Genomic DNA, 72,089 nt, shown 5'->3' on the forward strand with positions numbered 1-72,089 from the left:
AATCGTGAAGAAAATTGTGTTGATAAAATTAGTGAAAAATTAGTGAAAACCCTTATCGTGCTTGAAACAATTATTTTGACGCAATTATTAAATAAAGACGGTAAGGAAAATTAAAGTGAGGAGACAGGCTCGTGTTTTTAAAGACGGATTGTGATGACCTAACTCTTTTTTTTTTTATTATTAAAAGCATGCATATTCTTTATTATTATTATTATTATTATTTATAATGTACTTAAAAAAAATTTTGACATACAATTCTACAAAAACATTCACATATTTATGTATTGTACGATACTCATATATTTTATATTTATTACATGTTATATTTTTTACACTATAATAGGAATGAATATTATTTATTTACAGTTTTTTTCTTATATACTGACCTTCAAACATTTGGAGGAAAAATGTTATAAATAGGATTCACTTTGACTATTGAAGGTAAATAAAAAGTAACTCCAATTTGCCTTTCGATGATAACAGATGCATTTGAAGCAGAAAGGAAAATCATAGTAGAATCTCTCATTCCCTGAAATGTCATAGAATTATTTATTGCATTTGTTTGCCAAGCATTTCCCGGAAAGACTGCTACAATGTCGACGAAGACGGGGTTGGGTATGTTAGGAGCATCTATGATGAAGTTTAAAATTTAGTTTTTCACACATAAGCACAAATTAGGAACGTGAGACAAATATCACATAAAAATATAGCATATCTTAATAACATAAAATGAAATGAAATGAAAACTCTTTCGAATTCACTGGATTGTTATCATACTTTATAAAGATTCACTAGTGTAGAATTCTCATTTTACCTCGTCTTATATGTCTCGGTTGGCCAGGAACCAAAGCATATAATGGCGCGGTGTCATTTTTGTAATTAGAGCCAAGTTTTAGGCCTCGGTTCTCCAAATACCCGAAGCCAAAAAGGGGTATAGGCCCCGGTTCGCCCAAAACCGGTGCCAAATAGTGGTATAGGCCACGGTCCAGTAAGACCCGAAGCCAAAAAGTGGCTGGACGTTAGCTGTTTGGCCTCGGTCCAAGGAGACCCGGTGCCAAAAGGGGGTCTATGGCTTCAGTTCCCCTAACAACCGAAGCCATAGGGTTTATTTAGGGTTCAAATTTCGCGAACCATTCTTCTTCCCCGCCGTTCTCAATTTCTCTCTAAAACTTCATTTCTCTCTTCTCTCTCCTTGTAACTCTAACTCTTCCACACTGCACCTCCACTGAAACATAGCATACACAGGATCTGTTCTGGTGGTTGTGTTAACGATTTTCAGAAGCACAAGGTTGGAGGGAGCGTGGCTTCTATGTAGGTGACTTCGTCGTTGAAGCTTGTGTGAGGGAAGGGTTGTGACAGAGGGAAGATGAAGGTTCCGCGAGTGTAGCGGTAGGAAGAGAGCGTGAGGCCGAGGTGGGTGTGGGCTTAGAAGATCAATGGTGTCGTGGATTTGAGAAGTTGTGTGGTCCTGCACGTTTTGATTATGGTCTTTGTTGGGTACACAAAGAGGCTCAATTCTGATAAAACATAAGCGTCGAAGTAGGAGTTTCCGACGGTTGAAACCACCATGCATTAAACCTCTTGCACCGTTAAGGGTTTTGTTGGACTAGGATAAGTTGGGTGCCATGAATCTGTTGCAATCCCATTTCAGAAGAAAGGTTTCAGGGTCTCCAAGAACGCGCTGCAGCACTGCGTAGAACAGGCCTCGGTTCAAGTGTGACCCGAGGCAGAAAAATGCTTTACGGCTTCGGTCCACACCCGAGGCCAAAAGCCATCCCTTTTGGCCTCGTCCCAATATGCTTCGATTCTGGAACCGGGGCAGAATATAAAAAACAACCGAGGCCAAAGGCCCTTATTATACTGGTGATTTTGATTAATTTTGTAGTAACTAGTCAGAACAAATGAGTCTCATAAAGTAACCCAAGAACATATCATCTTGAGTAACATCCACTCATTTAAATCCTCAAGATCATACCTCCACCTACAATAATCAAATCTTTATTTATCATAAATTTTATTTTGATATTAAACCATATAATTGTATAAATAAATAAATATTTTAATTTTCCCGCATTTTGGGGAAAAGACATTATATTAAATGAGACTTTATTTATATTTCTATTTTATTTTATTAAAAGTTAGTAATATCCGATTGGGATGTTACAGTTATGGGTGTTGGAAGCTCTCTCGCTCCTCCTTAGGTCTTCTCATCCATTCATGTGGTCTTCCTCATTTTGGTGTTGGAGAGGAAGATGGGTTACGATTTAGAGATGGAGACGCGAATGGGAGGCATAATTAGAGCATGGAACGATTTCCAAAAACCTTGGGAGAGGGCTTGCATCTTCTCTTTGGTTTCCATTTCTTCACTGTATCCACCATGAAGAGCTAACCCTATTTGTTGAGACTAAGTGTAATGAACTAAATTCTTGTACATCTTGCGTTGTTAATATATGTATGTTTTTCTAATTCAAGTTAGTATTTGATTTTTATGTTTAATACTTGTTGTAGCTTGATCACCCATAGTTTGTCTGTGGTTCTTAAGGTGTTGGAGAATGTGTTTTGAACATAGAACTAAAATTGAATACCTAATGGAGCTTGTATCTAGAGATAATACATGTTTTCTTAGTAATCTTAAGACTCTTGAACTTAATGCATGATTGTTTGTTGATGATCCAAAGGATTGGACTTTAATGAGTCACCATAGGCTCAAAGTCACTAGGAATGGGATTTGAGTGAAGTACTAAATTGATTTTAACTTGAATATGGACTTGAGATGTTTGTGAATGCATGAGAATGAAGTGAATGAAATTCAGTTTTGACAAATTGTAAATACTCTATGTTAAGTTTCTTGTTGCACACCACTGATTGATAAAAACCCAAAATGTTTCTTTGTGTTTTTGTGATCTTTGTGTCTAATTGAGTTGTGAATTGTAAGAGATGTCATGTGTTGGCATCCGCTGAATTCGACCAAGTTATACGTATCCGGATGAGTCGAGTCGAGTCGTAGTGTATTGAATGAAGAGTCATAACATGTTTGGTTGTTATATGGTTATGAGATGATGAAAATATATTTGACTCTATGATGAATATGTGTTGGCTCTAGCTTACCCGTTTTGTTGCATGGTTGTGTTGTATGTGGCTGTTCTTCCTTGCGATGATCATCAACTTGGTTGATGGGAGCAGATGGGCGAGGTTCTCGTGGTCAACAAGGGAATGGCGATTCCGCTACCTAGCCATCTGGGCTATATCTTACACTTCTTTCAGTCATGTTTTCTTTAGGGCTATGGCCCCTGTGTTCGTGGTTATTAGTTTGTAAACTTTTAGTTAAACAGTTATTCTGCTTTTGTTGGCATCGTGGTGTGCCCGGTTGTTTTGTAGGGGTGATGTTGGAAACCCCAGGACTGCGTTGTTATACTATCTTATGTGTGGTGTTTCCTTTAATTGCGTTTATAAATTAAATGGGACGTTACATTTATGGTATCAGAGCGGTCATTCCTTAGGTTTGTGGACTTGGGTTGTCCGCTTAGCTTTCTTTGTGTGTCTCTGAGTGTTCAGTTAAAATTCTTGCCTTTATCAAGTCTAACCAAGTGATTTTCTGTGTGCCAGTGGACTATGGCACCTCCTCGTCGAGCTTCTCAATCATCCCAGGGGGACGCACCCGATATCGCTAGGGCCATAAAGGCGATGGTAGCAGCTATGGCGCAGCAGAGTGCTGCGATGATGCAGCAGCATGAGGCATCCATGCAGCGACAGGCGGCGTCGCTGGAGCAGCAGCAGGCTGTGATGCAACAGATAGAGGCTGCGAGAGTAGCTGTTGAGGATGCTCATCGGCAGCACATGGAGGCCTTCCGCTAGTTGGAGGAGAATAGGGCGGCTGCCCCAGTGTTTGGTCCTGAACCACGACCTGCAGTCAGGGAGTGGAGCCTGGAGGACTTTCTGAAACACCACCCGGCGAAGTTTGACGGAAAGACTAGTCTTGACGCCGCAGACCAATGGCTGAAGGACCTGGAGCGCATCTATGATGCGAAGATGTGCCCTGCAGAGAACAGGTTGGCGTTCTCTGTATACATGCTCACGGGGGAGGCGGAGCATTGGTGGAGCAGCACCCGATCTATCCTGGAGGAGAGGGATGAGCCAGTGTCATGGGAGACTTTCAAGGAGAGATTTCTATCAGAGTACTTTCCTGACAGCATCCGGTACGCCAAGAAGGTGGAATTCCTCCAGTTTACCTAGGGAGGAAAGACAGTAACAGAGTATGCTGAGAGGTTCAAACACCTCAGCCGTTTCTACACCCTACCACTTGATGAGGAGTGGCGATGCAGGAAGTTAGAGAATGGGCTTTGCGGTGACATCCGCTTGATGGTGGCTCCCTTGTCCATCAAGGACTTTGCCGCTCTGGTAGAGAAGGTCAGAGTAATGGAGAAGATGAAGCGTGAGGTGGAAGATCAGCACCCACAACAGCCACAACCACCCCAGAGGATCGGTGGACCATCTGGGTCCAGGCCCAGACATGAGGAGCGGAGGAGACCGTATGATAGACCACACCATCAGTCTCAAGGGTCTAGGGGTCTTCTTCCTCAGCAGGGTCGAGTGCAGTGTTACACATGTGGAGGACCCCACCCGAGGTATGCTTGTCCGCGTATGGAGGGTTACCGTAGGTGCAACAACTGTGGCAAGGAAGGTCACTTTGGGAGGGACTGTCCCAACCTTGCCAGGGCAGCGACACGCCCTCCAATTCAGGCACCCCATCAGCATCAGGGGAGAGACAGAGGCAACAGGCCTCAGGCGACGGGCATAGTCTATGCCATGACCGGAGCTGAGGCTGCAGGTTCAGGTAACCTTGTTATGGGTTATTGTGTGATTGATGAGATGAGATGTTGTGTGCTATATGATTCTGGAGCGACACACTCTTTTGTGTCAAATGCATGTGTGGAACGGTTGGGTCTGCCGGTGCGCGAGCTGCAGTGTGAGCTTGCGGTGTCTACTCCGGCGTCGGGTTTGGTCAGGACGTCGTCCTTGTGTGCTAGGCTTCCAGTGGAGGTAGAGGGGCGCAGGTACATGGTGAACTTAATCTGCCTACCTCTACAGGAGTTGGAGGTGATCTTAGGAATGGATTGGCTTTCTGCCAATCGCATTCTGATAGATTGCCGGGAGAAGAAGTTGTTGTTTCCCGACTCAGAAGAGCCTGAGTTGATGTCTTCCCAGGGTGTTATGAGGGAACTACAAGACGGTGCACAGTGTTACATGGTCTTCACGCATATGGAGGTGGAGAGAGGGGAGATGACGTCTGTGATACCAGTCGTCCAGGATTTTATGGATGTGTTTCCGGAGGAGGTACCAGGGTTGCCTCCCAGTAGAGAGGTGGAGTTCTCTATTGATCTAGTCTAGAGATGTCAATGTGAGCCAGAACCCGTGAGCCAACCCGGCTCACCACGGGTTCGAGCCGGGTCGGGTTGGGATTTTTGTTTTATGATAATGGGTCAAAACGGGTTAAGCTCACTTAACCCACGGGCTATGCGGGTTCGAGCCGGGTTATGGTGAGCTGACCCACCAACCCACCTATATTTAAAAAAACCTAATTTAGTAAAATTAATTATTTAAAATTAATATTTTTCAGAATCTGAAAAAAATTTACGCAATCCCTAACTCATTTTTCACGCTGCGCGCAGTTCCCTTTCTCTTTTCCTTTCCCTTTCCCTGTCGCGACGATGGTGCCATAGGTGGTGGTCGTCGGTGGTTCTTTGGCAGCGGTGGTCGACGTTGGGTGGCGGCCGTTCGGTGGTGGTCGAGCTGAGGAAAAACGCAATTCGCAACCAACCTAGTCCTCTTCTCATTTTCAATTTCAACCCACACAGCGCAGTTCCCTTCCCTCTCAGTCGTGTCTGTCGCGGTGGTGCCCACAGGTGGTGGTCGTCGGTCGTTCTTTGGCTGCGGTGGTCGACGTTGGTGGCGGCCGTTCAGTGGTGGTCGCGTCGAGAGAAAACCCAATCCCTAACCTAATTCTGTTCTCATTTTCATTTTCGACCCACTCGCACTTCCCTTCCCTCTCACTCGTGTTCGTGGCGGTGGTGCCCAGAGGTGGTGGTCGTCGATCGTTCTTTGGCGGCGGTGGTCGACGTTGGTACCGGCAGTTCGGTGGTGGTCGAGCCGACGCTTCTTTTGCTCGTGCTGCTCCTGTGCGTAGCCACTTTCAGGTTTCTTTCTTTCCCTTTCTCTGTTTTCTTTAATCCTGATAATATGTTCTGCAACATCAGTGACCACTGTAATTACGTTCACATACAGTTTCATCACCTACAGTTATTACGTTCACATAAACATCAGTTACTACTGGCAATGCTACTAAATGTGTTCAAGTTTTTAAATTGTAGAAAGATCTAAATTGGCCACTGTAATATTCATTCTAAACTTGTATTTATATGTGTAATTATGTATGATTTTGTTTCTGCTAAGGGAGTTTTGCAGACTATTAGTCTCATATCTATGATTTTGTTTCTGCGATATTGGTATGATGCTGTGAGAGTGTTGCATATCTATGGCAGAAGCTTTTACTAATAATGTACTTACTGTTGCAGGAGAGTGTTGTAGGAGAGCGCTGGAAAGGATCTCAACTTGAACAAAGCTCAACTCTAGTTAGCAAATTTCCTCTTAGGGTCAGTTCCAGTTTGTATATTTAATTTATTCGTGTCATGTTTTTGGTCAGTTTTGTTTATGTGTTGATTCTTCTTGTTAGTAAGTTTTTCATTTTTATTTTTTACACAAATTAATGTGCAGCATGGAATCTGAAACTATTCATCAGAGTGTTAATGAGCAAGAGCCACCTTCTGTTAATAATGAAGATAATGAGGTTCAAAAAGAAACTAAGAAAGCTAAGACGTCTACCTCTGAAGTTTGGAAATATTTTACAAAAGTTGGAGTGAAAGATGGTAAAGAGAAGGCCAAATGTAATGCATGTGGGCAAGAATATGTAATTGGTGGCACTAAAATAGGTACTTCTACACTCTTGCGTCATTTGAAAAAGTGCAATGTTACCCCAAAGTATAAAGATGTAGGTGGGATGATAATTGATAATATGGGAAAGTTAAGGGATAGGGAACTTGATCACAAGCACGTTAGAGAGATTATGACAATGGCAATTGTTAAACATGGTTTGCCATTTAAGTTTGTTGAGTACAAATGGATTAGAGAATTGCTTTCATATTTGAATCCTGATGTGAAGCATGTAAGTAGGAATACAGCTGTTTCTGATTTGTGGAAATTCCATCTTGAGATGAAGGAGAAATTGAAATATGAAATGCATCAATGTCATAATCGGATTTGTTTGACTTTAGATTGTTGGACTGCTTGTACTCAAGAGGGATATATTTGTTTAACAACACATTTTGTTGATAACAACTGGAAATTGAATAGTAAAATTCTTACCTTTTGTAAAATGGAACCTCCACATACAGGTCATGATTTAGCAAATAAAGTGTTTGAATGTTTGACTGACTGGGGGATTGATAGGAAAATATTTTCTATAACTTTAGACAATGCAACTGCTAATGATCGTATGCAACAAATTTTGGGTGAACAATTAAGCTTACAAAATAGCTTATTGTGTGAGGGTGAATTTTTTCATGTGAGGTGTTGTGCTCATATATTGAATCTAATAGTGCAAGAGGGTTTAAAAGTGGCTGAAGTTGCTTTGCACAAAATTAGAGAAAGCATTAAATATGTGAAAGGGTCGGAGGCAAGAAAAATAACATTTACTGAATGTGTTGTTCAAGTAAGGGGCATTGATACTAAAGTGGGCTTAAGGTTAGATGTTCCTACTAGATGGAATTCCACTTTTCTTATGCTTGAGAGTGGTCTTAAGTATCGTCGAGCTTTTGGAAGTTTCACTATACGTGATAGAAACTTTAAACATTGTCCAACAAATGAAGAGTGGAAAAGAGTTGAAAGGATGTGTGAATTTTTAAGGCCATTTTATAAGATAACCAATTTGATTTCAGGCACATCTTATCCAACCTCTAATGAATATTTTATGCAAGTATGGAAATTGAGTGGTTGCTAAGGGATACTCTAAGGAGTGATGATCCTTTAATGAAAGACATGGCAAAAAGGATGATGGATAAATTTGATAAGTATTGGAGTGAATATAGTACCATTCTTTCAATTGCCATGATTCTTGACCCACGAATGAAACTTGAAGCACTCCGATTCTATTATTCAAAACTTGATCCTTCCACTTGTGATGAAAAGCTTAATCATATAAAAGGAAAGATGTACAAACTCTTTGAAGAATATGTGAGTGTGAGGTCAAATTCGTCCAATGCATCAAGTTCTCAATTCACTTGTTCAACAGAAGAACTTTTGAACATGGAAGAAGACCAAGAGATTGATCATATAATGTAAGTTAGTTAATCATTATTCGTAACTAATTTTGTTATTTATTATTATCTTATATTTATTTTAACCAATTTTTATGTTTGCTTTATATTGTTATAGGAATATATCAATTATGTAAGCCAAAATGTGAATGTAACTAGCAAGTCTGAATTGGATCTGTATCTAACAGAAACACCACTTGAGCCAAAGTATTTTCCAAAGTTAGATGTTTTGAGCTATTGGAAGGATCGACAAGAACGTTATCCAAATCTATGTAGACTAGCTTGCGAGGTGCTAAGTATTCCAATAACAACTATAGCTAGTGAGTCTGCATTTAGCATTGGTGGTAAAGTGCTTAACAAGTATCGATCTAATCTTCTTCCTGACAATGTTCAAGCTCTCATTTTAACTCAAAATTGGTTACATGGCTTTGAAAATATTGGTAATTTAATTTATATAACTTTTCAATCTTTTTTTGACATCATACTTCTTATTCTACATTATATCATTTGTTAATAATTTGTTCTTAATTTTGAAGATGAAGATAATGAAGATGCTCAAAAAGAAGAGGAAATTGTTCTAGACTTTTCAATCCATGACTCTCATGTACCTCTTGAACAATAATTGTAGGTAAGGAAACTATTTTTCTGTTTGTCCAACTTATACGTGTATTGTAACAAAATTGGAATTTGCTTGCGCCACTTGTTCCTTGTTGTTGTGATATGTGGAGCTTAATTTAACCTTAGAATTATACGTGCAGTAAATCTTAAGTGCAGTAAATCACATTATCAGATTTTTTGTTTTTATTATCATCATTATGCATGTGTTTTTTATTACTTGGGCCAAAATCTCTATTATTTGGTTTCTTTTATAAGTAGGGGCATAGTCAATTTGGAAAGCTTCATGTTATGGAATATGGAACTTGAAGAAATAGAGTGAAGAAGTTAGTTTTTTTGTAACAGGATGATCATGGCTTCTCCAATCAGATTGTATAAGATTGTAGATGATTAGGTCCACAGGAAGCACATGAAATTTCAAACATTGTGTTTGTTATTAACTCATTTTGCCATGGGACTTACTATTTTGTATATTTTTGTTTGTTTGTGGTGCATAACATCCATCTCATAAATCACCAATTTTTTTATAGGCATTATTCAGCAATAGATAAAAAAAGAGAAGAAAAAAAATTACAAATATGATTTTTTTTAAAAAAAAAAATCTTTTTTTTTTATTTTTTATACGGGTTAGTGAGCCAACCCACTTAACCCACCAACCCGTGGTGGGTTGAGCCGGGTTGAAAAATTTCTGGCTCACCAGAAAATGAGTCGGGTTGAGCTCAACAATTTCCAACCCAACCCGTGGTGAGCCAACCCGTGTGAGCCGGGTTGGCTCACTTTGACATGTCTAATCTAGTCCCAAGAACAGGCCTGGTCTCGATGGACCCGTATCGCATGGCTCCGACAAAGTTGGTAGAGCTCAAGAAACAAATAGAAGATCTGATGGAGAAACAGTTCATCCGACCCAGTACTTCGCCTTGGGGAGCACCAGTGTTGTTGGTGAAGAAGAAGGACAGGAGTTCACGTCTGTGTGTGGACTACAGGCAACTGAACAAGATGACGATCAAGAATAAGTATCCGCTCCCGAGGATTGATGACTTGATGGATCAGTTGCATGGGTCATCGGTGTTCTCGAAGATAGATCTGCGATCGGGTTATCATCAGATCTTGGTAAAGGCTGATGATGTACAGAAGACAGCCTTCAGGTCGAGGTATGGCCACTATGAGTACGTGGTTATGCCGTTTGGTGTGACCAATGCTCCGGTAGTGTTCATGGACTACATGAACAGGATCTTCCGGCCTTTCCTAGATAAGTTTGTCGTAGTCTTCATAGACGACATCCTTATTTATTCTAGGACTCTAGAGGAGCATGCAGAACACCTGAGGTTGGTGCTTGGTGTTTTGAGAGAGAAGCAGTTGTATGCCAAGTTGTCCAAGTGTGAGTTCTGGATGGACGAAGTTCAGTTTTTGGGGCATGTGATATCCGCCCGGGGGATTGCAGTGGACCCGGCAAAGGTCGAGGCAGTGGTAAAGTGGGAAAGTCCTAAATCAGCCACAGAGATTAGGAGCTTTGTGGGGTTAGCGGGCTACTATAGGAGATTCATAGAGGGATTCTCCAAGATAGTGGCGCCTCTGACCTTGCTTACTCGAAAGGACCAACCTTTCACTTGGACGGACAAATGTGAGGAGAGCTTTCAAGAGCTAAAGAGGAGATTGACGAGTGCTCCTATATTGGTAATTCCAGATGTGGGGAAACCGTTTGAAGTCTACTGCGACGCGTCTCATCTGGGACTTGGTTGCGTCTTGATGCAAGAAAAGAAGGCAGTGGCGTATGCTTCACGACACCTTAAGGTGCATGAGCGTAATTACCCCACTCATGACCTTGAGTTGGCAGCGATAGTATTTGTCTTGAAGATCTGGAGGCACTATCTGTATGGTGCTCAGTTTCGGGTGTTTAGCGACCACAAGAGTTTGAAGTACTTGTTTGATCAGAAGGAGCTGAACATGAGGCAGAGGAGGTGGATGGAGTTCCTAAAGGACTATGACTTTGAGCTCCTATATCACCCGGGAAAGGCAAATGTGGTGGCAGATGCTCTGAGTAGGAAGACGGTACATACGGCACACCTTATGATTAAAGAGGTGGAACTACTAGAGAAGTTCAAAGACATGAGGATACAGGTGGAGTTGGGGTCTGAGTCCATTAGGTGTAGTACCCTTACTATATCTAGTGACTTTTTGGACTCGATCAGAGAGAGGCAGTTATTGGATGCCAGTCTGAACAGAGTTAGAGAACAGCTTGGATCAGAGGAAGCCAAAGACTTTGCCGTGAGTGATGATGGCATACTGAGGTTTCGAGGCAGAGTATGTATACCTGATGATGCAGAGGTGAGAAAGCTGATCCTTGAGGAAGGACACAAAAGTCGTCTTAGCTTACATCCTGGCATGACTAAGATGTATCAGGACCTCAAGGAGACTTTCTGGTGGCAGGGGATGAAGAAAGATGTGGCTCAGTTTGTATCAGCTTGTTTAACGTGTCAGAAGGCAAAGGTGGAGCACCAGAGACCCGGTGGAGTTCTACAGCCTTTAGAGATACCAGTGTGGAAATGGGATAGCATCTCCATGGACTTCGTGACTCATCTTCCGCGGACCTTTAGAGGACATGACACCATCTGGGTGATAGTAGATCGACTGACCAAGAGTGCACACTTTTTGGCGATGAACTTGAAGATGTCCATGGCCAAGTTGGCCCAGTTGTACGTCAAAGAGATTGTGAGGTTGCATGGAGTACCTTCGAGCATAGTCTCCGACAGAGACCCACGATTTACATCCCGATTTTGGCAAACCTTACAAGAGGCTTTGGGAACCAAGTTGACTATGAGCTCAGCTTATCACCCTCAGACCGATGGTCAGTTTGAGAGAACGATCCAGTCGTTAGAGGATTTGTTGAGAACTTGCATATTGGATCATTTGGGTGCTTGGGACAAGGTATTGCCTTTGATTGAGTTTACCTACAACAACAGTTTTCATGCGAGCATTGGCATGGCGCCATACGAGGCTCTTTATGGCAGGAGGTGTAGGACTCCTCTTTGCTGGTATCAGGATGGAGAAGCAGTGTTGGTTGGACCAGAGTTGTTAGAGCAGACCACCGAGAAGGTGAGGATGGTGAGAGATAGGATGTTGGCTTCTCAGAGTAGGCAGAAAGCCTATGCAGATCGTAGGAGGAGACCTTTGGAGTTTACAATAGGAGATCGTGTATTCTTAAGGGTGACTCGAACCACGGGCGTGGGAAGGGCTCTCCGCTCAAGGAAACTCTCTCCTAAATTCCTTGGCCCGTATCAGATCACGAGGAGGATTGGGCCAGTAGCTTATAAGATAGCTTTACCCCCGTAGTTGGCAAACCTACACCCAGTGTTCCACGTCTCGCAGCTGAGGAAGTATGTGTTTGACCCCGCTCATGTGCCAGAGACCGAAGATATACAGATCAGGGAAGACCTCACCGTGGAAGTACCACCCATCGCTCTTGAGGATAGTAAGGTTGAGGAACGTCGAGGAAAGACCGTTAATCTTGTCAAAGTCATTTGGGATCGGAGAACAGGTGACTCGACGTGGGAGTTAGAGGAGGACATGAGAAAATCACATCCATATCTGTTTACCTGGTGAGTCTTTATTTTCGAGGTCGAAAATTTTGTTGTTGGGGAGAATGTAAGGCCCCATTTCTTTTCTGCCCTACAGTTAGTGGGCTGCCCTTGTAAGTGGGCCTAAACTCGGCCCAACGTATAAAGTCCTTAGGTCTGCCCTAATTCCACACTCGCTCTCACTCTCGCAGAAACGCAGCAGCCGTCACCTTTCCCTTCCACACTAGAGCTCTGCTAGGGTTCCAACGTTCTTCAGATTCACGTTTAGCTTGGCCATTGTTCTGCTCACGTAAGTACCCTTAACCCTTACCGCCACCGTTTTTTGTATAGCTTTCACAGTAACAGTGGAGACTCTTTTATAACTCGTTTTACCCATTGTTCCAGTTGCGAATCAGGTTCTAGAGCTGTTGTGCTCCTTAGTTCTGTGCCAAAAGACCTGTGCGGACCGATTTCCAGGTACAGGAAGTTAGGGTTTGAGCTAGGTTGTTTGTTTCCTGTCGTTCCTTGAGTTTGCGAACTGTTTGCGTGGATTAAATCGTTGTTCTGGATGTGTGGGCTGTTTTGTGTGTTTGGTTGGGCGAGATGATGAATCTATTGCAGGTGAATCTAGGGCGAGAACTGATAATCTCGCCCAGGCGAGTCGGATTCGCCTAAGCGAGCCTGACGAAGGCTCGCCTAAACCCCTTTGCACGAAAGGTCGCCCAGGCGACCTGCTCGAACTTTTGAGCGAGTGAACATCTCGCCTAAGCGAGATCCCGTGATGTTCCCTGAGTGCTCCATCGAACCCTCGCCTAGGCGAAGGGGGGGCTCGCCTGAGCGAGCACGTCTCGCCTGAGCGAAACCCTTCAGCCTGAGCGAGGGGTTGGGCGAGGCAGTACGCTGTTTGGGTGCTTGTTTATTCTTGGATGATTGATATTGGCTTCAGTGTGAATTGTATGATGAGAAACCTGTATATAATGGAATATTATGTGTACTTGGCATGAATTATGAATTGTGTATGACGGGTTGGATATGAAATTGGCACGTGAAATGAATGAGTGGTGTGGAACTAAAGGAACATGTTATCGATATGAGGTGAGGCTCTATACTCATGGGGAAGTGGTGATAAAAGGTATGGATTCAACATGCGATACGAATGAGGTGCTATTTTGTGAGATTGACGTGGCATTGTGAGCATGATTGCTATTCTCTTATTGTGGATATATGCTTGTTGGGTCTGTGTCAGTGCGTAAGTCCTTGGGGATCTCTAGGTGAGATTCCCAGGGCTGCGCTTCAGTGGTCGGGACGTAATTCCATGGCCCCTATTAGTGGGTGTTCATGGTGGTGCCCCATTTGTATAACTAGGTAAGGATTCAAGGTAAGGACTGTATCCTGACACTCTAAGGGGCCAGTTAGTCTCACTTAGAGCGGACTGACTCCTGTGGTGAGAGTAGCAGGAGGCCTGAAATTCATTAAGGGTTAACCTTGTGGTGAGGGAGATTTGATTCATCATAACACTTGTATTTCATAGCTCAGGATCGAGCAGCTCAGGGTCGAGCAGAGGTATCCACCACAAGTGCAAGCATCCGCTGAATCCGACCAAGTTATACGTATCCGGATGAGTCGAGTCGAATCGTAGTATATTGAATGAAGAGTCATAACATGTTTGGTTGTTATATGGTTATGAGATGATGAAAATATATTTGACTGTATGATGAATATGTGTTGGCTCTCTAGCTTACCCGTTTTGTTGCATGGTTGTGTTGTATGTGGCTGTTCTTCCTTGTGATGATCATCAACTTGGTTGATGGGAGCAGATGGGCGAGGTTCTCGTGGTCAACAAGGGAATGGCGATTCCACTACCTAGCCATCTGGGCTATATCTTACACTTCTTTCAGTCATGTTTTCTTTAGGGCTATGGCCCCTGTGTTCGTGGTTATTAGTTTGTACACTTTTAGTTAAACAGTTATTCTGCTTTTGTTGGCATCGTGGTGTGTCCGGTTATTTTGTAGGGGTGATGTTGGAAACCCCAGGACTGCGTTGTTATACTATCTTATGTGTAGCGTTTCCTTTAATTGCGTTTATAAATTAAATGGGACGTTACAACTACTTTTTTAAAAGTTTTAATTGCATTATAATTTTTGAGAAAATATCTTAATTAGGTTATTTAAAAAAAAATACTAACCGCATTAACGACATGTCACATGGCAATCTTTAATTTTTAAAATTTTTTTTTTTGGAAAAAATTTTGTTGTCGTTTGTCATGTCCCTGATGTGACACGTGGCTAACACAGTTAGTACCACTTAGTAAGGCAATGTTACATGTCAGTGTCACTGCCAAGTGTCATTGTGTTGATTTTGATTTAGTCTTGTATATGTCTTTTTGATTTAATCTCTTTGATTCAATTTAGTCTCAATATTTTTCAAAATAGAATTGTCTCTTTCTAATTAGAGACCAAATTCATTATTATATAAATATTATACTAATATTGTTTTTATTAAAAATGACTTTTTAATATATTATATTATTGTATATTATTAACCCATGTTTTGTTAATTATGATCTTTACCACTAAATTTTAATATAAATACCATTACTTAATTTTTGTAAAATTATTTATACTTAATTAGTTTTAATCTTATAAAAAATTCATGGATTAAAAAAACATATTTTGTTAATGCATGTTTTTATAAGATTAAAATTAATTAACTATAAATACTTTTACAAAATTAAGTACTGATATTCATATTAAAATTAAAATTTAGTGGTAAAGGTTATGATGTGTGTTGCACCGATACTTCAATTTGAGTTACGTATCTATGTTCGACACTTATCCGTGTTTGATACTTGATGATATCTTACTAATACTTATCAATAAAGAATCTAGTCTATAAATCAGTAGTACTTTTATGATAATAATAATTTATAAATTTTTTATGTTGACAACTTTAATATATAGGATTTTAATTTATATTTATATAATAACAATCATATATTTATGATGTTTTTAATATTTATTTTACACTTTTTAATATACATATATAACGTATTATCATATTATATTGTATATTTTTATAATAAACGTATCAACATATCAGATATGTCTTGGATCTGATACATGTATTGTATTTGTACATCATAGGTCATGATTAATAAAACATAGTTAACAATTAAGAAAAATGTAATATTTTAAAACGTCATTTTTAATAAAAAATATCATTATATCATTTATACAAATAATAAATTTGGTCTCAATTTGAAAAAACACAATATTGCTCTATTTTGAAGAAAGAATATATATATATATATATATATATATATATATATATATATTAAAAATAGGGTTAAGTATGTTTTTAGTCCCTATACTTTGATCCAAAATTGGAATTCGTCCCTGGTCGAAACTTTGATAAATTTTGGTCCCTAAACGTTAAAAATGAATAAATATAGTCCTTTTAACCCAATTTTGTTATTTTTTTTTAGGTTTCGAACGCATTTTCAGTAAATATTGAGTCGAGAATGTGTCAAAAATGGCGTAAACAACTCCAATATTAACATGAAATACATTTGACATGTTGAAAAAAGTCAACGTAATTGGCTTAAAATGACTATATTCATTAAATTTTAAAGTCTAGTGACCAAAATTTATCAAAGTTTCGATCAGAGACGAATTCTAATCTTTAGCCAAAGTTCAAGAACTAAAAACATACTTAACCCTTAAAAATACGTATGTATCACATTTATATTTAAACTAGTATTATATAATCCGATTAGAATTATAATCAGTAAAAGAGAAGTAAATGAGTTAAAATTTTCTTTTAAAAAATTATATTAATTTTTATCCTTTGAGTTTTATATAAAACAGCTTTATTTGATTATGTCAAATATGAGATACAATAATGAAATATGTTATTTGGTATAAAGACGAGAGAATATTTTATGTAATCCTTATGAAATATTATTTCCTTAATTTTTCTTTTCTCAAAATTTGAAATTACAACTTTTATCTTGAACATTTTTTTAAAATAGGTAAATTATAATTATTTTTCAAATCTTAAAATGATTTTAAAGATATCAAAATTTAAAATGACATTACAAGAACTAGTCTATTTATCCTTGTTCAATGTTGCTAACAAAAATCCCACTATAACAATTAGAATAAAAATAATATTTTTAATTTGATAATGACAAAGAATAAGTATTTTTCTTTTACAAAGAGAAAAATAAAATTCTCTTATTTTATAAAAATTAAAAATATATTTAATCCAATTAGTGTTTTATCACATGCAATATGGCCGTACCTAAAATATTTACACATATAATTATAATTTATAGTAAATAAATTTATTTAAATATGTAAACTGTTGTAAGCAAAAGATAAAAGATAAATATTTTTAAAGATATAGATTGTAATATCAGTTTTATGATATATCATACTTTGATAAGATTAATTTTAACTGTTTTATATCCTTGAAAACATTAAATTGAAGTAAAAAAAATGATTTAAATATTCATATATTTTTTCGTAAGTCTAATTTTTGTTATATTTTTAAATTAATGAATTTAGTTTGAAAATATTCAGTCATTTATCTTTATTTATAAATATGGAGTATCTTTTACTAGAAAAGAGCATCACATTATGATCACTATTCTTATGATTTTCAAGAGTGAATCATAAAGATTAAGATTCTTGAAAATGATTAAAATCTACTTTATTCCTTAATTATAGGTGTTTTTGATAATGTTTATATGAAATCGTCAGAAGTAAAAACGATAAAATCATATATTCTTGCAAAAATATAACTACTTATCATATTAATTAAATACAAAATCAAGAAAAATATAATAAACATATGATTAAAAAATCTCTTATAATTTAGATATATACTATTAGTTTAGCTTTTACAGTAATTACGTGGAATAAATATATGTTTTATATAATTAAAATCTATATAAATACTTTTAATTGTAAAGATCATATTATAATTAAAATGTGTAATGAATAAATATTGTTACTGAATAGATTATCTACTAAGTTTCTTGAAATATTGTGAAACACTTTCTGTTTTTAATTATTGATAACACTTTTGAAAATATTAAATATTTAACTAAAGCTGTTAAAAAAAGAAGTTAACAAACCATTTATATTCAGTTATGACTGTATAGTACATAATATATATCAAACGAGCGTTGATTATATTTGAATTCGGAAAACAAAAAATTAAATACATATTTAAAAAAAAAATCAATTTAAGATAAGATATATATTATTTCAAGATAACAGGCAACGGGATTCATGTTTAAATTTTAAATAAATATATATCATTTTATTTTTATTTTCATATCTCATATTCTTCACATCTTATCTTTCACTTATTCAATCCAAAAAAAAAATAAATGTACATACATATATATATAGGTAAACATATTTGTATGCATAACACATTCAGTATCAGAATTCACCGTGTGCAAAAATTTTCGTGTTCTACGCTTTGTGCTTTGTTGAAGGAAGGTGTCATCGTACGGAGAAAAAAAGAAGCTTCCATTGGAAGAAGAAGAAGAGGTATAAGAAGATGAGAATGAAGAGGAAGAGAAGCAGTGAAAGTGGCGAAAGAAAGGAAGAAGATAGACTCAGTGATTTACCAGATGAAGTTCTTCAGCACATAATGGGGTTTTTGCCCACAAAACAAGCTATTCAAAGTTGCGTGTTATCTAAACGATGGAAGAATCTTTGGAAAGGCCTCACCACTCTAACATTTACATCTTTCAATGGAATTCGCAAATACAATAGATATGTCTCTCATGCCCTCTCTAATCGAGATGATTCTATTCCCCTTCACAACATGCATGTCAAAGTGTTCAATTCCACTACACCAAAAGTCCTCAACAACGCCCTCAAATATGCTTCACAACACCATCTTCAGAAGCTGACACTGGTTATGGATTTCAAGTTCAAAAAAATACCCAATTCTTTCATTCCCATTGTCATCAATTGCAAATCCCTAACCTTTCTTAACCTTCACGCCAATTTCTCTCGTGTCCCCTTGACACTCCCCGCATCTCTTTCGCTACCATCTTTGAAAACCTTGCTTCTCTCCAATGTCATTTTCACACCAAGAGATGATGATAACTACATTGAACCCTTCTCGGAGTGCACTTCTTTGACCACTTTGGTCCTTGAATATTCCACGCATAGCCATTCCACACAAACTCTTTGTATATCAAATCCTAGCCTTTCTGTTTTGACTATGGAAAACATATTCTATTGGGATACTTTTGAACCTAAAATTGTGCTTTCTGTTCCTAAACTCACCTCGATCACACTCGGGAATATTCACTTTTTCATGTCCTATAAATTCTCCTGCACTTGCACTTGCGATCTCCCTCTCCTAAACGAAGTGAAAATCAACAATAATATTCATATAGAGTCTTCCATCGTCCTAAATTGGTTACGAATGTTCTCTAACGCAAGAACATTGACGATTTCCAGTCGTACCCTAAATTCACTTTTATTGGTAAGATATATATATATATATTTTTTTTCTTTCATTGTTATTGAATCTTACATTTTAAAATATTTTTGCTAAACTTTTTTTAATTTTCTCTCTAATCATGCAGGATTTACATCTGGATACATTGAAAGTTCAACCCCCTCACCTTGCTAAATTGGAATCATTCAACATTGAAATGGATTCTAGAATTATGATATCTGAAGATGAATTAAACATGGTAGTGAATTCTTTAGTGCGAAATTATCAAACAACAAATGTTAGTGTGATAAAGTGCTGAGAGTTATGTTCTTGTCCTCGTGGTGCTCTCTTTGTAGTTTTACATTGTAATTGTCTTGTGTTGTGTGTAGTGTTTTGTTAATTGTCTTTGAAAGATGATAAATTTTAAAAAATCATCTGTATGGAGGATGCATTTGAAATATATTCGTACTTAAGTTTTTTGGTGCAATTTTTTTTTTTGTTAATTATTCATATTTATAAACAAATAAACAAATAGATATTTAATTGAAAAAAATGTAAAGTTCGTGGACTTAATGTACAGAAAAAGTTTAATAAAAAACTCGATTACAAATATTCAAGTTTTTCAAGAATTAATTAAACTTTTTTTCAGTTGCCTATTTCTTAGAATCTTTATTGTATAGAGATGCAAAATTTTAAATACATGAAATATGTGAAAGATGCAGAAACAGAAAGTAAATGTAGTATTTCAACAACAAAAATATAGAAACAAATTTGTAGGTAAGTTTTGAAATATAACTATAAAAATATGACTGTGAATTTGAAATCTGAATTTGTGGAAGAAATCCCTTTTCTAATGGTAATTTTCTAATCATTTGTCAATTAACCTACTGTAATATTCGGAATCTGAATTTCTAAAACTAATAATGTAATTACATATGTGGTCCTAATTTAGGATAATTCTGGTTTTTATTTTTCAAAATTTAAAACTTTTACTTTGGCGAAAATAAAGACACTATTATTTCATAAATACTAATTTTGACGAACTAAAAAAGAATTTTTAAAACTAATTTTTCTAAGTTAAATTTAATGTTTAGATAGTAAAATCGCAATTTATTAAATTTAAAGACTATAAAATGATTTTTTTAATTAGAGGAACTTATTTCAAATATTAGAGACTAAAATTATATTCAATTATATTTTATTTATTGTATGTGAGTAATTTAAAATTACTTCATGAGTATATAATTAAATAAAACGTATATTACGTTCATGAGTATATTATAATTCAATAAAACGTATTTAATACGATACGAGTGTATTCATGTATAAATATGTATTATAAAATGAAATAAAGTTGGCTCAGCACCGTTCTGAATCACAAAAATAAAAGAAATTTTCTTATGAATCTAACAAAAGTTAATTCCGTTTGAAATTTAGCGATTCCAATCGATATAATAATAACTCATTTAAAAGAATTAAAGAAACAGAAATAATGTTAGATTACAATTTTAATTCTTTAATTTATTAAATATTACATTAAGTAATCTATAATACAATTTCAAATTTTCATATTATGTAATCCACAAATATATTTCAAAATCCAAATAATATTATACAAATTAAAATATTATATATCGTAATATATTTTCAGATTAAGCGATTCAGAAACATACTATAAATCATATAATTTTAGATTATACAATTTAAAATATTCTTTAAAATCCAAAATACATTATGAGATCCAAAATATATTTCAAATTATACATCCATTCTGCATTTTAGATTTAAAAATATATTATGAATTATACTATCAATAATAAAATTTTAAATTATATAATCCATGATACACTACTAAATTATATCCAGAAAAGCATTTATCTATTCCATATCACATAATCCAGGATAAGATTTCGTATTTTAGAATCCAAAATATTTGAAACATGTAAATAATTTGAACTCTTCAATAAGGATAATTTATAAAATATACTTTATTTTATGAAATCAAGAAAATCAAATGAAATTGATTGACATTCTTTATCAGAATAAAATATAATGTTACTTGTAATTGAAAATCAGTCCTTCAAAATCCTCAATATTTCACTGTTATCCTTTTGTGAATGTCTCATTCCATCAGTTTCCTTAACACTTATCAATGGATGAAGATGGATGAGCCAATAATTGGTGTAACAATCAAAGCCACAACAACTTCACTTACATTGTTGTGAAGAAAAAATTTCCCAGTTTCTGGAACCAACCATTCAAACAAGTGACAAGTCCCTTATCACTGAGTTTCCTCAAATACATCATCATCTTGATGTAGCACTGGACTGTTCTTCATGTGTGCAAGGCTTGCTTGGTTACTTCCATCAACCAATGAAGACCTAACTACCTGCAAATAAACAATTTCTTATCTTCATGAATCCTATATTTGTGTATAACATAGTAAACTAAAATTTAGAAATAGTTTCCTAAGATAGTTTTTTTTTTTAAGAGTATAGAAAACATGAGAAACAAACATTCTCTACTCTAACTTTCTGGAAAAACTAAAAATTTACTAACTGCCATTACAGTAATCTGGTTTCTTATAACTGAAATTTAAGATCAATTTGGTTAAAACCAAGTATTAGTAATATATGAAATGAAAACTAGGACACATGAACTTTATAGATACATTACTAAATAGGAAGAGAGAACATGAGAGGATACAGTATCCTCCAAAAGAAGCCACGTAGTGGAAGGAAAACAAATTGTAAAACCACCCACATATTTAGGATCAGAGGATTTACTACACCTAATAAAAGAAATATTAACAGTTTCTACTATTACCTAAAATTTATAGAAAATTACAATTCTTTTTGTGAATCTCAGTTTTCAGTTAGTGAAATCACTATATCCCAATAAATTTTAACCAATAGCAGATCTAATAAAGTGAACTTTAAACTTATAAGATTTGCTTACACTTATATACTAAAATCTAATTGTATTTTAATCGATATGGGATCTCTGACAGTAGGGAAAGTGTATTAGTTGTACTGTTAAAAGTTAAAGATATGTTTAAACTAACTTCTCCATAAACATTCTAGGAGAAAAACATAAGATATAATATATCAGTTTCTCCAAAAGCTAAAATTAGCTTATATACAAATTAATAATAATAATTTAAAGAAGTTATATGAGAGAACTTCGACAACATTGATCAATAAGAAGATATCTGGTGGTTCGACCTGCTGACCTACTGATCTTCAAACATCATTTCTTCCTCAAGCATCCCTACACCAATGTCTCCTATAGATGGGCTTTTCATTGTCCTAAACAAAGGTATTCGGTACACTTGTAGCCCTAACCCTTTATATGTTAGTACTTCATCAGGATTGAGTATCTTCTTTCTATTTCTTTCTGGATTCTATGTCTACAAGTGAAGTCATGCTAGTCCGTGTTGCAATCAAGAAATGTTAGATGAAAAGAAATGGCTTCTTAACAAGTCAATGGCCCTTTGGAATTGGTTTACTTACCTCCCACAAAACACTAGCGTTGGTTGCCAGAGTGTATACCATGAAGGCTGGTACATATGGCAAGATTTATTAGTACGATACCCAAATCTTTGGCTTCAACTATAGGGACACCTCTCTTCTTGCCAAGATTACTTTTCTGCATCTATTTCTAACAATGGTTGTCATCTTCCATTGGTCACTTCACCAACAAGGCATTAAGAATGCCTCCTTACATGGACATCTAGAGCATTGGAACCGATATTTGCAGTTGTGAGTGGTCCGATAGTACCTCAATAGCAGGAAGGTAATAGATTCAATAAATTTTGTTAGGATAAGCTTTGATACCATATTACAATGTGGATTTAGGTCTCAATCTTATAAAACTATCTTATAAGGTGGGAATTGCCCTCTTTTCTATTCTATTTTGACACTATCTCTTGTTGATGAAGGACTTGAGTTTTTCCTTTGATAGTATCTCTTCTTGATGCAGGACTTGAGTATTAACCAAAACCCCTCACGTCTAGCAGTACTGGCGTGGTACATGTATAAAATGGCAAGTGTCCGTTTTAATAGATCTAGGATAGGCTCTAATACCATCATACAAAATGGTTTTCTCCGCCTTATAAAACCATTTTGTAAAAGTATGCTACTGATGACATTCTCTGAATGTCTTGAAATAGTCTCATCATGCATGATTTGGTTGCTTTAGCCAACATTTCTCAAATCTGGTATGAGTTGTTGTGAGGCTTATCACTGTTTTTTCCCAACATTCTTCGTTGGCTTGTGCATTTATTTGGTAGTCTATGTTTATGACACTGTTATAACTAATAATGACTCTAATGGGATCCAATGGCTAAGTGTGTGTTTGATTTGCAATTTCAGGGGTGCCAAACATTAGTTTGCACATTCCACCGCACAAAATTAAAGTAATAACTGTAACGGATTGAAAAAAAAAATGCATGTCACGTTCAATTGAACAATAACCCAAAGTCAGTTCTGGACAAATTATCTAGGTCCCCTCAAGTACTTTCTAATTCCTTGGGGTTGGTCAATCAAAAATTGATATTGTCATTTCAAAGAAAAGTATGCATTGGACATCCTCAATGAAATTGGTATGCTCGACCGTCATCCAAGTGACATTCTTATGAATCCCATTGTGAAGCTCCTTCCAACTGGAAGGAGCCACAATAAGGCGCAGGAACTAGTATAAAAACATAATCAGGAAGCAAGCACACATGCAGTTTATCATTTTAAGATACAAAAGAATATACAGCGTAAGATCTAATTTTGAAGTCAATAGCAGCATATAACAGGCTCAGATAATGCAACCTTTTCAATTTCTTCTAAAAGATACGTGTTCTCCTTTAAGTACTGTATTGCTTTGTCCCTTCCCTGTCCCAACCTGTTTCAAGACACCAATTGGATGGTTAACATTAAACCAAGCAAATTTACATATAAAAAGAACCCACCAACCATTTGGACAAAGAGAGGGAAATACAAGGTAAAGGGAGAGAAATAAGGGCATTGGAGAAAAACCAACTTTGTTTCACAAATCGATTAGCTTGCAAATAAATTTTATATTGCATATAATTGCACTGTTAAGTCCTTAATCTGGAGGACACACGCACAGAAAGAGCCGAGAGAACAATGAAAGAGATCACTCACTAAATAAAAAATAAGTGCTAAGATTCAGAAAGTAGAGACAGTACCGATGGTCTCCATAGCTGTACCAAGAGCCCTTCTTTGAGACAATATCCGTCATTTCTGCACAATCTAAAATGCAACCCTGCATTCAAAAGGAAGTGTTAAAATAATGATATAAACTAACAGGTCTAAATGCTTGTGTGCTGCAATACTCACCAGCTTACTGATTCCCTCTCCAAATATAATTTCAAATTCAGCTATTTTGTAAGGCCTTGACACCTACAACAACTTATCGAGTTAAGGACCTCCAGAACATAGTTTAAAATCAATGAAAAATACAGCATAATATTTGCTAAATTATAAAAAATACATCTCCAAATGTCTTGGTTTATCTTTAGAGTAATTTAGAGCAACTTAGATGAACTCAAGATTGATTCCATATTTTATTTTATTATATCACCTAATTTGAAATTAGGGGTTAGTGCTTTGTATAACAGTGATTGTATACCATATACACATGCTATATTTAAAATCTTATAATAGGGCACAAGGGAATGAATCTTGGATACAAAGAACAATTCGAAATCCCTAATTTGTAGTACCCTATATTTCCATATTTGCATGTAATAAATGTCCTCATTCAAAATATTTTTACCACACTCTGCCTTAAGCTGAAGGATACATGTCATACAAACCAGGCTTGTTAAAATATAGAAAGCACACGATCCCTTAAATGACTCACATGTCGACAAGTTGGTTACTACAGCTACCAGAGGCAGTTGTAGTTTCCCTAGACAAAACCTTTCTTACAAATCTACAGTCTAGCTTTATGTGTTCAGTACATTCATTGAAGATCTATTTTGACTCAATGTGGAGAGCAACTTGATTGTCACAAATAGGTTCAATATCTTCAATGTCTCCAAAGTGTAATTGTTGAGGGAATTGCCTAATCCATGTAATTTACCAAATACTTGCTATCAATAGTATGAGAACCACCAGTAAAGGAATTGGAACTGGGGAAGAGTATGGCATGGCCTCACAGGCAGGTACAGCGGCATGTTCAGACACCACGATCGATTATGGGTATCACTGGTATGTTTGAAGAGGTCACACAGCTCAGGCATCCTCGTGCTGAATTTCCTAGAAGACACGAAAGAAAGGCAAGTGGAACAAGATACAACCATTGAGAGAGACACAGGAGATAATGTAACAGACTCGAAAGTGTAACACAGCTGAGGAATCCTCGTTGAATTTCCTAAAGACATGAAAGGACAAGAGGAACAAGAACAACTATAAAAAGAGACTCAGGAGATAATGCAGCAGACTCAAAAGTGTCACACTGCTATCCAGTTTTTATACACTGTTAGAATAAATCTAGAATAAATTAGCGCAAGAAACAAAGAGACTGATAAATGATAGGAAAGAATGAAACAGAATTGCTTAACTTTGAAGAGTATAATAAATGTCAAGTTTCAACTGATTATGTTATGCAGCGCTACAAAAAATGAATATAAATGTTTTAAACAGAAAATTTCAAAATTTACAAATATTGTCGCTTACCTTGCTCTTTTGCACTCTTAAACGAACTTTAAGACCAATTTCTTCATCTCCTTTAACCTAAAAGAAATTGAAACCAGAATGATGAAAATGCACTGTGATGCTTCATTCAAACAACTTTGACATTACAGTCAAAAAGGTAATTTCAGTAAAACTGCTGATAGTTTGGAGTTGAGATGCCTCTGCGGAACAGTAAGGTTTAAGATAATATAAAGATTATGCTAGGACAGTGTTATTGAGCTTACAGACTTTATCTTCCCTATAGGACGAACTTCTAGCCGAAGTGACGCAAAGAACTTCAATGCAATTCCACCACTGGTCACTTCTGGATTTCCATAATAGACACCAATCTACCAAAAAAGTAAATAAAAAAATGAATCATATTAAGAAAAACTAGAGATTTAAAAAGTCAAATATAAAAATTCAACTCCATTGATTGAGTAAGCAGTTGGATTTTACTGTAGTCCTAATGAAACATATGCGGTTATCCAAAAGGAAAGTTAGACTAATTAAGCACAAGTACCTTATATCTTATTTGATTCAAAAATACAAGAGTGCAACCAGCTTTAGATGCATTTCCAGACATCTTACGCAAAGCTTGGCTCATAAGACGAGCTTGTAATCCAATTTGTTGCATTCCAATCTCCCCCTGTGCATTTATATGAACAAATATAGTTAAAAAATGCACTCCTTAAATTATAACCAGGAGTACATGAAATCAAGAAGTAATTGTTTACTTCAATTTCAGCTCGTGGAGTGAGAGCTGAGACAGAATCCACACAAATGAGATCTATGGCACCAGATCTACACATTCGGTCTGCAACTGTAATATGGAAAGTTCAATCAATTCATAGACAACAAACAACACCCCGCTGTTGCAATATGGACAGCGCAAAGATTATGTTTTCCATTTGAACACAATCACATTAAAGGCAAATATATTACTCTCAAGAGCCATCTCTCCATGATCAGGTTGGCATACAATTAAATTTTCTACATCCACTCCTAATGCTTTAGAATATGCAGGATCAAAAGCATGCTCTGCATCAACAAGCATCGCATTGCCTCCTAACTTCTGCACATCATAAGAAAATAGCATATTGATCCAGAATTTTCTTTTATATCAAGTGATTCTTCATGATCAAGAATTAATGATTTGAAAAACTCCAGACGGATAAGTTACCTGCACTTCTGCAATAGCATGAAGAGCTAGGGTGGTTTTTCCACTACTTTCTGGTCCAAATATCTAGAAAAGATATAGCAAATAATATCAGCTTGACCCATGACAGAACAAATAAGTTATTAGTGTGTGCGAATGGGGAATTTTAAGAAGATTTGTATAGAGAATTTGAATTATTTCATGATAACATATGTTGTTTAATAAAGAATTTGAAATTCTAAAATCTTAGGAGTACTTTGAATTTCAAATTTCAGAAAAAAGTAAGAATCAAAATTTTTCAAATTTTCAAACTCATGTCTCTTCTGTTTGTACTCTCTCATCCACTTAGCTTCAGTCGAGGTGTCATCAACTCAGTTAAAACCAAGACACTATCAGTTTGTCCAAGATCAGGGTGTTGTTAATTCATCACCGTTTCTTCTAAAGCTAAAGTCAACCAAAGTTATTTTTTGTCTGACATTGTTTAGGTTATTTTATTGTCAATGTGGGTCAGTGATATTTCCCAATCAATGTTAGTTAGGGTTTCCATGGTCAATATAAATAGTATTTTTTTCAACTGATGTCAAACTCATTCTTTCCACTTGACTTCAGTGGCGATTATTTTCAATTGATGTCAGTAAAGGTTGTTCTTCAACCAACATCAGTCAAAGTTACTTTTTATCCAACCTAGATTGGGGTAAAGTCTCAAATGACAAGCATAATAAGTATTAGAGTTATGAGAAGACCTAATACCTTCATTTACTGAATTAGGTAGTTCTACTTCAGGAGCTAGAGATGGAAAGTTTGATGGAGTAGAAGATGAGTCTATAGGTGGAGTTTGGATGGGTTGGACATGGCTTCAAATAAAAAAAGGTTTAATCCCTATTTTTACCCCTCTTCCTAGAATACACTTTTACTGATTGTTTGCTTCTACTGATTACCTGTATACGTGGATGGGCGAGCGGGTGTTAAAATCCTATTTGTATCTTGCTGTCTAACACATACCCAAATTTAAATGAAATCCTAACCATGAGAATAAATATATATCTCATTCTTCCCAATCAATAAATGTAAATAGGTTATATGATCACAAAAAGAAATGAACAACAAGGAGATGTATAAAGACAATACCTCTACAATTCTTCCTTTAGGAAGACCACCACCTAAAGCACAGTCCAAGGTCAAGCAACCACTGGGAAAAGTTTCACTGCAAACATTTAAGATGAAATACAAAATCTGTCATGCCATTTGATTCACAGAAAATAGTGACAGGGTATATAAACTGTGTTTCTCAACAACTTAGGTGAGACAGAGAACATATATGTGGAAAAAATGCATACACCAAAGCTCCACCAGCACTGCCCAGTCTTGTAACACTTCCCTTTCCAAAGGAGCTGTTTATATCATTCATTGCTGCTTCCAATGCTTTTTGCTAGAATGGAAATTTATTGTCAAATTGAATACACTTAAAATTAGAAACATATCTCATCAACAATTGATAACTAAGGAGAAACCCTAGTAGAAGAATAAACTATTAATTTTCATCAGAATAGTAACCTAAAATCAATTTAGGCTTACATATGTTTTAAGTCCCAGTACAATTAGTAAGTTTTGGTTTTGGTTCCCAAAAAAAATTGTTTCTTTGTTTTTCATCCCTATAAAATTTGAAAGCACTGATTTTAGTTCTTATAAAATGTGAGTTTTAGTTTTTAGTCCCTATAAAATATTTTTTACTGATTTTCATCCCTCAAATTCCAAATTACCTTTTTTAATGGCTAATACTTATTTTAAAATAAATAAATAAATATCATTTATTTTATGAATCTTAAGAAATTCTTTTACGTGTAGGCTGCTAGCATTACTTCACTTGAAATGGTCCCTTAACCTTTTGTTTAAGAATAAGTAGTTAATTAGTGTCATAATACTAGTGATCAAAAGTAATGATTGTCAATTTTAGAGGGACTAAAAACAAAAAATTTCTTTTGCAGGGGCCAAAAATAAAACTTAATTATTTCACAGGGGCTAAAACCATATTTAAGTCATCAGTTTATAACAAATATGGAACCATATATCTTAAAACTGACATGCTAAATGAATCTAATGGACCAGTAAAGGAAACATTATACTTCCATGAATATTGAGATCAGGGAAAGTGCATAAAAGACGATGTGGTGAAATTTTCTATATCATTATGTCTATCGAAAAGGTGGTTTGAATATGATGTCAAACATATCTAGAAACAACAAAATATCATACAAACATCAACCAAGATAGAATAACTCCCATACATCATTCTTTTGGAGTACCATATCTCTTCTATTAAACAACAATTATTAATAAGCAGGAATTCATTGAACTCCTTCAAGCAATATTCCATAAACCCCACAAAAAGCATGATGAGATGACATTGGTCAATGACTATATGTTGCCTGCCAACACTAGACATGGCTATAATGTAGCTTAGGAGATAAAATTGTTGTTGTTATGAGGTTTCAGATAATTTGATTAGTTCTCTTAGCTTTTATTTCTTAAGCCTATTAACCGTAGACACAACCAACTAGACCAGCCACCACTGCTATCATCACCAACTTCCTAGTTTCCCGTGTCATCTACAAAAATGGAAGGCACAGAGGAGGCCAAGAAGGAATGAATGGAAGTGAAAGCAGGGTACATGACTAAATGAGCAAATAGAAGGAGGATGGTGTAAAACTGAACCCCATGGTGAAGACCAACTGAGATTATGGTATCTGTTGTTGATTTAAGAACAATATTAAGAAAATGATAAAATCACAAGATATATTTCACAAGTCAAAATTTTTTCTATGCAACGATATCAGAATTTCCAGATGCATACTACTCTACCCTTCTGTCAGAGGAAAATGAACACATGAACATACAAATTCATTTTACATAGCAGACTTTGAATTTGGTGTCATTACGGTTTAAAGAGAGAATGAGAAAAGATTTAGATTTCGTGTAAAATGAAATTTTAACCCCAAGTGTAACCGAGTACAATCAAGTATATGTAGCTAACTAATGTGTAAGAACCTAACCGAGTACAAACAAGCATACAAGCACTACAAACCTAACTTAGAAAAGAAAACTATATTTTTGCAGACTAACTATACTCTAATATAGCTCAATAGAGAATGTCACAAAATGCAAAAAAAAAAATAAAAAAACTTGTCTCAACACATTTTAGTAATTGTTGTTCCCGATCCCACATACATGGCTAGAGATTTTCAGAACTATATAAACAAAGTAATCAAAACCCCCACCAAATTCAAGTAAGCCCTAAGGCAATGTCTTATGAAATGTCTTTCAAAACCTATAATTTTGTTAGTCCAATTTCTCTATCTCAAGTTAAAGCAACACACCTACAGCATAACACCAAACACATATACAACAGGCACTGAACCAAGCACTTAGTAATGCAACTAGAAATAGTACAATAAACAAACAAATAAAAATCTCTTTCAGGGTCTGTATAAACAGACAATAAAAACCACAAAGAAAAAGTCCTAAAAAAGTGATCTTTTTATCTATAAGTAAAAGTACCAACAAGAGCACAAAGGCAACACTCACTTCAAAAGGGAAAGTGAAGCCTTCGTGAATGAAATATAACCAGAGCCCAGAAAAGCAAAAGTGTTCGTAACCAATAACAACAACAGCAAAATGAGGCATACCCTATCAATGAAACGAGGGTCGAAATCACCGGAGAGAGCACCATTGGGTCTGCCGTCAAGCTCGCATTGAATATTTACATGCTTGGAAGCGGTGACAGCACGAAATCTGAGAGGAAGAGGGAGCGACAGAGAAGAAAAGAGTGGTGCTTTGAGAATAACACTGTGGGGTTTCAGAGGGAACATCAAATCCATAATTGCTGGAACAAAACTGAAGATACACAATTTTTTCTGTTGTAACACAGATAACAGGGAAGACAAAAACCTGCACAAACAAAAATCTATATCTTCAGTTTCGTTGGTTGTTCAGTGTAAACATATAAACAAGGCAACAGAACACAAATTATGGAAACCAAATAATCATATAAGTGACACTTACAAATATTTATAATATAATATAATATCAACAAGTAAGTAATGCTCTAATATATTTTTAAGATTTCTAAAAAAGTTCTTTTATCTAATTTAAACTTATTGTATAAAAAAATCAATATTTTGAAGTTTGAAAACTAAAAGATGACGATTTATAGAAACTAAAGGGGAAATCCATTCATTTTATAAACTTAAAAATAATAAAATCAAAATTTACAAGAATGAAAAACGAAGAAAATTTACTGGTGCCCAAATAAAAAAAACGAAATTGAATATTAGAGTAAAATTATAGATGTTCTAAAATTAAAGAATTTAAAAAAAGAAAATAGGGGACTAAAATGTCAAATAGAAAATTAAAGGGACTACAAATGCAATTGAGCCAAAAGAAATAGTTATAAAAAGATTAAGCTTGGGCGACTTTTAAATGTAAATGTAAAATCAATAAATTGAAATCAGTTTAAATTTTTTAAAAACTTATTTTGGGTTTTTCAATAAAAAATAACAATAGTATGATTAAACGGTTAAATAAATTAGATTTAATAATGTTTTAAGTCGCAGATAATTAAGATTTTTTAACTGAGTTTCCGGTTAATTTATGTTGTTTAGTGAGAACTCGATAAATTAATTTTTTTAAACTCGAATTAAGACACCAATACGTAATAATAATCTTCATCTAGTTGAGCGGTTATCATATATGATTTCAAAATTTTATAATTTTTAATTTTTGATTTTTTAAATTATAAAATTATAAAATTATAAAATTATAAAATTATAAAATTATAAAATTATAAAATTATAAAATTATAAAATTATAAAATTATAACATTATAAAATTATAAAATTATAAAATTATACAATTATAAAATTATAAAATTATAAAATTACAAAATTACAAAATTACAAAATTATAAAATTATAAAATTATAAAATTGTAAAATTATAAAATTATAAAATTATAAAATTATAAAATTATAAAATTATAAAATTATAAAATTATAAAATTATAAAATTATAAAGTTATAAAGTTATAAAGTTACAAAGTTACAAAGTTATAAAATTATACAATTATACAATTATACAATTATAAAATTATAAAATTAGGAAATTAGAAAATTAGAAAATTATAAATTAGAAAATTATAAAATTAGAAAATTATAAGATTATAAGATTATAAGATGATAAGATTATAAGATGACAAGATTATAAGATTATAAGATTATAAGATTATAAGATTATAAGATTATAAGATTATAAGATTATAAGATTATAAGATTATAAGATTATAAGATTATAAGATTATAAGATTACAAGATTATAAGATTATAAAATTATACGATTAAAAGATTATAAAACTATAAGATTATAAAATCATAAGATTACAAAATTATAAAATTATAAAATTATAAAGTTATAAATTTTTAAGATGAACTTTTTTAATTACAAGACAAACTCCTTCTGATTTCTTATTATAAGATAAACTTTTTTTTATTATAGGATGAACTTAAAAAAAAAACATTGGTGCTCGTGTAAACGAGGTGCTTTACCTAACTAAGCTACATCTGTTCTGTTTTTTATACATATTTAGAAGATAATTGCTTGTAAAAATTAATATTAAATGAGGAATTCCTTGAATGGATGTTGGTATTGCTTATCAATGATTTAACATCTATAATCAATTATTATGATAGATGGGTACTCTTTTTTTAGGAGTTATAAATTACCTACTTACCTACTTAACTCTTTATTCTTATATAGTGCTCTATTTTCTCATTTCTGGTCAATGTGGGACTTAGACTCACACTTGTATTCCTAACAATCTCCCCCTCAAGGGTGAGTCCCTTCAACCACATTGGTACACCCCCCTCCAGCGGAAGCTGCCCAACCACGAGTACTCTTTTTCTGCCCTTTTCTGTACCGCCGTTATTCTTAACGGGACACGCTTTACCTAGAACCCTTATCTAGGACTCTTGCCAGGAAGACTTTCGAACCCTTATCTGGGACTCTTGCCAGGAAGACTTTCGATACTAGGACCATACTGGTACTGCACTCGTCTGAGCCGGTATTAACCATCGGCTCTGATACCACTTGTCAGGTTTTACAGAGGGGGTTTCACTGGGGAGAACAACACCAATGAGATCTGAGCCCAACCACATAAGACACTGACACCACTCTCAACCCAAAACCTTAAGGCAATGGGTTTGGGTCTTTATTCTTATATAGTGCTCTATTTTCTCATTTCTGGTCAATGTGGGACTTAGACTCACACTTGTATTCCTAACAGTTTCCTCCTAAGGTATTGAAGCGGAATTATGGGCGAGAAGTAGATATCTGGAGTGCTAGAGTAATTTTGTACATCTTACTTTATGGTGTTCCACCATTTTGTGCAGGTTAGCTTTATCTTACGCATGTTATTTTTTAGCTTTTTAGAGTCTGTGATCTTAAATTCTCCATTTTTAAGTTATTGAGGAGTTTATGCAACCATTGTTTATCGTGTACTATGATATGATCATACTTTATAATAAAGAGAAAGAAAATTATTTACCATTGTTGAATTACTTTTTTCAGTTCGGCAGCACAAAGTTATAATAACTAAAAAGAGGTATGTCTTTTGGTATTAAACTTTGTTCTTTGTGAACTCATTTTAGTTACAATGACAAAAAAAAAATGGAACGAGCCTCTATATAAAGCTAACCAAGGAGCTTTGTACAAGGTATGTGGTTTGAAACTCTTGTAAGGAAAAAATAGTCTATATGTGTTAGTCTATATGATTCATGTTTGAGTTGTAAATTCATTTATTTATTAATATGATTCATGTTTGAGTTGTAAATTCGTTTATTTATCGATTACTTTTCTAATTGGCAGTTGGTTGTCGAAACAAATTTCTCTGTTTCATTTAAACATTGAAGCTACTATTTTTTTTATTTGTGGTGGTTACTTAACGCATTAGTTTAGTGTAATGTTATAAGTTGTCTTTTTGGATTTATGTGTTCTGATTACGGGATTATGTTTTCTTGATTATTTTGGTAACCTTGATTATTTATTGATTATACATTTATGATTAGCATAACTTTCCATTTAATGTTTTATGTCTTTAATAATCAATCAAAGTTATGGCAGGATATATACTACTTACAAATTGATAGAGCTGGTATGCTGCTCCATTTGTTTTAGTGTCAGTCATGGCATCCCCAATATATACATACTAAATATTATATATGTATACGTACTATGATAAATGGTTTGATGGTCAAGGTGATGTCCTACCTACAATGACTTTTTGAAAGATCTTATTGAGCTAGGCCGCTTGCTAATACTCATAATTTACATGTGTGAAATATTTGGGGTTCTTTTGGTATCTCATGTACCTTGTGAAAGAGAGAAAAGAGTAAAAGTTTTGGACTTTGTAGAAAATTTTCGCTTGCAAAATGGAGTGGTATGTTTTGAAACTATAATGTAGAGCCAATTAACTTCATTATTACTGTTAATGATATTTTCATTCTGAAAGCAGTAGTTTCCATATAGTACATTATATTTTTTGGATCTCCCCATAGAACTAATAATAGAGTCACCTCAAAACATGGTCATTGATGTTGCAATAGAGATGTCTATTATGTGAATATGTGAACTAGGTGCTAAATGCAGGAAAAAAATAAGCTTAAATATATTAATTAGATCGCTTCAGTCGTTAGTCTCTGACCTGATGATAGTTGGTGATAGTTTTGACATGATCATGTGCTAACCACATCTATCTTAGAACAACGTGAAGAATATTAGTAGTGATTATTTCTTTTTATTTATAATTCTCTTTTCTGCACTCTCACTTTTCTTTTTGGCTTTGGCAAAAAATAACATTTCCTTCATTTGCAAATTGGATCAGTTGAAACAATTGAACACTCTTGGTATGATTAATTGTACCTTCAGTCTAATACTTAAATAGTGGGATAAGATTTGGTTATTATTTATCATTTTATTGTTTGATATGTCTTGGATGATGTTATGGTTCTTTCACAAATGCTCAATTGGCTGTATTATTTTTTCATTTATTTTCTTACTTAATATCTTCTTTATTCTTGAGGAAAAGTTTACATGGAAACGAGTAATAAAGAACCCATATAAATGGGGATGAAATAAAATACAAATTTTAAAGTACTTTCTTGATAGATCCTGATGCATTAGATATATTTTTGACTAAATTACAATGAAACCTCTTAAGACTTTCTTAAACTCGATACCATTTTACTTCTTCTTTTACTCTATGTTTCATTCAAAATTAACTTGACAAAGACTCCTTGGTTGATTGTTCTCATGCATTAACCTTGGTGTAATAGCTACAATTATAACTACATGGAAGGGGAAACAATAAGAGTAATGTACGAACTTTTACATGTTGATGTTGCTCATTGAATGAACTTTTAAATGTTGAATTCATCTCACTGAAATGGAATGTCTTTTTAGTTTCCTTGGAGTATTATAATTCAGATTTTAGAGTGTGTGCAGATGGTGAGTATGCTTTTTGAAGATTGTTTCTGTGAGAAGCTGATACAATTACATGTTGTACAGACGTATGTTCATTTCATTTTGCTATAGGCTTTTTTCTTTACAAAATTTTATATTGGATTCATCAATAAATAGATTGCATCGAAGGATATTATTGGATGATTGATTGATTTTTACACCAGGAGAAATTAGTTTTAGCTTTATATTGTTGCGATCCTAATTTTACACCAAATTGATAACTTTATTTGATTTTTGCAGTTTTTCAGTATTCATAAGGCCAAAGTGTGAAAGAGGTTATAAAAGAAAACTTTGAGACATGTAACACGACCAATGTTTTGACAACATATGGGAATGGTAACACAACAGTGCCATTGAGAAAAGGTGGGTAGAGATATTTTGTAAGTGGAAACAAGTTGTATTGTCTTGTAAGGTTTAGGTAAAGTGATGGAAGAAGAAAGCATGAAAGAGAAACTGTTAGAATGAATTTATTACGTAAGGGAAGGATACAAAGGTTTATATATAGTAATACATGGATAACAGAAATATGCAGACATAACAGACTGCATAACAGAAGAAGCCCATACATACATATATATCCCTAACACGCCCTCCTTAAACTTAGGGTGGAGGTTGTAAAGCAAACACACAAAGTTTATCACGAAAAGGTAGAAACGAGGAACCAGATAGAGCTTTGGTCAAAACATCGGCGACCTGATAACGAATAGGTATATGACGAATACATAGTTGTTGTTTGTGGACGAGAACGCGAACATAATGGACGTCGAGAGCGAAGTGTTTGGTTTTAGAGTGCATAACAGGGTTGGCGGTGAGCAAAACTGCACCAAGATTGTCAGAATAAATTGTGGGAGTGGTTGGTTGAAGATTGAGTTCACGAAGAAGGTTACAAAGCTAGGAAACATCAATAGCGACATGGGCGATGCTTCGTGACTCAGCTTCTGTGTTGCTGCGAGAGACAACGTGTTGTTTCTTGGATGACCAACTGATAAGGTTAGAACCTAAGCATATACAAAACCCAGTGGTTGATTTGCGATCATCAGTGTCTGACCCCCAATCGGCATCAACAAAGGCGTGGACAGAGAAGTTTTTGCAAGACGTGAAACGAAGACCATGGGAGTGAGTGTCAGCAACGTAATGAAAGATCCGCTTGATAGCCTTCCAATGATGAAGTTAAGGGTTGTGCATATACTGGGAGACTTTATTAACAACAAACGTGATATCAGGGCGAGTGAACGTCAAGTATTGGAGGGCACCAACAACCTGCCGAAAGAGAGTTGGATCTTGAAAAATTGTGGAGCCATCTGCGGTGAGTTTAGGTGATGAGACCATAGGTGAAGGTTGGGAATTTACGTTGACCACGTTGGCTTTTTGGAGAAGTTGGTGGATATATTTGGTTTGACTGAGAAGTAATGAGCCATCAGGTGTCCAATGAGCCTCAATACCAAGAAAGTAGTGAAGGCGTCCCAAATCTTTGAGCGAGAATGAATTGTTTAGAGTAGTGATGAGATTCTTAATAGCTTGTGATGAGGAACCTGTAATAAGAATGTCATCAACGTAAATTAATATATGTAGAACAAATTTGAAATTAGTAAAAGTGAAGAGAGAGGGGTCAGATATAGTGGGTTTAAAACCCAGTTGCACCAGAGTGTTGCTTAATTTTTGATACCAGGTTTACCAGGCTCGAGGAGCCTGTTTCAACCCATAGATGGCTTTGTGTAGGCGACAAACTTGATGTGAATTGGAGGAAAAATCAAAAGGTTGATCCATATATACAATTTCATTAAGTTCACCATTGAGGAAGGCGTTGTTTACATCCAGTTGATGAACAGGCCAAGCATGAGATATGGTAAGCGAGAGAACGACCCTGATTATCACAGGTTTAACCACGGGACTAAACGTATCGAAATAATCAATTTCTTCTATCTGATTGAAACCACGAGCTACCAATCGAGCTTTTCGTCGTTGCAGAGACCCATTTGAATTATATTTATTTTTAAAAATCCACTTGCAATCCTGGGGGAGGATCAACAAGGGTCCACGTGTTGTTTTTTATGAGATCATTGTATTCAAGCTCCATAGCATGTTTCCATTCTGGATCATCAATGGCAACCTGGGGAGTACTTTGTAGTAGTTACAGTCCAGACTTTGGGCTTTGATATGCCAGACTTTGCTCTTGTTGTCATGGGATGTACATTGAGAGTGGAAGCATGATATGTAGAAGAGGCTATAATGGATACAGAAGAATTATCACTTGAGTTATCATTAGGAGGGCAGGAGGAGTGACTATTTGGAGTATTGATGGTATTAGGAGAAGAAGTGGGTGGGGGAGGAGTTTGAGATATAATGGATGGGTGGTGATCATTAGGTTTAGGAGAGTGAGATGGGGGTGTGGGAAGCAGTAAAAGGGATGGATGTGCATGAGGTGAAACATGATATGGTAATGAGGAATTTTCAAAAATATTTGGTGTACTTTTATATGGAATTTTATATTCATCAAATAGAACATCACGAGAAATGTATATTTTGCCACTAGGATGCAGACAAATAAAACCTTTTTTATTTATAGAGTAACCCAGAAACAGACAAGCATGCGATTTAAAGTCAAACTTATTCCTATTATATGGTCTAAGCAAGGGGTAGCACATACAACCAAAGATACGAAACATATTGTAATTTGAATCACGTTTATAAAGAATGGCATGAGGTGTTTTATAGTTCAAGGTGGATGTGGGAAGATTATTAATAATGAAGACAGCAGTTTGAAAAGCGTAATTCCAGTATTTTAAAGGCAAGCCTACATGAGCAAGAATACTTAAACCAGTTTCAACGATATGGCGATGCTTCCTTTCCACATTACCATTTTGTTGATGTGTGTGTGCACAAATATAACGATGGTGGATGCCAAAGGAAGCAAGAAAGTTGTCGAAATGCAAGAACTCACAAGCATTATCACTTTGTAAGGCTTTGATTTTACAGTCAAACTGATTTTCTACAAGTAATTTGAATTTTCGAAAGACATCTAAAGCTTGAGATTTAGCATGCAAAAGGTAAATCCAAGTATATTTAGAATATGCATCAACAAACGAAAGATAGTATCGATCACCATTTATAGAACAAACATGGGAAGGTCCCCAAATATCCATATACACTCATTCAAGGGGATGCATATATTGAGTTTGAGAGGGAACATAAGGTAATTGATGAATTTTAGAAACAACACAAGAATAGCAAAAACTAGAAATAGTATTGGCAAAGATGTTACAATGATGCAAAATGCGTTTGATGGTTTGGAATGAAGCGTGACGCATGCAAGCGTGCCAAAGCTTAACAGAGTCAGTCTTCACAGAGACAGAGGAATGATACAACGTTGGAGAAGATTTTGATGCGTGTTGCAAGGTGGGAAACACATATATGCCTTCTTTAAGAACTCCTTTGAGAAGTACCTCCTTGGTTTCCTGATTTTTGACAAAACAATAGTCAGGAAAGAACTCAAAGAAAACTTTTGTTGTCTCTAGCAAATTGGGAGACGCTTAACAAGTTTTTTGTAACAGTGGGAACATGTAAAAGTTTGTTTAAAACAAAGCAAGAAGAACGCGAAGTGGAAGAAAGATTTGTGGAACCAAGATGAGCGATTTGCAAACCTGCATCGTTGCCTAATTTGATATGTTCAGAACCAGTGTAAGAAGTTTTAGTGTTGTAATTATTTGTATCATTGGTAATATGGTGTGAGGCCCCACTATCGGGGTACCATAGAGGATCAGATAAGCAGGAGACATTAGAAAGTTGATCATAAACGTCAGAATTGGTAGATGAAACCTGGGAATTATGCATTTGTATCTGTGGTTGAAAATCACGATTGAATCTGTGCCAACATTCAGCAACAAGATGACCAAACTTGGAGCAAAACTGGCATTGAACTCTATTGTTAGTTTGCGAGGAGGATTGTTGAGGTTGCCATGGCTGCCGAGATTGTTGTCTTGAAGGGAAAGAACGCCCGCCACAGTTAGACGAAGATCTTGAACGAGAGCGGCCACCACATTCGGACACCCTTCCTTGCGATGAACTGGTCCAGGATGATGTAGAAACATTGGCTTGTGGAAGAATGTTAGTGCTCCTGTGTTTTTCGAACCGCTCTTCTTGAGCGAGAAGCAAAGCTTCGATTTCTTCTACGGTGTAGGGTTCATGGCGAGATAGAATAGAGGTGACAAACCCATCATAATCTTCGTGAAGACCATCAAGGATGTATTCAATGTGATCATCTTCTGTGAGGGGTGAACCAATAGCTGCAAGAGCGTCGACGAGTTTCTTGATGTCAAGAACGTACGCGGAAATGGACTTATCCTTCTTGGTGCTTTTGAGTTGAGTTTTCAATTTCTTGATTCTTGCACGTGATTGACTGGTGTAATACACATTGAGCTTTTGTCAAGTTTGACGAGAGGTGTTTAAACCAACCATTTTTGTGAGCATAGTGTTTGACATGGAGGCCAGAAGCCATGCCACAATGAGACGATCTTGTTGATGATAATGAAGGTAAACCGGGTTGACAGTAGCGCTTGTTTCAACCTCAGGATCAACATATTTTGGTGGGTAGGGAGAGCCGTTAAGAAACCGCATGAGTTGAAGACCATCAATAGTAGCCAAGACTTGATGTTTCCATATCAATAAATTGTCTTCGTCAAGTTTGAGGCTAATAGGAGAATTGAACGTGTGTGGGCTGAGGGAAGAAGCCATAGATGGGGAAGAGTGGGAAACACCAGAATTAACAGTAGCGGAAGACATGAGGAAAGAAAAAAATAGCTTTGAATACCATGTAAGGTATAGGTAAAGTGATGGAAGAAGAAAGCATGAAAGAGAAACTGTTAGAATGAATTTATTACGTAAGGGAAGGATACAAAGGTTTATATATAGTAATACATGGATAACATAAATGTGCAGATGTAACAGACTGCATAACAGAAGAAGCCCATGCATACATATATATCCCTAACATGTCTTAGAGGAATGAAACTTCATGTTCATGTTGAAGGTTATGATGGCAAATCACTTGCTCTAACTATAGCACCTAAGGCTGTGGCTGGATTTGATGAAAACACTGTCACAGTTCCAAACTCTCCTTCATCAAAGAATAGCACACATCTTTCAGCTGGAACTGTCAATTATCTTGTAAATAATGCACTTCAGTTTATTTATGTTGTTGTTATGGTTGATGCATATTTTAGTGTAATGAATGTGACTAATGGAAAAAAGATATTCTCTCTAACTTTAATATATACGACCATTTAGATAACATTTTATTATCTATAAACCCTACTCTATGTAAGGTTTAATTTTATATTGATTTGTAGTTTGTTTTGTCAATGAAGGTACAAAATTGTCAAAGCTGGAGCAGAGAGGAGGCATACAATGGTTGTTACGGAGGATAGAAATTCCTTGGCCTTTGGATGGGACAAGCGTGGACAGCTAGGTTCGGGTCCTGTGAGAAATGGTATGTTTTTTCAGTTATCTATAAAATTCTGCAGTTTGTTGCTGATATATTTTAAATTACACCCATTATTTGCTTGAATGTTAACCTGCTCCATGTATTTTATTGCCATCGTTCTGATCTTTATGAGTGGAAATGTAGTAAAGCTTTTTGATATTTGGGTATTCAATGATGGAATGGAAGTTATGGTGGAATGAGTAGAATGAAATTGTATTCTTCTAATTTGTCCTTATTACATAAATCTATTTTTCTAATACTATCTTATTATTTTCGATTACTATTTTATATTTTTGAAGTATTTTATCCCTAATTCACATATGAAGCTATAGATTAACTAACTTAGTTTGAATGAATATTTCTACACATGTATTATACAGAACTCATGGTCATGACTGTTCAAGAGGATTCTTTAGCAAGAGTTGTTTCAGCAGGTAAAATAATATTTTGCATTCATTCATTAATCAACTCCTAAAAATTAAAGATCAAGCTAAAGATTGCATGATCTGATTGTTACTACAGTTAAGAGAACGGAAACAAGCTTCAAGATGCTGCCCAAGAGGTATATATCAATTTCACGAACTATATTACTATGGTGTTTCATCTTATTAATTATTTTTTATCATCATATGCAAATGATGATGTGTTATTAAATGAATGATTTAGGAACCATCTATGAGACACGCAGTTTGTCACGTGAGTCAAATAGGACTTGGGGAGCCATTTGTGAGACATGGAGTTTGTAACGTGAGGCAGATAGGACTTGGGAGAAATAAGTTTATGATAAAGGAGGTGAGATATGTTTCAGATGTATATATAGTCTTGGTTAACTGATACTTGATATATTTTTTAATGTTGTATATTTTGATTGACACGATTTTGCCAAATTTATAGGTAGTGTAATTATATGTCCATAAAGAAATGAAAAACATATTGATATGAAATGATTTAATTACCATATTTATTCATAACTGTCTCTAAAAAGTAAAAATTTTATAGTGACAATTTTTTTTTCTTAATAAATAAAATTGAAGTCTGAATTTTAAAATTATAAACAAATGGTTAAGTTACCAAAAGAATAAATGATGACTTTATCATATAAATGAATGATGAAAGTTAAAATTTACTAATGGGTTCCATTACCTATGCGTATTGCTTTAGTTCTATACAATTTATTTTTAGTTAATTTGTTATAAAAATAATATAATTAATTATTTAAGTTTTGTATTATCAAATTCTTTATTTAAATATTGCATACATAATTATTTAAATAAATAATTTATTTATTTAAATATAATATTAATTATGTTTGAGGAAATCAATATAGAAAAATTATAAAACTAATAAAACCAAATCATAACCTATAATAACAGCAGTTAATGTAACAAGATTTTATTATTTATACTAATACTAAATTTAGTAATTAATTGTGCACATATGTAAAACATAGGATTGATTTATACAATCAATCATGATTATTTTTCAAATTTTTTCATTATCGGACTATTTAATTCTATTAATTGTTTTTAATTTTTAGTTATGAGTGACTTTTTTTCATTCATTCGTTTTGAAATCTTTTAAATTTATACATTTATAATTACTAATTGCATGATTAATTTCTAAATATTTTTTATCAATTAATTTATTTTATTAATAATTTTAAATTTTTTTAATTATGAACGAAGTTTTAATAGGTAATTAATAATACTATTACAATCAGTATTGTTTACATTATTATTATTTGAATCAATAAATATATTTTATTTTAAATTATTTCTTTAATTATTACTCAGCAAATCTTGAATTAATATTTATTTGTACGGAATCTATAATACATCATATATATATATATATATATATATATATATATATATATTACTTTTGATTATAATTATTTATATTTAGTTTCACATTTTTTATAATTTCATATCATCAATTCACTTTAAATATTAGTCTAAGTTTATGTTTTTGTCAACAAATTTTAACATTAATTTTATTTTTGTATTTATTTTGTACAGGATTTATAATGTAAAATATACATTTTATGTATTTTATATGTTGTTATTATATCTAACACAATATTAAACTTATTTAGAAAACAAATATATACTAAGGTACTATAATATTATTATTTATAAAACATTAATTATTCGATCTATAGTTTTTATTCTTAATAATAATAAATTCTAAAACTTATATTTTAGTTTGCTAAAAGTATAAATAATTATTAAATTTATTGTATTATAACCTCTCTTTTATTTATATTTTAATTTGTTAAAACTATACATAATTTATATTTTAAAATTATAAACAAATGGTTAACTTACCAAAAGAATAAATGATGACTTTATCGTATAAATGAATAATGAAAGTTAAAATTTATTAATGGGTTGCATTACCAGTTATATAAGTTTTGTGTATTGCTTTAGTTCTATACAATTTATTTTTAGTTAATTTGTTATAAAAATAATATAATTAATTATTTAAGTTCTGCATTATCAAATTCTTTATTTAAATATTATATACATGATTATAACACTTAAATATAATTATTTAAATAAATAATTATTTAAATATAATATTAATTATGTTTGAGGAATTCAATATAGAAAAATTATAAAACTAATAGAACCAAATCATATCATACAATAACAGCAGCTAATGTAAAAAGATTTTATTATTTATACTAATACTAAATTTAGTAATTAATTGTGCTCACATGTAAAACATAGGATTGATTTATAGAGTCAATTTGATTTATACAATCAATCATGATTATTTTTAAATCTTTTCATTAACTGACTAACTAATTTTATTAATTGTTTTTAATTTTTAATTATGAGTGAATTCTTTTTATTTCCTAAATCTTTAAAATTTATACATTTATAATTAATAATTGTATGATTAATTTCTATTTTTTTTTATCAATTAGTTTATTTTATTAATAATTTTAAATTTCTTTAATTATAAACGAAGTTTTAATAGATAGTTAAAATACTATTATAATTATTATTGTTTTTGTTATTATTATTTGAATCAATAAATATATTTTATTTTAAATTATTTCTTTAATTATTACTCAACAAATCTTGAATCAATACATCATATATATATATATATATATATATATATATATATATATATATTACTTTTGATTATAATAATTTATATTTAGCTTCACATTTTTTATAATTTCATATCATCAATTCACTTTAAATATTAGTTTAAGTTTATGTTTTTGTCAACAAATTTTAACATCAATTTTATTTTTGTATTTATTTTGTACAAAATTTATAATGCAAAATATACCTACATTTTATACGTTGTTATTACATCTAACACATTATTAAAGTTATTGAATTTAGAAAACAAATATATACCAAAGAACTATAATATTATTATTTATAACATTAATTATTTGATCTATAGTTTTTGTTCTTAATAATAATAAATTCTAAAACTTATATTTTAGTTTGCTAAAAATATAAATAATTATTAAATTTATTGTATTGTAACCTCTCTTTTATTTATATTTTAATCAGTTAAAATTATGCATAACTATTAAATCAATTATATTATAACAAAGCCAAATATTGTTATTTTAAATATATTGTTAGTGTAAAATATACTATAACCCTAAACATTCTTTTGTAATACTAAGATATTAAATTTGTTTTCTTAGAAACAACAATTTTTTTTTTGTCCTTTCTGATAAGTTATAATATTAAAATGTGAATTTAATTGAGATCAATGTCTAATCTCTCAGAAAATGTGAAATATAAAACTTATATAAGTATTGCAGAAATCATAATTCGTTATTAATAAAATATGCATAATTTATCAAGACAAGCAATGTGTTTTAATGTCCATTAGTTGTGCCATCCTTTATATAAATATTGGAAAAGGACTTGGTGTTACTGATTTTCGTATTTTTGTTACTATTTTGACCCTACATATTAATTTTAAGCATTATCAAAATTTTATGAGGAGTATGTTTGAATTTATGATATAGTTGTAAATTGTGATAAACTTGATATCAAAATGAATTATGATAAAATTTTTATAATATTAATAATAAAAATTAATAATACTAATAATATAAGTTAATAATAGTGAAATATGGTAATAATATAAATAAGTCTATACTAATAATACACAAATTAAATAATAAATATTAATAATGATAATAATAAATATATTTTTTATCATAGATAATTTGATCTTTTTACAATTTTATCTATTAAGATAATTTTAAGTTATTCTCAAATTCGTTCTTAAAGTTAAAAAAACATTAGGAACCATTAATTTTTATCTATTAAAATTTTATTTTATAATTCTTTTATAATTTTTATTTGTTATAATAGTTATATTTTTTGTTATGATAATTATAAGATTATTATACTCAACATATGGTAACTATTATATTTCAAAAACATTTAATTTTTAATTGCAATAAATATTTATTTCAATTATTCATTTATCCAAACATTGCCTAAAACAATTTTTTAAATTCATAATCATGCATATTATTATAATAATCTACATGCAAAAATATATTAATATATATTACAATATAATACCATAAGATATATATTTTTTTTCTTATAAGCAATTGTATTAATATATTTTTATCTTTTATAATTTTATTTTATCTATCATTATTTATTAAATATTAAAAATAATTAATTACTATAATACTTTAATATTTTATTATGTTTAACTTTTATTCTTTATATATATATATATATATATATATATATATATTAAATAGTTTAACTTTTGTGTTATTAGATTATCTACTACTTACATTTATTTATATTGTCTGATATTTTTATTTTTAAAAATATTTTTTGTTTTAAAAATATTTTTTGTTTTCTTCTCAATTTCTATATTTCTTTTAATATATATATTTACAAGCTAAATGAATACAGTAACATATAAATTTTTTACCAAAAATTTACAAATAAAAAAAACTAAAACATTTCATTTAATGTAATATTTAACTAAAAAGTTTAATTCAAAATATTAATCATATATGTCAATTTTAAATTTAAACAAAGTTATATTTAAATGTTATTTTTTAATCTTAATCATTCAAAATAAATAATAATATTACACTTATATTATTTTCATTTAAAGGGGTAGTATAAAATAATATTATTTTTTAAAACTATTTTGTTACCAAAAATACCTATGATTAATTATTTAGATATTTATATATTATTTATTATTATTTTGCATGAGATCCATAATAAATAATATATCTATATTTTATTTTAATATATATATATATATATATATATATTTTATATTTTAGTATATTATATAATTCCAAAGTTTAATTGTAAATTTTAAGCATACAATAATATTTTTTTTAATATTTATATTATTAATATTAATAATAAATTATTATTATCATAGTCTAATATCATTTTAAAATTATATATATATATATATATATATATATATATATATATATATATATATATATATATATAACTACACAATTATTACACTTAAATATAATTATATAAATAAATTATTTATTTAAAAATAATTATTGTTATAATTGTTTTCTTAATCTTAATTTAAAAGAAAACAGAAAAATATCGATAATACCTTAGCAAACACATTTTTTATTTAATATTGGTCTACTAAACAATAATAACTAAAGAATAATAATCCAATCCTAACCACACAATAATAATTAATTAAAAGTATTCTAAAAAATAAAATATCTTAATGGTTCAACTTTCACTCGTCTATCAATTAATTAATGTCATTGTACCGATCACAAGTAAATCAACAAAATACTCTAAATGACTACTAAGATTAATATGATCTACTACATTAATGTTAAGAAATTGATGTTAAAAAATACTACTTATTTATAGTTAAATGACTATTATTATAAAAATATACACAAATTTAAGATTTAACTTTCTTATATTATGTAATTCTAAAATTAAGTATTATATTTATAATCAAATATATTATAACACTTAATAAGATAATATAATTAATCTTATATATAATTATATATACATGTTAAACTAAACTTTTATAATTTATATATCAAATTACTTCATCTAAATATTAAATTTGTTTTATTCTTTACATTTCATCTAAATGTTCCAATTTTTTACATTTAGTGGAGTAATTTGATGTATAAATTCTAAAAAATTAGTTTAATATGTATATATAAATTATAATTAAACTTAATTAATAATTTGATCTCAAATTCGAGAAGATAAAATTGTATCATTCTAAAAAAATGACTAAATTGAATAAAAAATAAAAAATAGATCAAATTGAATATTTTTAAAAAATTGAGAAACTAAATTAAACCCTAAAATAATCAATGGACCAAAATAAACTAAAACAACAAAATATACAATTAAATCAATAATTAAACCTCTTTCAACTATACTAATTATTTATTATTTTTCTTAGCATATAATTATAAAAAAAAAAAACCGGATGTATGCATGAATATAATTCTAATAATATTTAATTTCAATATTTATTACTATTACTAGCGTAAACACATGTGTTATCGCATCTGTGTGTATGAATTTTTTAAATATGCATGATATTATATTAGTAGGTGATAATAATGTAATGTTATTAAGTTAATATATAAACTAAAATTATATTTATTAAAAATAAAGTGAGATGAACAAATGAAAGAATAACCATTGATAAATAAAGAAGATAATAAACAGAGATAATCGATCTTATAAAAAGTTTATAAAAGTAATGATCAATTTTTAAAAATCTAATAAATTATTATATTTAAAGGATAAAATTAGTATTTTGAAATGTGGACACACAAACTAAAATCCTCTTTATATATATATATTATATATTATGTTATAGATTCATATAATCAATAATATTGTATAATGACATATATAAAATAATCATTTACTCAAAATATAATTAACATTTTTTTATTTTACAAATACAAAATTAAAAGAAAAAAAAAGACACCACCCGTGCCACTAGTTACTTACTAAAACAAAGACCACGTGCACAATTTTTTTAGTATTCCTCTCTCACACACTATACCTCACACACTCTGCGACTGCGAGACTGCAACTCTTCTTCTCCGCTCTCTTCTCTGCGCCACACACATACTCGCTTCTCCTCCACCCGAATCGCTGCTGGCCATACCCGCTTCTCCTCCACCGTGACATCCACCACGTCGCTGGCAGCAGCGAGAAAACAGCGCAGTGCACGGAGAACGCAGAGCCACCATCGGACTGCGATTGGCGAACGATTCCGACCGCCACGACCACCGCGAAGACAGGTTTGTTCGTAATTTGCGTTCTGGTTCCTTTCTCCCGATTTGTAACCTAAATTCCTGATTTTCGTAACCCTCAATTTCTGATTTTGTGATTTCCGACCACCACGACCCAATCTGTGAATCGTAATTGCTGTAGCTGCTGCCGTTAATCGCTGTTCATCCTTAAATTTTCCCCCAATTTCAATTTCGTAGCTTTGGAGGATATGCTATCCTCGGCCATTGCACTTTTTTCTCTCCCTCTCATCCAAGAATATTTTTTCTATTGTATTAATACTGAGTAATGTAAATGAAATTTTTGGTTGTTCCATTGCTAGACATTCAGGGGTTTAAAGCAACAATCATATTGATGATGTCCGTTGAACTTGGAAGGAGGGCATTTAGAAAGGTAGGGAACCTAATCTGATAGAAGGGAAAGCTTTTATTCTTGTAGAATGTAATGTATAGATCTTGCATATAGTCCATGTCAATAGCTTTTTATGACCCATTATATGTGCTCTTCGTATAAAATAAAACTCTGCTGCTCGTCTTCTGAACCTGCCTGAACTGAATCAGTTATGTTATTATATATTGCAGGGTTATTTGTGTTGTGATAATTTTCTTGTTTAATAGATAATTGTTGTTGTATTTTTCATTGAAGGAGAATTTCTTTTGGTAATATAACATTGGGACAACTAAATTTGAAATGAAAAAAATTAAAATCTGATTTTGGGCCATAAATTAAACATTTGAGAAAAAGCTGGCGGGCCAGGTCCAGAAATGCAACCCGTTTCATCATGTTGGGCCAGCCCGGCCAGCCCATTTAAAGCGGGCCAAAAAACAGGCCGGGTCAAAACGGGTCGGGCTAGCCCGTTTTGACACCCCTAGATGTAAGCTATATTTGTCTTGTTTATGTCTGATACAGTTGCAAAAAATTGATTTAGAAGACAATACAATAGTAGACACTCTTGGTCCTCTGTTTGTGTGCATGAATTCATTGCGAGACAAAGCACAGCTGATGATGAATATACATTGCTTGGGAAGGAATCTCACGACTGCTTCATCATCTTTGCTCCCTGTGCAACTCCCTGCACAAAGGTATAAAACAATTGAGTATTTTTATTTAATTCCTTGTTTATATATGTACCATCACAATTATGTTTTTTAGATTTAATTAAAGATGATGTCAGTGTTGTGGATTACATTTATGTTTCTAGTGAAGCCTTATGTTGCTTATGTTATTTAATGTATTAGGTGCCAACTATTTTTATGTTAATGTAGGGAAGTTCATTTTTGGTATGTTTTACCTCATGAGGTTCAGAGCACAAACCTATTGAACCAATACTTAGAAATTCTATCGCCTTGCGAGAAAGAAAATATATTTAGCATGCGCGGGGAACAGATAAAGAAAAGAGCTCTCCTGGCCCGAGCATTAGTTCGCACTACATTAGCAAGATGTGAGTTATATTATTTTGGTGTCACGCATCTTAGTTTTTCTTCTTCCTTTTCCATTTGTATAACACTGTTCTAATTGTATACCAGTCACCATGCTTGATATTGCGATTTATGCAAGTCATATATATTTTCAGTCACCATTTAGAGTTAATTGGATTAAAATAGTGGTTTTATATCCTGGTGTAAGCCAACATATCAAGTGGCAATTTTGTGGATCACTTACTTTGGCTGGTTTCCTGCTTGGTCCAGAATGAACTATTGTATACTCCAAAAGAAATTGAGAATCAACTATTTTACTCCTAACCTTTGTTTAATTACTATTTTAAGATAATTTGATTTGTTTGCACTTAGTATCTGCTTGTTTCAGAATTTGGATTCTCTATTGGATTTTTCTGGTTGTTCTTCTACTATGCCTTCAAAATATACTGATGGACACTGATTTTGATGTTTTAAAATATGTTAAAAAGTATTTGATGTTTTAATCCTCAGCAGATGACAACACCAAAAAACCCAGTAGAAAATTTGGACTCCTTGTTTCATGGTCCTCAATTTATATGAAACTATCTGTCATGGTCACATCTGTAATTATTATTAGTATATTGTTACAGTTTTGCTTCATTTGGTTTCGATATTATTACATCATGGCGAAAATCTAAACAGTATTGTTTACTGCTAGATCAGACGAATTGTCAAATAGATCCAAAATCTTTAAAGTTTAGGAAGAACAATTATGGCAAGCCTGAGGTGTGTTTTTAAGCTATTAACTTACTAACTTTATGTTTTGCAGTTTCTTTTTCCATAGTTGATATATATGCCTTCTTCATTGAGCTTTTTGTGTAAATATTAACGGTTTATGGTAGCTTATTTGAATAGTTGGACTGGCAATATGCTGATGATTGGAGCCTCCCACCACTGCGTTTTAATATCTCACATACTTCGTCTTTGATAGCTTGTGGAGTAACTGTGGGTTCCGCTGTATGTATTCAGTATTCTATTTCACAGCAGTAATTTATTTGTAAATGAGTGTCTGCTAGAACTATTCTCTTATTGAATTAAAGTAAAGCTTTAACGATAACCCATGTCACAAGTCTGAGCAAAAATGCAAAATGTAAAAAAATATGATCAAAACCAGAGAATTAGAACCTGCTCTGTGGCAACATCCGCCCCCAAAATATCCCAAATGAATCCTATCTGTCTTCCTCACCCTCCATTTTCCCTCTCTCAAGCTGGTTTCCACATCCCTATCTTCTATCTCCTCTTGCCATGTATGCAGTTTGTTAGGATCCTGCATAAACATTGGTCCTTGTCAGTTCTTGGGCCCAAACCCCCCTTACCAGCCGATGGGGTTTTTATTGGCACTGGATCCAACTCCTATACCTGAGAGTCCATCCTAGTCACCCAATATTCTCCTCTAACTTTTGTGTCATCTCCATTACTATGTGCAAGTTGCCTGAAACATTTATCCTCACTTCTGCTTTGATTTCTTCTTTTAATCCATTTCGAAAAGCTTTGATCATGAATTTTTCATTTGCGAAATGCAGCGAAGCAAGGAGTAGTTCAAACTTCTCTTAATACTTGATGACTGAGCCTCTTTACTAGCCTCTTTACTTTAATCCCATCAAACATTTTGTATGGATTCTCCAAAGATTCCGTCTAAAGTCGACCAAAAAGTGATTGTCACGTCACCATCAATACTTGAGGTTCCCACAATGGTACCAGTTCAATGTCCTTCCTTCTAAATGCACCATTGTTGTATCCATCTTCTCTGCCTTTGGAATGCAGTTTATCATGAAATATTGCTCCACCCTGTGACCCAACCATGCGAATTGTCTCCTTCAAAGTATGGCACTTTTACTTGTTTCAGGCAATTGATATATATTCTCTCCAGTCTTTCCCGTTGCCATTGTTCTCACCTTCCCTCTCCACCCTAACAGCAGCGTCAAACTGCTCTGTCATTCGCATCATCTCTTCCATCTGCTGGTGGAACTCTTCCTAAATGGAAGTGTGAACTCCTTCAAGCATCTGTTCAACACTTTTTAAACAATTCTGCATTCATGTAGCTACCATCAGATGTTCCCAGGATTAGGACCTCTCATACTACTTATAGAAAGGAACTATTCTTTTATTGAATTCAAGTAACCTTCAAGGATCAACCCGTGGTTACAAGGCTCAAAAGAAACGGAAATGCCAAACAATAAGGTCAAAACCAGGGAACTAAAGCATGCTCTATGGTAACAGCCATCCTCAAAATATCCCAATTGATTCCTTTCCTCCCTCCTCACCTTCCAATTCCTCTTATCCTCCCTCCCTTGAGTTGATTTCCACATCTCTCTTACCTATCTGGTTTTGTCTTCCGATAGTATTGTTTCAATGGAAGCCCATTTTGTTGAGGCCCATCACAGTCACATTGTATTCTCTTCTGGTTTAATGACATTTTCTATCATATTCTCACTTTTTCTGAAGACTGTTGTCTTTGAATTTGTTTAACTTGTCATTCTCATTGTAGATTGGTATTGATGTGGAAGCGAAGCAAAGGAGGTTAAAAAATGATACATTAGCCTTTGCACGACGATTCTTTTCTCCTTGTGAAATAGATATGTTGAGTCACATTGTGGACCCTGAACTCCGGCTTCAAGAGTTCATTAAATTGTGGACTCTAAAGGTTAGTAACTGTATTGAATGTCACTAATGCTGTTAGGTTTCCTATTGAATAGAGTCTTGTTAGAAAGAAATGTGACTGTTTGAAGTTGGAGATATAATATTGAAAAAATTGACTTCCATTTTTTGTTTGGCATCATATCAATATCATTTTATGAGAATTATTATTTTTTAAACTGTAATGGGGCATTGGTGTGGTTTACCTTACATTAGCTCTGAAGATATTGGTAATATATTTCCATATTATTGTGAAACTGGTACTATTTGGAGGCGTATTCTTGCATTAATTGATGTTAGGGAGGTTAAAACCATAAAATTTTTATTTAAACTTATTGCTGGCTAAAGATGCAAGTTAATATAATGTATTTCTATATGATTTGTTCCGTTTTTGTTAGCTCCATTTAAAATATTTCTACAGCTATCTCTCATGGACGATACCAAAAATGTCTTTTTTCAATCGTGATTTGTTTCCTAGTGCCTTTTTCATGCAAAGTATTCAACTAGAACTCAAATGTAGAGGTATATGCACCAATTTCCTTTGAAACTTATATGTTGAAACAATTATTAATTATAAGCATAATATAGTTAGTCAGCATAACATGCTGTAAGTTGGAATTCAATCTGTGTTCTGCAGCTGTCACTCACAAAGACATTTCCCATTTACAGGAGGCATATGTAAAAGCACTAGGGAAGGGCTTCTCAGCTTCACCATTTAAGACTTTCACTTTACGATTAGGAGACCATGTGAAAGGAAACATCCATGCTCCACCTCATATGATTTCTAAGGTATGCCTCGCTCTTGAAAAGTTTGTTTCAACTTTGAGATATACATTGCTCTCATGTAGTGATATTATTTGATGATATATTGATTTCTCCTCTGGAGTCAACTGCTGTAGTATGTGCATGTGCATGAAGCTCTCCTTTAGTATTAGCATATTAAATTTTGGAAGGTGTTTTGTTGGCTTTTTTCTACCATTGGGATTTTACTCTGCTGATAGGTACATGATATTACTGTTGAGTCTTCTGATGACCAGAAGAATCCGTCTAGCAATTGGCAGTTTGGACTTCTGGAGTTAGCTGGTTCTCATTATGCTGCCATTTGTATAGAACAGGACAGCATCGATGCAGGTAATAATAAGTCTTATGCTATAAGGAGAATACTACATACATGCATTATTGCTAGTAACACAGCATTACTAATATGAATGCCTGCATATTATACAGCCACTTTCATATTTGTGGCTATCATGGCATATTTTCGCTACTATGTATGATGCATCAATACTTCAATTTGAGTCATGTATCCGTATCTGATACTATAGAATAATTTACCGATACTTATCAATGAAATATCTAATTTATAAAGTAGTAATACTTATATGATGATAATAATTTTATATTTTTTTTTACAACGTTTAATACATATGATTTTAATTTGGATTCACACAATAACAATCATATATTTATATATTTTTTAGATTTTTTGTACATTTTTCAATATATATATATATATATATATATATATATCACATATCATATCATTATTTTTAAAATAAACATATCAGCATATCTGATACATGTCATATCTGATTCATGTATCATATCGCTGCATCATAGGCTACCATCATTTGGTGTGAATAATTGGTACACCCTCATGTTTGTGGTTTGCAGGCAATGCGAGCATCCCAATAAATCTTACCCTAAGGAAAACAATCCCATATGTTGAGGATGACTGTATTTCTGCCATTGACAGTGCCGTAGTGATTGGTGGCTTGGCTAGACTGTCAGTGTGTCATTAGTGATTTCGTAAGGAAATGGAAGTTTTGGCCGTAGCTTTACATTCTGCCTTCCTTCAGCATTTTGGAATAAGTGCTTACAATTTATTTTTATGCTCCCATTGTTGTTGCCCAGGATACGATCTGCGAAGTGCACTGTAACGGGGAAGATATTGGAGTCATTGATTTCTTGGTCTCTTTAGGTATGTTGATCTAATCAACAACGTTGCAATCCGTGTAAAATTTATAGTTGTGTGAAAATTTTGTTTATTAGTATATTAAAATGTTTTGAAATGACTTCCCATAGTGCCTGGTATTTTTATAATTTTCCTGATACTGTGAAAAAGCTCACAAATTTGTTTTTTCATAATATCAACTAAAGTTTATTGATTAATTACTTTGTTTTTCTTGATAATAAGAATCACTTTGCTCAACTAACTTTAGTGACAAATTCAAAAGGAAAAGATAGAGGATCTTTAGCTGGTAAGATGTGATTAAATTTTAAAAGAAATGAGCATCGGAGAAAAGAAATTAAAGATAAAACAAAGAGAAAACTTTTTGTTTTGGACAGAGAGGGATGGAATGAAATGGAGAATGAGAGGTTTTACACTGGAGGAGGTTAGAACAAATTAACAAGTTGAAAATATCAACTCGTTTTGCCAAATAAGTATGATATATTTGCTACTTTTATGAACCTTTGATTTTTTTTTCTTTGTTTTAAGTATATCTTATATACATTACCAGTTCACTCAAAAAAGTTGTAGTAATATGAACATGAATTCTCTAATAATAAATACAAAAGTATTCAAACGTTAAACCATATCGAGGTTTTGAACTTGTGTTAAGAACTTGACAAGTCGTTTGAAAGTTTTGTTTGTACTAGTTGAACGTAAACTGAACTTGGTTCATTTTAGTATTTAAGTTCAATATGGACGTTTAAGGTTACATGAGGCTTCCGTTAGAATTGAAGTTTTATTCCTTTCATATGTTGCACTTTGTTTTTCTTGCATGGCATTAGGTTTAAGCTTCAAACTTTAACTCACTTTGTTATAAAGAACTCTTAGATTTTTATAAGATGTAAGTGTTCAACATGTTAATGAGTAAAGATTATGAGAAAGTTAAAGGAGATTTCCAAAGTTCTAAAAAATATCTTATAAGAGTCCAGTGTAAATAATTAGATTAGTAATTCGATCTATAAACAATTAATCCAATTCAATATTATTTTCCTAAAATTATTTAATTCAATTCATTTCATAACTTCAAACATTAACTATGGCATGACGAAATCTTTAACTAGAAGAGACATTGTAATTACTAAAAGTCTATCCGTTATCATTATTTTTTGGCAAAATTTTAAATGAGGAAATAATATAGAAAAATAAGGAGTCCATATTAACAAAATAAATGTCACATGCCGGACTTAAATCTTAGAATCACAATTGCATGTTATTCAATAATTTATTATTACTTTGTTTTATAGACTTTTCAATACATTTTACATACACGCTACCTTAAATAAAACTTTGAAAATAAAAATTCAAAACATAGTGTGGAAGGATAAACAGATGAGTCAAGAGTAAAAGGACTTAACGAGTATTATATTGATCAAACAAGTCAGGTTCATATTGGCATGAAAGACTTAACGAGTATCATATTGATCAAACAAGTCAGGGTCATATTGGCACGAAAGAATTATATTCAATCACAAGGTGATTAAAATCAATTGAAGATTGATCAATGAAATCTAAACTTTGAAATTGACGGTAAAGATAATCAAGTCAATCAGGAAGATATCACGAGCAAAGCATTGAAAACTCAGAAATAAAATTTGAGCAAAGCATTGAAAACTCAAAAATTATTGGTATATACCAAATTGTGCTTTGTGTCTTCATCACCATTTTTGACCTTAAAATGTGACAATCCACACTTGAGACAATTTCTTAAGTCTACAAACTCTTTTCTATATAAAATACAATCATTAGGTCATGCATGAATCTTTTCATATTCCATAAACATAAGACAAAGTATATTTTTTGCTTCATACATTCGATCAGGTAGTGTATTACTTTTAGCAAGAATTTCTTTCAACAATTGAAGCAATTATGTCAAGCTTTTATCAGTTCACCTATTTAATACCTTCAAATTTATCAACCTTAACACTATTGATAATCTTATGAAGTTAGTTTCAAATAATTCACACAAGGGCACCCCATCCTTACTTTGTCTTCTACACTACCAACATTGTGTTGAGCGAACTGTAAAAACTCTTCAACCCCTCTCTTGTAATCATCATTTATACGTGGTAAATTAATCCAACTCAAATCAATATCTATGTTTTACATTTACGTGATTGAAACTACTTTTTTTTTTCAATGTATGCAAATCTCACTTTAGCACTCATTATATTTTACAAAAATTTGACAACATCTCTGTAGCAATTTGCATTTCGCTATATGTTTGTCGAAGGTCGGACACCTTCGGACTCAATCCCAACACATTTAAAAAATATTTCAAACAATAATTCATACTCTTTAATTCCAAAACTAATTAAATTAAAAGTTTCTCAATTTTTTCAAGTAGGAACACAATTTCACTAAAACTTCACAAAAATGTAATGGAAGCGGTCCCAAAAAACTTAAGCTAATGGCAGGGCACATATTCCATCTCATGCTCACACATGCCACTTTCAATAATTAAAATACTTTAATAAATATTTTTTTTTAGGATTAATACAAACTTTGAGGATGGAGATGAGTGTGGCAGGTGAGAGGGAGAAAATCATAGTTGGGCAAAAACATGAAGGTCACAAATGTGGCCGAAGAAGGATGAAGAAAGACGCAAACGAAGATAGAGGCAACTCGAGAATGGTGGGGAGGCAAAATGGACGTCGCGAAATGTGGAGGAGGCCACAATGAACGTCTTGAACGGCAAGGGAGGCCACAATGCAGCAACAAAGGAGAGTGGAGAAGGCACGAGCTGCAACGAAAGCAGTGGCTGTTAGAATTATGGTGCTTGATTTAGTCCCACATCGCTTAGAATAGTGAGTTGTGGTTCTCTATTTTACTATATAAGAGACTCTATGTAAAGCTTTAAGATACACCAAAATACAAATACTTCCTAGTGTAGTCGTGGACGTAGGCATACACATTGTAGCCGAACCACGTTAAATTCTCTGTGTCTATTTTTCTCTCCTTTATTCTTTCCTTTATTGCCTTGTTCCTAACAATTGGTATCAAGAGCCATTTTTCTTAGTATGCTCTGTGGTTGCAGCATTGTCTGATCTTCCACATCAGAAAAGATTTGGTTTCTATTTTTTTCTTCTTGGGGATCTCAGTTTAGAGAAGTAGTGGGAGCTTTGGTCAAAGGCAGCAGAAGCTTTGGTCAAAGGCAGCAGGAGCTTTGGTCAAAGGCAGCAGGAGCTTTGGTCAAAAGCCGCAGCAGGAGCTTTGGTCAAAAGCCGCAGCAGGAGCTTTGGTCAAAAGCAGCAGGAGCTTTCGTCAAAGCAGCAAGAGCAATGGCATTGGAAGAAGGGAAGGTGAGGATTGAGAAGTTTGATGGCAGTGACTTCGGGTTCTGGAAGATGCAGATAGAGGACTACCTGTATCAGAAGAAGTTGTATCTACCCTTAACAGGGCAGAAGCCAACTGACATGGAGCAGGCGGAATGGGATTTGTTAGATCGGCAGACACTCGGTGTGATCCGATTGACATTAGCCAAGAATGTTGCGTTCAACATCATGAACGAGAACACAACCGTAGATTTGATGAAGGCATTGTCAAATATGTATGAGAAGCCATCTGCAGCCAATAAAGTGTATTTGATTCGCAGACTAGTCAACCTAAAAATGGGTGAAGGTAACTCGATTACTAATCATATTAGTGAATTCAATACAATTATTGCGCAGTTGACATCAGTGCAGATAACATTTGATGATGAGGTGAAAGCATTAATTTTATTATCATCTCTTCCGGAAAGTTGGAGTGCAACTGTTACTGCAGTTAGTAATTCTGCAAGTAATAGTAAGTTGAAGCTTGATAACATCCGTGACTTGATCTTAAGCGAAGATGTTCGCAGGAAAAGTTCAGGGGAATCTTCCAGTTCTAGTTCCGGTTCAGCATTGAGTACTGAAACTAGAGGAAGAAGTAGCCAGAAAGGTCGTAATCAAGGCCGATGCAGATCAAAGTCTAGAGAGAAATCAAAACCAAAATTCCGGAATGATATCACTTGTTGGAATTGTCAGAAAAGGGGTCACTTTACAAATCAATGTAGGGCTCCAAGGAAGAACAACAACAACAAGAGGCAAGATAGTGATCAATCAGCAAATGCAGCAACTGATGAAATTGAAGATGCACTATTATGTAGTCTAGATTGTTCTATTGATTCATGGATTATGGACTCAGGTGCGTCATTTCATACTACACCTTCTTTAGAACTATTATCTAACTATGTTCTAGGAAAGTTTGGGAAGGTCTACCTTGCAGATGGGAAATCTCTTGATATTATAGGAAGAGGTGATATCAATATCAGAACCTCTAATGGAAGTGTGTGGACTTTGAAGAATGTCAGACATATTCCAGCCTTAAAGAGAAACTTAATATCTATAGGGCAGTTGGATGATGAGGGGCATTACACCACCTTTGGAGATGGACACTGGAAAGTAATGAAAGGTAATCTTGTTGTTGCTCGTGGGAAGAAGCAAGGATCTCTTTACATGATTGCAGATGAGGATATGATATCAGTTGCAGAAGTTGGCAACAGTTCCTCTTTGTGGCATCAGAGACTTGGGCATATGAGTGAGAAAGGAATGAAGCTCATGGTCTCAAAAGGTAAAATACCTAACTTGAAGCATGTTGACGTTGGACCTTGCGAACATTGTATCTTTGGAAAGCAGAAAAAGGTTAGCTTCTCCAAAACAAGTAAGTCGTCTAAAGTTGAAAGACTAGCACTAGTGCATACAGATGTTTGGGGGCCAGCTCCAGTGAAATCTCTTGGAGGTTCACAGTATTACGTAACCTTCATTGATGACTCTACAAGAAAGGTATGGGTTTATTTTCTTAAAAATAAATCTGATGTGTTTTCTGTGTTTAAAAGGTGGAAACAGGAGGTTGAGACTCAAACAAGTTTAAAGATTAAATGTTTGAAGTCTGATAATGGTGGAGAATATGACAGTAATCAATTCAAGGAGTTTTGTTCAGAGAATGGGATCAGAATGATCAAGACGATTCCAGGAACACCAGAACAAAACGGTGTGGCAGAAAGAATGAACAGAACCTTGAATGAGAGAGCAAGATGTATGAGAATCCAGTCAGGATTACCCAAGGTATTTTGGGCAGATGCAATAAGCACAGCAGCCTATCTCATAAACAGAGGACCATCAGTTCCTTTAGGCTATCAGTTACCTGAAGAAGTATGGTCTGGAAATGAGGTAAACCTTTCACATCTGAAAGTTTTTGGTTGTGCTTCATATATTTTGTTGAACTCTAATAGTAGAGATAAATTGGACCCTAAGGCAAAGCGATGCTATTTCATTGGCTATGGATCTGACATGTATGGCTACAGGTTTTGGGATGACCAAAACAAGAAAATTATCAGAAGTAGAAATGTTACTTTTAATGAAAACATGTTCTATAAGGACAGGACTGCAGAATTTGCAAATGCAAATAAAAAGCCAGAGCAGGTATCATTAGAAGAAGTTTCAGAAAATGATGTAGCCAACAGAAGGCAGAATACAGATGTAGAGCCTGAGTCAGAGCCCGAGTCAGAGTTTGGGTCAGAACCTGAACAGATAGTAGAGTCAGTAACTCCTGAATTACCGACTAGAAGGTCTAGCAGAACCATTGTAGCACCACAAAGGTACTCCCCTTCATTGCATTACTTGTTGTTGACTGATGCTGGTGAGCCAGAGCATTTTGCTGAGGCTATGCAGGGAGGTGAATCTATTAAGTGGGAGCTAGCAATGGAAGATGAGATAAAGTCTCTTCAGAAGAATAAGACATGGTCTCTAACCAAGCTTCCAGAAGGAAAGAAGGTTTTGCAAAACAGGTGGGTCTATCGGTTAAAAGAAGAACCAGATGGCAGCAAACGATATAAGGCCAGACTCGTAGTGAAAGGGTTCCAACAGAGACAAGGAATTGACTTCACATAAATTTTCTCTCCTGTTGTCAAGATGACTACCATCAGAGTTATCTTGAGTATAGTAGCTGCAGAAAATCTTCATCTGGAGCAGTTAGATGTGAAAACTGCATTCCTACATGGAGATCTTGAGGAAGAAATCTTTATGGCACAACCAAAAGGTTTTGAAGTACAAGGCAAAGAGAATCTTGTATGCAAGCTTCATAAAAGTTTGTATGGGTTGAAACAAGCACCGCGACAATGGTATAAGAAGTTTAATGAGTTTATGAGAAACTCAGGATTTCACAGATGTGAAGAAGATCATTGTTGTTATGTGAAGAAATATATTGATAGTTATATCATTCTTGCCTTGTATGTTGATGACATGTTGATTGCTGGTGCTAATATGGCAGAAATTGACAGGTTGAAGAAACAATTGTCAGAAAATTTTGAAATGAAGGATCTTGGTCCAGCCAAGCAAATTCTTGGTATGAGAATTTCCAGGGATAGATCTAAAGGTATTCTAAATTTATCTCAGGAAAAATATATTGAAAAATTGCTTAGCAGGTTCAATGTTGGAAATGCTAAAACCAGGAATACACCTTTGGGAACTCACTTAAAGTTCTCAAAAAGGCAATCTTCTCAGACAGAGGAAGAAGAAAATCACATGTCTAAAGTGCCATATGCATCTGCAGTAGGGAGCTTGATGTATGCTATGGTTTGCACCAGACCTGATATAGCACATGCAGTGGGAGTTGTGAGCAGGTTTCTATCCAATCCCGGAAAGGAGCATTGGGAAGGAGTGAAGTGGATATTGAGATATTTGAAGGGCACTTCAAAGATGCATTTGTCCTTTAAAAGAAGTAATCTCACTTTACAGGGGTTTTCTGATGCAGATTTGGGAGGTGATTTGGATGGTAGAAAGAGCACAACAGGTTATATTTTTACGTTGGGTGGCACAGCTATCAGTTGGAAGTCCAAACTTCAAGGAAGAGTCTCCCTTTCAACCACTGAAGCTGAATATATAGCTATCTCAGAAACAGCAAAAGAGATGATATGGTTGAAGAATCGTCTAAAAGAATTAGGAAAAGGGCAAGATGAACCTTCATTGTTCAGTGACAGTCAAAGTGCCATTTGTCTTGCTAAAAATCTAATTCTTCACTCCAGATGCAAACACATTGAATTGAAGTATCATTTTATCAGAAACTTGATAAATGATGGATATTTGATTTTGTTGAAGATTCCAGGTGCAGAGAATCCAGCTGATATGTTAACCAAGACTGTCACAACAACTAAGTTGAGGCTTTGCATTGCCTCAACTGGCCTTCGAGAAGATTGATGATGAAGGCACTACACTAGGTGGTAATGTAAATCAAACCCCAAGTGGGAGAATTGTTAGAATTATGGTGCTTGATTTAGTCCCACATCGCTTAGAATAGTGAGTTGTGGTTCTCTATTTTACTATATAAGAGACTCTATGTAAAGCTTTAAGATACACCAAAATACAAATACTTCCTAGTGTAGTCGTGGACGTAGGCATACACATTGTAGCCGAACCACGTTAAATTCTCTGTGTCTATTTTTCTCTCCTTTATTCTTTCCTTTATTGCCTTGTTCCTAACAGTGGCAGGAACAAAAACACGAATGAGAGCGAAGGAGAAGAGACAAGGACGTGCTGTACCAGGAGTAAAAACATGAATGTGCTGTGGCAGGGTTTAGCGGTGGCGACAAGCTACAGGGAAGAAGAGAACCACACAGTTAAAACTTGGGCACAAAGTGAAAAACCGTTGTCACTTGGTAAAATGAAATAATCTTTCCAAGACAAGTTTCGTAATGGCCATCATTATAAAGCATGTATTCGGCATACTAACAACGGTTTTACAATTGAACCGTCGTTATATTTAGTTAGTTTGAATTTCAATGATGGGTATAAGTGTAACCATAGACATAAAAGACATTTTATTTACAAATACACTAGTGTAAGTCGTTATTTTTGTGGACATTGCCGCATTTATTTTTTCTCCACCATTTCAAAGGAAGAAAAATAGAGAGTTTGGAAAGCTTGTTTTGAAGCGCATTTCATGTGTTTTTGGAAAACTGGTTCTATTCTAGAAGGTACTAGGTATATAAATTATGTTCTAGATGATTTGTTTCAAAATGCATTTCATGCATTCTAAAAATCTTGTTAAAAAAAAATAATCTTATTTTGAAACTTTTGTTTTAGAAATCCTGATTCAGAAATCATGTGCTGGAAATTTCAGAAAAATTGTTCTAGAAGATTCCTAAAACAAGCAATCCAAAACTCTCTTTTATAAAAAGTAAAAGGTTCTTTTATAAATAGGTTAAACATGTTTAAGTCTCTAATTTTGGATATAAAATTGAGATTCATCTCTTACATTTTAATTCATAAATTTTTAAAAATGAATAAATATAATTCTTTTAATTTAACAATATTAAGTTTTTTGGACTAATTAAACGACAATCCAAACTGGATTTGAGTTGGAGCATGGTAAACAATTCAACGACGCTCCATATTTTAACACACAAATTCAGGATCAATAATTATAAACTAACATCCCTCAGAAAACGCCCAAAACACACTCATGACCTAAATAAAACAGAGTCAAGACGCCTTAGAGAAAAAGAAGATACACAACAAACGAAAACCATGGTCGAAGCCACCACTTTCTACGATGGAGGCTGTGGAAGATGCAGATGCCTTTGCACTATTCTTCAAATTAGAAAACCTCACTCCTCTCTCCCTCCACGTCTATTAATTCAAAATTGAAAAATTTAACCAAAAAGGATGCCACATCAATTGTCAACTTTGTTAAGTTTTTGTTTTGTTAAAGTATCATTTTCGTAAACATAATAGAAGCAAGTACACTGATGTCACAGTTAGATCAAGCCAATTTCCGTAAATTTTTGTATTTTTTGGATTTTCTTATATTTCATGAAAAAGAAAAGATAATAAGAGGAGGGAATTAATGCATTAACACTGCATGTACTTGAACTTGTAATTTATGGTGTATCTCATTTTCTTAGCATCTTTTCAATCAATTGCATTACATCTAGCTTCTTTTTCCTTTTTCCTTTCTTTTTTTCTTTTTTATCTCTTCTTTCTTATCCTACTCCTACACACAAACGCAAAATGTCGTAGGTATTTAACATTAGGAGTAAAATAGTTTCTATATTTATTCACTTTCACATTTATTATTTATACACTAATAAAAATTCTTAGAATTATTTATTCACTTTCATTTAATCTCTTTCTCTATTTCTCTATGTGACCAAACAAGTATTGTACCCGTGCCTTGCAATGCACGGGCTTTTTAAAAAATAACTTTTAAATTCGAAATTACTCCCCCCAATCTTATTTTTCCAAGTAAGTTAGAAATTAAGTTTATGAAAAAAAATTAGTATAAAATATAAATATTACGTTAGTAATTTTACCAAAATTATCTGTAATTATGAAACTTTTACAACTGGAATGTATTAATATTTTTGAAGAATTCCACTGGCTGATTTTTTCTTTGAATGAAAAATATTGAAACACATTCTAACTATTAACTAAAATATTGAAACACATCTTTTTTGGGTTTGAACCATTCTATTATTAATTACTGAAATCTACACCATTACTTATTACATCCTAGTAATTAGTAATGCAAACCATATTTCTCTAATGGGCGCATAATGCATAAAACATTAAGATATTTCTTTTAAAAAAATATAAGCATTAAATATTGTATGGTGAAAAATGGGTGTGGTGAGATATAGAGTATGTAAAAAAGTCCTTCAAAATTAATATTATAAAGCATTAAATCCTATTTGATCTCTTTCTCTGTGACCTAATGCAACATTTGTTCACACGTTTTTCTCAATTACGTAACTTTTGTCTTTGCCTTCTAAGACTTTGGTGCCTGATGATGCCACTAATGGTGTGGTGACCGACCACATTCCATGCATAGACCCTTATGTATCATTCGGAACAGAAAAGATTAAATATATTTTTTATTTTTTAATTTTCAGTAAAAATTAAGGTTAAATCATTCCAGAAGTCTTCATTTTTGTAGCGAAATCTCAAGTAGGTTTTCTCATTTTCATTTGACTCAATTGAGTCCCTATTTGTGAAAATTCGTTCCAATCAGTTCTTTTCCGTTAGTTGTACAGTAACGGTGTTAATTATGTGTCACGTGTCAGCACGTGATTTTTTTGATTTTTTTTAAACTTTTTTTAATTTTTTTTAATTTTTAATTATTTTTATATTTTTTTTTTGAAAAATTAAAATTACCACGTGTCAATCTGACATTGTGCCACGTGGCAGAGACAATGTGATGTGGCAATGGCAGTGACACGTGTCACTATTGGATGTGAAAAGTCTCAATGTCGTCTTTGTATTTGATATTTTGTCTCAATTTGGTCCCAAAATTTTTAAAATTGAATCAATTTCATCCCTGTATCAAATTTAATTTTTATATAAATTTTACAATGATATTTTTATTATATTTGATAGTTTTAATAAAATTGAGTTTATTTAAATGTATATTTTGCCCTAATATTTGTTTAATTTTTTTAAAATATTTATATATCTATAATTTATAGATAAATGTTAGAGTTGCTTTAAAAATAAAAACTTTATAAATTCAAATATAAAATTTTAAATATAAATTCTAACATTTGTCTATAAATTATTGATATATAAATATTTGAAACAATATTTAAATAAAGTACAATGCAAAATATACATTTAAATAAATTTAATTTTGTTAAAAATATCAATTATAATAAAAATACCATTGTAAAATTTATATAAAAATTAAATTTGATATAGGAATGAAATTGATTTAGTTCTAAAAAATTTGGGATCAATTTGAGACAAAATAACAAATATAGGGACAACATTGAAACTTTTCACATCCAATAGTGACACGTGGCACTGCCACTGCCACATCACATTGTGGCACAATGTCAGATTGACACGTGACAATTTTAATTTTTTTAAAAAAAAATTATAAAAAAATTAAAAATTAAAAAAAATCAAAAAAATCACATGCTGACACGTGGCACATAATTAACACAGTTATTGTGCAACTAACGGAAAGGAACTGATTGCAATGAATTTTCAAAAATAGGGACTCAATTGAGTCAAATGAAAATTGGGGGAGATTTCGCTACAAAAATGGGGACTTCTGGAATGATTTAACCAAAAATTAATTATAAATAGTCTCTTTTTGAAAATTTTGACCAATTTAGTTCCTATCTTTAGAAACATGTGGATTTTAGTTCTTTTAGCTAAATTTTATTAAATGTATTTGACATTTTAAATGCGTTTTTCAGCTAACAATTAAGTGAAAATGTGTCAAACAGTGTAAACAATTTAAATGTTATCATGAAATGTATTTGAAACTTCAAATAAAGTTAACAAAATATCACTATTATGAATAAAAAAATATAATTGGTCACTAAATTGGTCTTTAAACTTAACTGCCATGACTTTGAATACTAAAAGAAATTGGTCACTAAAAATTAACACTACAAGAAAGCCTCTAAACAATGACTCATTTTAGTGGCCAATAATGATTAGTAACTATAGTAACTAATTTAAATACTAATTTATAAAACTAAAAATTATTTGGTTACTAAATTAGTCTTTAAAACTAACTATCATGATTTTGACTATGAAAGAAAATTGGTTATTAAAAATTAGCTACCTAGGTTTTAGCTACCAAAATGATTTAGTTTCTAAATTGGTCTCTAATTAATTATTAATCAATTATAATTTTTTATTTATAATAGTGATTATTTTAGTAACCAATAAAATCTAATTTTGTAAATTAATATCTAAATAGACTACTATTGTGATTAATTATTTTTGGTTTCTAAAATTGATTTTTAATCGAGGATTTTCTCGTAATGATACTTTATATGTCGATCATGCTATTGTATGTGATGGTTGTTTTTGCAGCTTTGAACGAGAGCAACATGAGCATGCAGCAGTCTAGCTCGCCTCTTTGCAAAGTTTATATTTACTAAAGGATCCCCGAAGAAGCCATTAGACCATGTCAACACCCATCTTCACTTATTGATGGGAGGAAGGGTGAATGCAATCTTGCTTCTATTAGTGCAAACAAAAACTCACCATCAACTTTTCAACATGCTCCCGTTTCATACATTCAACCTTATCTAATTTGTTTTATCAATTTTTTCTTTCCCATAACGATTTATCATTTTTTTTCATAAATTAAGATTTATCATGTTAGGTCTTTAAAAATATTGAATTTTTGTTGGATATCTTTCGAAAGAGGATCACTCGGAAGATTAACACTAATGAGACATGAGTCTAACTCATACATAAAAGATTGACACCACTCTTAATTCAAAATCTTAATGTGATGAGTTTATGGACCTTCATCCTTATATGGTACTCAACTTTATCATTTTTACTCAATGTGAGACTTAAACTCATACTTGAATTTTCAACCATTTTTGCAAACAATAATTTATTTTCGGTTCTTATCTTTACTTTTTCTTGTTAACTGTATAGTTTTTCTGTGATTTCTTCATTATGGTTTCTTATTCGTTTGTGTTAATAGACAATTTAGTAAGCTTGTTTGAACTATTACTACAAATCGGTGCGGTTAGTGTAGAAAATGAAAAATCAATGATCATAACTTTTACAAAGTATGAGGTTGAGAAATTTAACGGTTTGAATGTTTTTATAACATTCGTTTATTTAAAGAAACTCATGATTAAAAGATGGATGTAGTTTGTATGATCAGATGAACTAGGATAAAAATAAGGAAAATGATTTTTTGACAATTAAATTTTGACAACTTTTTCTTACAATTTTAGATGGCATCTTCTAAGTTGTTTTCATTTTTTCAATTTCAATATTTTAAACCCACTTAAAAGATGACACCTCATGTTGTAAGAGAAAGTTGTTAAAATTTAGTAATCAAAATATCATTCTCCTAAAAATAATGAATAATCTCTCTTTATTTGTTACTTTGTATATTATTATTGCACTACATTACAAGGAAAGGAAACATGTTGGAAAATGTTCAAGCTCACATTTAATGGTTTGCATATTATTTTTTTTTTCTAATCCTAAGCTAAGCTAACTTGGTCAAGCTCACACTTATTATTTAAAGCATAGACTATAACAAAATCTTCAATTTTATAACCAAGATAATGAAGATAACATATAACAAAACGAACTTTATTATATAAATGAAGAACAGAATACAAAATACAAGCACATTATTAGGTATTATTCATTTACCATAAAAAAAAAAAACTTATTCTGCAACAACATGAACAACCAACAACAACAGAATCTTCAATTTCGTGCTTCGAACGAATCAATCATGTTTTTTTCTGAAACACAACTGGGAGTGCAGTACCATCCAAAGCAAACAAAATCTTTCCATTCTCACGCAGAATGCCACCAGTGCCACAAACGAATCCACAAGTGGAGCAAAGTTCCATAGGGCACCACCGGAAGTTATAGATTCCTGCCCTTTCCGTCTCCACGATTCTGAAATAGTTTCCGTACAGTCCTGCACTCTCATCTCTGCCACTGATAACGAGCCTCCTTCCGCCGCTCCCGGAGTCGTTCTCCGCCACCCTCCATTCCGTCGTCTGCACGCACGTCGATGAAACTTCCACGAACTCCACTTTCAAGTCCCTGTTCACCCCAATGTCCTCGTCTTGAACGTTGAGCGCAAAGTGCGTGAACTTCACTGGGTAACCTAGTCCCGTGTCGGTGTTTTCGAGACCAACGTTCAAAGGGCACGAATCGTTTCTGTTGATCAAGGTGAAGCGCCCTCCGTTGTCCGTTATGGCTGGTTTGATGTAGTACTGTTCATCGTTGTCCACGGGTTCGCCATTTGTGTCGATCACGTACTGGGCTCGTGATGGCGTGGCCATGAAGAACCACGCCGCAAGAACTATGGAACCAAACAGCTTCATCGACATGGTTATAACTTTTTGTCTCTCTCACAATTCTTCTAAGTGTCGATTTTGTGTATGTGTTCACGATGTCTGGTTTTTGGGTTGTAAGAGGAAGGTATTTGTAGGATGTCATCACATGGGTTGTTGGGTTGTTGATATGTTTAAGTTGACTTAAAAGTCTTACATTTCGATTTAAAGAGGAGGCTATTTGTAGGAAATGGTATGGGTTTTTGATTGTGATAACTTAAAAAGTCTAAATTCTTATTAAAGATGACTAAGATTAAAGATATATAAAAAATAATTTATAAATTTTAGATTAAAATTTGTGTTTTTTCTCTAAACTATTTATTTATTTTACCACACACTTCATGAAAATCAAGTAAAATATTTTTCTTAGGTGACGTGTTTTTTCTTGTGACAAATAAAATATAACTTTTCACAGGCTATTTACTAGAGAATATATGTAATTTTTGAAAAAGTATAATAATAAAATAAATATATAGTTTAACTTAAAGAGATTTAAAAAAAAATTTAAAAGCAAAAAAATATTTAATCTTTTTAAATTTGACTTTCTTTTGGGAGGAATACGTTGATGAATAAAAGGTCCAAGATGCTTATCCAAATTTACATTACTTGTACCTTATAAGAAGGTAATAGAGGTATGAAGACAAATGTTGCATCCTGGGTGAGTTAAGTACCTTTATTAAAGGATAAAGCTTTGATTTCAATAAATCAACGTGTGAATAACGAATTTGTATTTTTATAATACATTAATTATCACTAATTTTAAATTTAAAATATATTCAAAAAATATTTAAAATACTAACACAATATATTTTTAATGTTAAATAAAAAATAATACTAAAAAAATCAATCAAAAATTTCGACTCGTGAATAACTTGTTTCCTTCATCAAAATTTGAAATTTTGTTATTAGATTACTGTTCCATCTCGACGGCCAGATCGAAACGAATAATTCTGGAACCAAACACGCTCTTTATTCAAAATAGATTGCTTTAAAAGACAAAGTCATTGTGTTTTGTTTCAAAATTGTCATGCTTTTATAGTTTATAAGCAAAACTTTATCTAAAATAATTGCCAGCATTACATATATCATTATACCTTAGATTTCTTGAAGTTCTAGCGAGTTTATTTGGAAAAAGAAAATAGAAGATTTTAAAAAATAATTTTTTTTATTTTAATTTGATCTTACAAAACAAATTTGACAAAACTGATTTGTATAGGTGAGATATAAACTTGAAAACTTGACTTATTTTTTAATTAACGTGCAATCTCTAACACATCTATAAACATATACATTGAGTATAAACTAAATATTAGTATAGATGGTTAAAAAACTACTATAAATATAACAAATAACAATTTTTTTATCAATTTCAATTTAACAGAGGTGCACAAGTCACGTAACAAACTCTCTACGAAAATTCCACGTCCACATATTATTACACTTAACAACGACAGATCGGAAAAACTGAGACGAAAGAAATATAATTAATTAGGAAGAGGGTCAATTTTATCTTTCACGTACCCGAAAATAATGAAGTGATTAAGGAAAAATCGATGTAAATCCTATTTTTAATAAACTTTGGTATAAACTAAATATATATAGTTTAAGTTATATTTTTATAAATGATTTATGCGTAAGTTAAAATGACTTTTATTAATTAGCATGAATCCAGTGTCATCTCTCTGCTGTTTAAAGGGTTGGGTTTTCTTTGTGAAGAAAGTACATAAGTTCTACAAGTGTCTTTTTAAGAAAAACGCAATTTTTGGTTTTTTTATTTTATTTTAATAATAAGATGTTTTAAACAAATAAGAAAAATAACGTAAAATTTTTTAGTCAGCAATTATTCTGCTGTTTTTTTTTTTAAATAAATTTTCTGTTTTATTGTGATTCTCACATTTAAATCTGCATAATTTTTTATGGAACAATACAAATCAGAACAAAATATATTATTCACCAAAGTTCTAATATTTGGAATCATCTTCAGAATTTAAAATATCTATACCTATTTAATCATTGAACAATTCATAAACAAGATGAAAATTTCCAGTACACTATTTTTATATACCATTTACGCACATAGAACATATGCACGCTTTTTTTTATTTTTCAAGAAATAGCAGTCCAAATATTCTTTCCTAATAGAAGGAAAAGTACCTTAACCAATAAATAATTAGTACCCAACATAAATTAAAGGTTATTCTAAATTAAATGAAAATTCACTACAACATTATTGAACTATTTTTAATATCCGTTAGTGACCATGAGAAGGGGGCAGGGGAATTGAATGCAATTAATGTACCATTGTCTAGATACTCTATATTAGAACATAGAAAAATTTAATTATTTGTGAAGTGAATGGTATAATAACAAACTCATGATGAAATTAGTAATCATTCCATCCTCTGTCTCCAAATTGGGGGATTGGAAGGAATGAAATATGAATTTCACAAGGTTCCGATCAAATCGATTCCATTATATACTAAGCAATCTAAACAGTGGAAACTAATATCGTTCTATTCTACACTATTTTCCTTTGTTCTGTCAATCCAAACACAACCTAGATAGCCAGTTTATACTATACACATAACAGTTTAACAAAGAGACTGAAGTCCATACCTGGCTAATAACAGTCGAATCTAGCTTTTCTTTTGGCCCGTTGATGCATATATCAAGAAGATCAAACCTGAATGCAGAAAGCACACCAAATGAATCACACAAAAAAAATACAAAAATAAATTTAAGCGTTAAACTTGTGAGTACCCCAATATGTCATTTGCCTTGCTGAACAAAAGGGCAGCAGCAGGCACATTCTGGGCTTCTTTCCCCATTCCAACAGCTTGAGCACCCTGAAATTATAGAAACATTACATCCAAATCGTCGTGTATGCGTTTTCTGAGCATAATTGGGAATAGGAAATGACGCAGTTTTGAGAAAGTGTACCTGACCGGGGAAGAGGAACAAAATGGAGGGTTTGTAATCGGCGAACAGAGATTGGTGAACAGAAGGCTGAGATTCGGTGGAAACACTGAAATGGAGGTACAACACCAATGAAGGCAACGCCGCGACGGTGGTCAGAGGATCGTGGTGGCAGCGACGGTGGTAGGGAGAGAGACGAAAGAGTGATGTGACAGTGACAGGAGGTGCAACACAAAGAGGGTTCGCGGAGGTGGTCAGAGACTCTAGTGGCAACAGCAGTAACAGAGAGAGAGAGAGAGAGAGGAAAGAGTAGCAGAGGCGCGAGGAAGAAGAAGGGGGTTCGCGAAATTGAAACCCTAAATAAACCCTATGGCTTCGGTTCCTTTAACAACCGAAGCCATATACCCCTTTTTGGCACTGGGTCTTGTTGGACCGAAGCCAAACACCCAACTGCTAGTTCACTTTTTCAAAAATGCAGTCCCTTTTTGGCTTCGGGTCTTGTTGGACCGAGGCATATACTTCTTTTTATATGATCTGATTCATGTATTTGTAGACTACTTCATATGTTATCGCTTTATGTGATAATATCACAATTAGATAAAATTCGCTTGAGAAATAATACTTGGTTGAGTCAATCGTGACTTTCAAAAGAATATTTCGATAAATCATGACTGATTTGTGAGAAGTGTACTCAAGAGGTTAGCCAAGAGTGACTAGAAGCTTAAATAATACTCAAGGGGTTAGTCAAAAGTGGTTATGATCCCAAAAAACACTAAGGTTGTACTTTGCAATATTAGTCTTCTTAGTGAATCTTAGCCAATTCTTTGTAGTTTGTGTGATTAGACAAACCAGTGTAAAAACAATGTATAATCTATTTTTCTATCTTTTACTTTGCATGTTATTATTTGTAATGACATAAAATGAGAAATGTTGAAAAAGAAGTTTAACGAAAATTTTGTATAAAATAATTAGATCAATTTAAGTTTAAGTTTTCATTTTA

General features: G+C 33.0%; 2 protein-coding genes and 2 pseudogenes across 12 annotated transcripts; 2 read left to right on the forward strand and 2 right to left on the reverse strand.

Annotated features, from left to right (window-relative positions):
* Nucleotides 1–4,641: 4,641 nt before the first annotated feature.
* LOC146880941 (zinc finger BED domain-containing protein RICESLEEPER 2-like) lies at nucleotides 4,642–8,991 on the forward strand (annotated as a pseudogene).
* Nucleotides 8,992–21,039: 12,048 nt separating this feature from the next.
* RECA1 (recA DNA recombination family protein) lies at nucleotides 21,040–30,876 on the reverse strand. Its single transcript, XM_028053514.2, has 13 exons — nucleotides 30,544–30,876; nucleotides 28,198–28,289; nucleotides 27,989–28,064; nucleotides 26,885–26,947; nucleotides 26,647–26,776; nucleotides 26,439–26,524; nucleotides 26,225–26,350; nucleotides 25,947–26,051; nucleotides 25,705–25,761; nucleotides 24,361–24,423; nucleotides 24,210–24,286; nucleotides 23,830–23,902; nucleotides 21,040–21,398 (listed from the first exon to the last, which is right to left on the reverse strand). Exons 1-13 carry the CDS (start codon nucleotides 30,733–30,735, stop codon nucleotides 21,291–21,293), a joined length of 1,248 nt encoding a protein of 415 aa, XP_027909315.1. The 5' UTR covers nucleotides 30,736–30,876; the 3' UTR covers nucleotides 21,040–21,290.
* A 17,078-nt stretch (nucleotides 30,877–47,954) lies between these two features.
* LOC114169777 (uncharacterized) lies at nucleotides 47,955–54,373 on the forward strand. Of its 10 annotated transcripts, none has more exons than XM_028055077.2 (10): nucleotides 47,955–48,218; nucleotides 48,530–48,600; nucleotides 49,117–49,289; nucleotides 49,473–49,648; nucleotides 50,323–50,390; nucleotides 50,520–50,621; nucleotides 52,153–52,308; nucleotides 52,971–53,090; nucleotides 53,303–53,432; nucleotides 53,976–54,373. In XM_028055077.2, exons 2-10 carry the CDS (start codon nucleotides 48,562–48,564, stop codon nucleotides 54,101–54,103), a joined length of 1,092 nt encoding a protein of 363 aa, XP_027910878.1. In that variant the 5' UTR covers nucleotides 47,955–48,218; nucleotides 48,530–48,561; the 3' UTR covers nucleotides 54,104–54,373. The 10 variants fall into 10 exon arrangements, with proteins under 10 accessions (XP_027910878.1, XP_085524879.1, XP_085524873.1 ...); XM_085668747.1 differs by having other exon boundaries at nucleotides 47,971–48,600; nucleotides 53,976–54,113; nucleotides 54,214–54,373; XM_028055075.2 differs by having other exon boundaries at nucleotides 47,972–48,218; nucleotides 48,352–48,600.
* Nucleotides 54,374–67,398: 13,025 nt separating this feature from the next.
* On the reverse strand, nucleotides 67,399–68,265 carry LOC114168893 (kunitz type trypsin inhibitor 104 pseudogene; annotated as a pseudogene). Its single transcript, XR_014986383.1, has one exon. The product of XR_014986383.1 is annotated as a kunitz type trypsin inhibitor 104 pseudogene (transcript).
* Between the last annotated feature and the right edge of the window lie 3,824 nt (nucleotides 68,266–72,089).

This window comes from Vigna unguiculata, chromosome 11 (assembly GCF_037176805.1).
Source record: "Vigna unguiculata cultivar grain cowpea cultivar isolate G323 ecotype 2 chromosome 11, ASM3717680v1, whole genome shotgun sequence".
Lineage (NCBI taxonomy): Eukaryota > Viridiplantae > Streptophyta > Magnoliopsida > Fabales > Fabaceae > Vigna > Vigna unguiculata.

Bases quoted from the DNA above. Each gene is read 5' to 3' on its own strand.
- RECA1 (XM_028053514.2), bottom strand. From the start codon at position 30,735: ATGGATTTGATGTTCCCTCTGAAACCCCACAGTGTTATTCTCAAAGCA. The intron at 26,777-26,884 runs GTAACTTATCCG...TATGATGTGCAG, and splicing joins ATGCTATTGCAGAAGTGCAG to AAGTTAGGAGGCAATGCGAT. The intron at 26,351-26,438 runs GTAAACAATTAC...ATAAATGCACAG, and splicing joins CTCCACGAGCTGAAATTGAA to GGGGAGATTGGAATGCAACA.
- LOC114169777 (XM_085668747.1), top strand. From the start codon at position 48,502: ATGAAATTTTTGGTTGTTCCATTGCTAGACATTCAGGGGTTTAAAGCA. The intron at 48,601-49,116 runs GTAGGGAACCTA...TGTCTGATACAG, and splicing joins GAAGGAGGGCATTTAGAAAG to TTGCAAAAAATTGATTTAGA. The intron at 49,649-50,322 runs GTGAGTTATATT...GTTTACTGCTAG, and splicing joins TCGCACTACATTAGCAAGAT to ATCAGACGAATTGTCAAATA.